Source organism: Triturus cristatus, chromosome 1_1 (assembly GCF_964204655.1).
Source record: "Triturus cristatus chromosome 1_1, aTriCri1.1, whole genome shotgun sequence".
Classification (NCBI taxonomy): Eukaryota; Metazoa; Chordata; class Amphibia; order Caudata; family Salamandridae; genus Triturus; species Triturus cristatus.
The window spans coordinates 1098129708-1098201796 of NC_140579.1; positions in this window are offsets into that span (position 1 = coordinate 1098129708).

Here is a 72089-nt window from a genome sequence, read left to right on the forward strand (position 1 = left end):
CAGGGGAATCCAGGATGGGGTGACTTGACTGCCTTCCACCAGGGTCTGTTACCCAGAATCCCTTGCAAACCTAAAAAATTGTCCAAAAATCCACATTTTCCCCACATTTCTGTGGTTGAAAGTTCTGGAATCTGCGTGGATCCAAGAATTTCCACCCACCCCGCATTCCCCAAAGTCTTACAAGAAAAATGGTACCTCACATGTGTGGGTCGGCCTAGTGCCCGCGACAGGAAACGGCGCAAAACGCAACGTGGTCACACCTCAATTTCGCAGTGAAAAATGACCCTTTTTTGGCGACGTGCCTAGGTGTTGTTTTTGACCCATAGGTCTGCTGGGACCTAGGGAATCCTAGCAAAACTATGCATTTTTGAAAACTAGACACCCAGGAGAATCCAGGATGGGGTGACTTAGCTGCCTCCCAAAAGGTTCTGTTACCCAGAATCCTTTGCAAACCTAAAAAATTTACCAAAAAAACACATTTTCCCCACATTTCTGTGGTGGAAAGTTCTGGAATCTGCGTGGATCCAAAAATTTCCACCCATTCCGCGTTCCCCAAAGTCTTAAGAGAAAAATGGTACCTCACATGTGTGGGTCGGCCTAGTGCCCGCGATAGGAAACGGCACAAAACGCAACGTGGTCACACCTCAATTTTGCAGTGAAAAATGACCCTTTTTTGGCTAAGTGCCTAGCAGTAGTTTTTTAACCCTAGGTCTGCCGGTAACTAGGGAAACCTAGCAAACCTATACATTTTTGAAAATTAGACACACAGGGGAATCCAGGATGGGGTGACTTGACTGCCTCCCACCAGGTTCTGTTACCCAGAATCCCTTGCAAACCTAAAAAATTGTCCAAAAAACCACATTTTCCCCACATTGCTGTGGTGGAAAGTTCTGGAATCTGCGTGGATCCACAAATTTCCTCCCACCTTGCCTTCCCCAAAGTCTTAGGAGAAAAATGGTTCCTCACTTGTGTGGGTCGGCCTAGTGTCCGCGACAGGAAATGGCACAAAACGCAACATGGTCACACAGCAATTTCGCAGTGAAAAATGACCCTTTTATGGCAAAGTGCCCAGCTGTTGTTTTTGAACCATAGGCCTGCCGGGACCTAGGGAAACCTAGCAAAACTATACATTTTTGAAAACTAGACACACAGGGGAATCCAGGATGGGGTGACTTAGCTGCCTCCCACCAGGTTCTGTTACCCAGAATCCCTTGCAAACCTAAAAAATTGAGCAAAAAAAAACTTTTTCCCCACATTTCTTTGGTGGAAAATTCTGGAATCTGCGTGGATCCACAAATTTCCACCCACCTTGCATTCCCCTAAGTCTTACAAGAAAAGTGGTACCTCACTTGAGTGGGTCGGCCTAGTGCCCGTGACGGGAAACGGCGCAAAACGCAACGTGGTCACACCTCAATTTCGCAGGGAAAAATGAGCCTTTTTTGGCAAAGTGCCTAGCTGTAATTTTTTAACCCTAGCTCTGCCGGCGCCTAGAGAAACCTAGCAAACCTATACATTTTTTAAAACTAGACACCCAGGGGAATCCAGGATGGGGAGACTTGACTGCCTCCCACCAGATTCTGTTACCCAGAATCCCTTGCAAACCTAAAAAATTGCCCAAAAAACCAAATTTTCCCACATTTCTATGGTGGAAAGTTCTGGAATCTGCGTGGATCCACAATTTTCCACCTACCCCGCGTTACCCAAAGGCTTCCAAGAAAAATGGTACCTCACTTGTTTGGGTCGGCCTAGTGCCCGCAACAGGAAACAGCGCAAAACGCAACGTGGTCACATCTTAATTTCGCAGTGAAAAATGACCCTTTTTTTCAAAGTGCCTAGCTGTAGTTTTTTAACCTTAGCTCTGCCGGCACCTATGGAAACCTAGCAAACCTATACATTTTTAAAAACTAGACACCCAGGGGAATCCAGGATGGGGTGAATTGACTGCCTCCCACCTGGTTCTGTTACCCAGTATCCCTTGCAAACCTAAAAAATTGTCCCAAAAAACACATTTTCCCCACATTTCTGTGGTGGAAAGTTCTGGAATCTGCATGGATCCACAAATTTCCACCCACCCCGCATTCCCCAAAGTCTTCTGAGAAAAATGGTACCTCACTTGTGTGGGTCGGCCTAGTGCCCGTGACAGAAAACGGCACAAAACGCAACGTGGTCACACCTCAATTTTGCAGTGAAAAAATGACCCTTTTTTGGCAAAGTGCCTAGCAGTAGTTTTTTAACCTTAGCTCTGCCGGCACCTAGGGAAACCTAGCAAACCTATAGATTTATGAAAACTAGACACCCAGGGGAATCCAGGATGGGTGACTTGACTGCCACCCACCAGGGTCTGTTACCCAAAATCCGTTGCAAACCTTAAAAATTGTCCACAATACCACATGTTCCCACATTTCTGCGGTGGAAAGTTCTGGAATCTGCGTGGATCCACAAATTTCCACCCACTCCGCGTTCCTCAAAGTCTTAAGAGAAAAATGATACCTCACTTGTGTGGGTCGGCCTAGTGCCCGCGACAAGAAACGGCGCAAAACGCAACGTGGTCACACCTCAATTTTGCAGTGAAAAATGACCCTTTTTTGGTAAAGTGCCTAGCTGTTGTTTTTTAACCATAGGCCTGCCGGGACCTAGGGAAACCTAGCAAAACTAAACATTTTTGGAAACTAGACAACCAGAATCCAGGATGGGGTGACTTAGCTGCCTCCCCCCAGGTTCTGTTACCCAGAATCTCTTGCAAACATAAAAAAACACATTTTCCCCACATTTCTGTGGTGGAAAGTTCTGGAATCTCCGTGGATCCACAAATTTCCATCCACCTTGCATTCCCCAAAGTCTTACGAGAAAAATGGCACCTCACTTGTGTGGGTAGGCCTGGTGCCCGCAACAGGAAACGGTGCAAAACGCAACGTGGTCACACCTCAATTTCGCAGGGAAAAATGATTTTTTTTTGGCAAAGTGCATAGCTGTAGTTTTTTAACCTTAGCTCTGCCGGCACTAGGGAATCCCATCAAACCTATACATTTTTGATAACTAGACACCCAGGGGAATCCAGAATGGGGAGACTTGGCTGCCTCCCACCAGGTTCTGTTACCCAAAATCCCTTGCAAACCTAAAAATGTTTTTTAAAAAACACATTTTCCCCACATTTCTGTGGTGTAAAGTTCTGGAATCTGCGTGGATCCACAATTTTCCACCCACCCCACGTTACCCAACGTCTTACGAGAAAAATGGCACCTCACTTGTGTGGGTCTGCCTAGTGCCCGCGACAGGAAATGGCGCAAAATGCAACGTGGTCACACCTCAATTTCGCAGTGAAAAATGACCCTTTTTTGGCAAAGTGCCTAGCTGTAGTTTTTGAACCCTAGCTCTGCCGACACCTAGGGAAACCTAGCAAACCTATACATTTATTGAAAACTATACACCCAGGGGAATCCAGGATGGGGTGACTTGACTGCCTTCCACCAGGGTCTGTTACCCAGAATCCCTTGCAAACCTAAAAAATTGTCCAAAAATCCACATTTTCCCCACATTTCTGTGGTTGAAAGTTCTGGAATCTGCGTGGATCCAAGAATTTCCACCCACCCCGCATTCCCCAAAGTCTTACGAGAAAAATGGTACCTCACTTGTGTGGGTCGGCCTAGAGCCCGCGACAGGAAACGGCGCAAAACGCAACGTGGTCACACCTCAATTTCGCAGTGAAAAATAACCCTTTTTTGGCGAAGTGCCTAGCTGTTGTTTTTGACCCATAGGTCTGCTGGGACCTAGGGAAACCTAGCAAAACTATGCATTTTAGAAAACTAGACACCCAGGGGAATCCAGGATGGGGTGACTTAGCTGCCTCCCACCAGGTTCTGTTACCCAGAATCCTTTGCAAACCTAAAAAATTGACCAAAAACCACATTTTCCCCATATTTCTGTGGTGGAAAGTTCTGGAATCTGCGTGGCTCCACAAATTTCCACCCACTCCGCGTTCCTCAAAGTCTTAAGAGAAAAATGGTACCTCACTTGTGTGGGTCAGCCTAGTGCCCGCGACAGGAAACGGCACAAAACGCAACATGGTCACACCTCATTTTTGCAGTGAAAAATAACCCTTTTATGGCAAAGTGCCTAGCTGTTGTTTTTGAACCATAGGCCTGCCGGGATCTAGGGAAACCTAGCAAAACTATACATTTTAGAAAACTAGACACCTAGGGGAATCCAGGATGGGGTGACTTAGCTGCCTCCCACCAGGTTATGTTACCCAGAATCACTTGCAAACCTAAAAATTGTTTTTAAAAAACACATTTTCCCCACATTTCCGTGGTGGAAAGATCTGGAATCTGCATGGATCCACAAATTTTCACCCACCACGCGTTCCCCAAAGTCTTACGAGAAAAATGTTACCTCACTTGTGTGGGCTCACCTAGTGCCCGTGACATGAAACGCAACGTGGTCACACCTCAATTTCGCAGAGAAAAATTACACTTTTTTTTCAAAGTGTCTAGCTGTAGTTTTTGAACCCTAGCTCTGCCGGCACCTAGAGAAACCTAGCAAACCTATATATTTTTGAAAACTGGACACCCAGAGGAATCCAGGATGGGGAGACTTGACTGCCTCCCACCAGGTTCTGTTACCCAGAATCCCTTGCAAACCTACTACATTTACAAAAAAAACACATTTTCCCCAACTTTCTGTGGTGGAAAGTTCTGGAATCTGGTTGGATCCACAATTTTCCACCCAACCCTCATTACCCAAGGTCTTCCGAAAAAAATGGTACCTCACTTGTGTGGGTCAGCATAGTGCCCGCGACAGGAAACGGTGCAAAACGCAACGTGGTCACACCTCAATTTCGCAGTGAAAAATGACCCTTTTTTGGCAAAAGGCCTAGCTGTAGTTTTTGAACCCTAGCTCTGCTGGCACCTAGGGAAACCTAGCAAACCTATACATTTTTTAAAACTAGACACCCAGGGGAATCCAGAATGGGGTGAGTTGACTGCCACCCACCAGGATCTGTTACCCAGAATCCCTTGCAAACCTATAAAATTTTGCACAAAACCACATTTTCCACCCATTTTTGTGGTGGAATGTTCTGGAATCTGCGTGGATCCACAAATTTCCATCCACCTTGCGTTCCACAAAGTCTTACGAGAAAAATGGCACCTCACTTGTGTGGGTCGGCCTAGTGCCCGTGACAGGAAACGAAGCAAAACGCAACGTTGTCACACCTCAATTTCACAGTGAAAAATGACCTTTTTTTGGCAAAGTGCCTAGCTGTAGTTTTTTAACCCTAGCTCTGCCGGCACCTAGGGAAACCTAGCAAACCTATACGTTTTTGAAAGCTAGACACACAGGGGAATCCAGGATCGGGTGACTTGACTGCCTCCCACCAGGGTCTGTTACCCAGTATCCCTTGCAAACCTAAAGAATTGTCAAAAAAACACATTTTCCCCACATTTATGTGGTGGAAAATTCTGGAATCTGCGTGGATCTACAAATTTCCTCCCACCTTGCGTTCCCCAAAGTCTTACAAGAAAAAATTGGCACCTCACTTGTGTGGTTCAGCCTAGTGCCCGCAAGAGGAAACGGCGCAAAACGCAAAGTGGTCACACCTCAATTTCGCAGGGAAAAATAACCCTTTTTTGGCAAAGTGCCTAGCTGTAGTTTTTGAACCCTAGTGTAGTGATATCTAGTGCTGATGTCACAGGATTGTCACCTAGCTACGGGTAGAATGCAAATGAGAGAGGGTTCTAGTGGGAGCGGTTATTACAAGGGAGATTGATTTGTTCAGGCTGTCTTTTGCTGGGATTCTGTGATATGAATAAATCTACACAAATTACAAGAAACCTTTCAAGGCTCTTCATTTCATGGCGACGAGTGGTCCGCACAAGGAAGCAGAAATAAACCAGCATCCCATCCTTGGACTATCAAGAGAAGATAAAGGCATAAGAGCACGATAAAGGCAAGAAAACTTAACACTCATCTTTTTGAGTACTCTTTTTTTGAAGACTGTGCAGTTGAGTGACTATAAGCGTTTTGTAATGCCTCAATGGTGCTGAATCTTGTATTCTCACGCACAAGTTGCAAATAATGAAAAAACCGACATCAACACAACTTTAATGAGTTTAAAGACTTGAATGAATGAACAATCTCCACGCGTTTAATGATGCTAATACCTGCATGTGAACAATGTTTAACAATGAAAGCTAGATGCGCTGCTTAAAGCACTAAGCGTATATGCATATCCAACTGTGAAGATAATGAAAGACTTCTGAGAAAATACATGCACGTATGTTTAAAAGCCTTTTCATCTTTTGAAATGTGCCGGAGTGTAAAGTGTATTTAGAGCATATCTTGAACAAGATCGAAATCGATAATCACTAAGCAAATACAAGACGCGTCATCAAGGAAGCTCTTAACGAGCTCAAGTGTTTACTTTTAATTGCGCATCCATTCTGCCTCGCGCTTGACTGCTCGAGCCATTTAGACAAACGATGCTGTTCACGCTCGACTTCACGAGCTAATTAATGCGCGTTGCTTCATGCTCGATAGCTCAAGCTAAAAAGAATGCCGCCTCGAGTCAACATTAACACGTGCTAGCATAATGCTCGCGTTTCCAAGCAAACAAGCATTTAAACGCTTTCACAACAAGGAAGAAAAAGAAACAAATGATTAGTTCTACAAGAGAAAGTAAAGATTGAATACCTTGTCTTTGTCCTTGCCTTTCCTTGAACAGTTGCCTTCTCTATGCTCCATACAATACAGAGTGCCAAGACAAGCAACACTAAAAAAAGACTATCAGTGCAATAAACACTGTAAAAGGACCAATCTCCATAATAAACAGTGGGAGACACAAATTGTAGGAGAGTAGGGTCTGCTATCCTATGGTCACCCCAAATTTTTGCTTTTTTGCTTCACTGGTTTTTGACATATTGAGGCTGTGGGCCTGCCAATCAGACCCCCAGCCTGCTGTTCTCTCTACTAAATTCACACTATGCACCCTTGGTGCATAACCAATTGGAAGTGGATCACCCTGTGAGCCCCTGTACCAGTGTACACTAGGTACCCAGGGCATTGGTGTATCTAAGGCCTACCAGGGGCTGAAGCATGTATTGTGCCACCCCTGGCCTGGCCTAACAACTTTGACACAACTGGCTGATCACTCAGCTGGGGTAAGTTGGTGTAGCCACCTCTTACTTAGGTGTAGTATACCTATACCTAACCTTAAATGGGACACCTGGTAACCTATAAGTCACTCCTATGGCAGGCCTTAACAATCCTGAAGGCAGAGTGCTTGGTTCCATGTGAGAGGGTGCTCTGGCATGAGCTGAGCCTGTCTGCAGTGGTCGGAACCACTTCCTTCTACTGTTTCCAGATATCGTCATACCATATACTCTTAAGTGCATTATGAACCTCGCGGTTAAATGCTATCTTTGGTTTGGCTTTATCAAAACATGTCGAGTAAGGTGTCATACGAATTGGAATACTAACCCCTCGCCAATTCTGGCGACGGGGTTAGCATTCCACCCTTCTAGAGGGACACGACATGTACAGTACCTGAAACCCGGGTAAAATCAGACATAGCCTCAGCTCCACAAAATGGATGCTGCCACCACAGACACAAGTCTGCCCTCCTGCTGCTGGGAGTCCTTCCAGCTTGGGAGGTGTGGACAAAGGGTTTCCTGCAAGGGGAGGTGCGTGCACCACCCCAGACAGGATTTTGTGTATTGGTCAGGTAGGGCTTGAAAGAAACCAGACATGCCTGAGGCTCACAAGGAGCCTCGGTGCATATGCCAGTTCAATCCGGTCCTGGGGCACACCAGTCCCGGGCCTGGGGCGAGCTGGACAAAGGATTGGGGGTGTAACCACCCCCCTTCCTGGTCCCACCCTTAGGGAGGGACCTAGCAGGTAGTCCGGCCCCTAGAATCCGCTTAAAGGTAGGAGCTGTGTCCTAAGACTTTAGACATCCTGGAATCAACTTGAAACTAAGAAGAAGACGGGAACTTCGACGCTCTGCCGCACAGAGGACTGAAGCCAATCTCCCCTGTGGTCAGGGAGTGACCACCTTGCTAACGTAAGCACCATCCAGCGAATCAACGTCTGCTTTGCCGCCGCCTCCCGCCGGAGCCCGAGCCCAGAGACTGACAAGATCTGGACCTCCAGACCTCTCACCGCCCGATCCACAGTCCCTGAAAAGAGGAGACCCGTGGAGGCAACGAGACACGTGGAGCCAGCCATCTTGAAAAGACCACGACAAGCTGCAAGCGCAACAACCGAGGCTCCCTCCAAGTTGTGCTTTGGGATCTGAGAAGCCCAACACCCGAGCAGCATCTGCACCAAAGGTGAGCCCTCCAGCATCTCCACGATCTGCGTGGGGCCCTTCTGCATTTTGCCACTCGACGCGCCTAACCGGTTGCTGGCCCGCTGGCTAGTGGCCATCTTGGCGACGAACTTCAAGAAATACACCACTGGTCTGGTTGCTCCAGACTGGCCCTTGCTCCCCTCCAAAGGAGCAGTCCCTCTGACCTTGCTGGTCAGAACCATCAGCTTATTTTGTTTTCCACAACAATTGCTTTTGCCAAGGCTTGTTTGCTTCAATCAAGTCGCCGACACCGCCGACAGCGGGAGCCTGCGTGGTACAGCTCGTGAACCGACTCCTGGATGTCGTCGACCTTCAGGGGCCACGTGGCTGCAGAGACAAGCTACACCTTTCTTCCTGTTTGCACCCGACATCGCCTGGTACCCACCTGGTGCCACGCTGGTCACTGGCTAGTGACTGTGAACACTGTCCCCTCTGCTTACAGGTCTTCTACAACTCCGATCCACTCTTGGATCCACCGCATCCCTTCCGGACCGACCGCCTGCAGCATCTTTGTCCACAGGCTCCATTGAACAGATAGAAGAAACCCGACGCACTTCGAGGCCTATGCACCCGCTTCCTGTGGGTGAGGTAAAGCTGGCACTCCGGTGCCCAAGTGTAGAGTAACATCTCTAGTGTCTGTGTTTCCAATCTTGAGTTCATAGTCCATCCGGAAGATCCTCTTTGCAGTAACTTTGCAACTTTTACGCACCCATTGAAAACCTATGGGAGCTCGCGTGTGACTATTTGCTCTGCACACGCAACCCGTGGACCTCCTGGTCACTAACTGAAGTTAGCTCCTTGTAGGCCCAGCGATTCTAGAGGCCCTAGGCCTTTTCCCTTTTCTGTTCGTGGTACTTATACCACTATTTTAGTATATGGTTTGAGCGGCCACCAGGGCCTATCCATATAAAGTGCAACTTCTGTGTATTCTAACGTATTCTTGTTTAACGATTTGTGCTCCTGTGCTCATAAAGAGTCTAGGGGTTACTTTGAGAAATAAATACATATATATTTTCAATATATATCTGTGTGGTGTCCTTTCATTGGTATAAAAGGGGGTCACATTTGGTAAAACAGCTGGCTTAACACGCTTCACGAGTTTAGCCTCAAAGACTGCTTAGCCTACGCTACCACTAGGGCAGCTAGTCCGAAAAGGTTGACTTACAACCACACCATAAGGGTTGCTTGGCATGGTACAAGGTGGTCACTTTAACTAGTGAACATCATATACCAGGCCAACTTCTCACATTGGTGAGCAGCGGTTGGATTTGAGCTTGCTGTGTTTTACCATTGTAATCTCTTGGTTACCAATTGAAAGATCACATAGGTACCTATAGGTACATATAAAACAAGATTAGATATACTTAAGTTCTACTGAACTTAGTTGTTGTAGAGCAAAGGGAGTAGCACACCCTGACTACAACTACTAGATAGGTTTAGTAGGTAAACCCAAGTGTAGGTAGATTTCAACACATCCACCCACACTTAAGAGCAATGGCTGGGGCTGAGGGGTCCACTGTACCCATCTCTGTTGAGAGTGACCCCCAGAGGACACCATCCATCTTTGCTACCCTTAATCAAAATGAGCTCAGGCAGTTGGCAAATATCAGGGGCCTTAAACAGCCCAAGAATCCTACTTCTGCTGAACTCAGAGAGCTTTTACAGGCTGATGAAGATCAGAAAGCTCTCAGGAAAGCCTCCCAGTTAGGCCCCTTAGGGACAGGAACAGGAGGCCCCCCTTCTGAAGATGCTACTGAAGTACCCCTTTCCAATAGCCATCCCTTAGATGAGTATCATACTACAGAGGAGGAAAGTGGTGAGGATACAGAAAGTAGTGAGGATGAAGGGAGAACTAGCCCAGTGCCAAGTGTTATACGTGGCCCAGCTAACTTAAGGCTACTGGGGACTGACAATGGGATCACCCCATTGGATCTCCCTAGTGGACTTAACCAGGGGTCTGGGAGGCAAAGGAATCACTCAGGTGAATCTAATGCTTCTCATACCTCTAGAGGCTCTCAAGGTCACTCCAGGAGAAGGATGACCACCCCTCAGAGGAGGGAGCATGAGGCCAGAATGCAAGAAGCCCAGCTGGGGATCAGGAAGCAGGAGCTAGAAGTAGCTCTGATGGAAGAGAAACTGAGCAAGGCTAGGCAGCATAAAGAGAGTGGGTCTATACCCACTGGTGGCAGCATTGTCCCTAAGGACAAAGATAGGGTCTTTGATAATAGGAACCTGTCTAAGGTTGTGCCCCCCTACAAAAGTGGGGATGACATCCACAAATGGATGACTGCTCTTGAGAGAGCCTGCAAAGTACAGCAGGTTCCTGAAGACCAGTGGGCAGCAATCCTCTGGCTCTCCTTTGAAGGAAGAGGCAGAGACAGACTCCTCACTACTAGAGAAGAGGATGTCAGAAATTACAGAGTCCTGAAGAGTGTCCTAGTTGATGGGTTAGGCTTAACCACTGAACAGTACAGGTTAATGTTCAGAGACACCCAAAAGACACAGACTCAGGACTGGTCTGAATACATTGAATGTGCCACTAAGGCTTTGGAGGGTTGGTTGCTGGGAAGTAAGGTATCTGATTATACAGGATTGTACAATTTGATGATGAGAGAACAGATTTTAAATAACTGTCAAAACCAGCAACTGCATCAACACTTGGTTGACTCTGATCTGACCTCTCCCCAAGAATTGGGAAAGAAGGCAGACAAATGGGTCAGAACCAGGGTTAAGCAAAAGAACCAGAACCAGGGCCAAGGGGGTGATCAGAAGAAAACAGACCAAAAGGGTGGAGATCAGAAATCTAAAGACCAGAAGTCTTCAACAGGGCCCCAAACTACTGCTAAAGAGGGTGGGTCCCAGCCTAAAGGGAAGAAGAAAGAAGGTCAAAAGAAACCCTGGTGCAATCATTGCAAGAATACAACTCACTGGACTAGTGATTGTAAAAAGGGTGGAGCCCCCAACACTGTTGCCCCTAAGGCACCTGCTCCCAGTACTACTGTTAGCAGTGTTGGTCCCCAGACAAAGGGTGTAGTGGGAATCACTATGGGAACTGAAGGAGATTCTGACTTAGACAGAACCCTGAGACAGGCAGTCCTGATCTGTGATGGGGACATAGATTTGTCCCTGACTGTGAGCCCCAGTAACCTGGGCAAGTACAGACAGACTCCTTTAATTAATGAAAAAGTGGCTCAAGCCTACAGGGACACATGTGCCAGTGTCACTATGGTGACACCAGGCTTTGTGGACCCTGGACAGTACATACCAGGTGAGAATTACCTGGTGACCAATGCCAGCAATGCCACTACTTCACATAGTGTGGCAGTTGTTAACTTCTCATGGGGAGGGGTAACTGGCCTCAAAAGGGTTGTGGTTAGTGCAGACCTCCCAGTAGAATGTTTGTTGGGCAATGACCTAGAGAGTTCTCTATGGTCTGAAGTGGAGTACAGGACACATGCAGAGATGTTAGGTATATCACCACATGTCCTTGCTGTGACCAGGTCACAGGCCAAAAAGTGCCATACTAAACCTCAGGTCTTGGATCCTGGAACAATGGACCAAGCACCTACCAAGAAGAAGAATAGGAGGGTCAAGGCTGTGCCTTCCCCCCTGCCTCAGAGTGATGATCAACCTTCCCAGGAAGCTGATCTAGAGGACCCTGAAGGAACTGTCCCTGAAGAGCTTGAACCTGATCAGGTTGAGTTTCTGGGGACAGGGGGACCTTCAAGGGCTGACTTGAGGCAGGCTCAGTTATCCTGTCCCTCTCTTGAACCCCTCAGACAGCTGGCTGCTGCTGAGGCTGCTGGGAATGCTCAAGGTACCCATAAAGTGTATTGGGATGAAGGGCTCCTTTATTCAGAGGCTAGAGACCCCAAGCCTGGTGCTACCAGGAGGTTGGTTATACCTCTGCAATTTAGGGGCTTCCTTCTCACCTTGGCCCATGATATTCCTTTAGCAGGACACTTAGGCCAGAACAAGACTTGGGACAGGCTTGTCCCTCACTTTCACTGGCCTCACATGAATGAAGATACAAAGGAGTTTTGTCGCTCCTGTGTGACCTGCCAAGCCAGTGGCAAATCAGGTGGCACAACAAAGGCCCCCCTAATACCACTACCTGTGGTGGGGGTCCCCTTTGAAAGAGTGGGAATAGATATAGTGGGTCCCATGGATCCTCCCACTGCATCTGGGCACAGATGTATACTGGTGGTAGTGGATCATGCCACCAGGTATCCAGAGGCAATTCCCCTTAGGACCACTACAGCTCCTGTTGTGGCCAGGGCCCTGCTGGGAGTATTCTCCAGAGTGGGGTTTCCTAAGGAGGTGGTTTCTGACAGGGGTACCAACTTCATGTCAGGATACTTGACAGCTATGTGGAAGGAATGTGGTGTCAACTACAAGTTCACCACCCCTTATCACCCACAATGCAATGGGCTTGTTGAGAGATTCAACAAGACCCTAAAGGGTATGATCAAAGGATTACCTGAAAAGCTCAGGCGAAGATGGGACATCCTTCTACCCTGCCTTCTGTTTGCTTACAGAGAGGTCCCACAAAAGGGGGTTGGCTACAGCCCCTTTGAATTGTTGTTTGGGCACCCTGTAAATGGCCCACTGTGTTTAGTGAAGGAAGGATGGGAGTTACCTCTCAAAAAGCCTAAACAAGACATAGTGGACTATGTACTTGGTCTCCGCTCCAGGATGGCTGAGTATATGGAGAAGGCATCCAAAAACCTTGAGGCAAGCCAGGCCTTACAGAAAGCTTGGCATGACCAAAAGGCTGTCTTGGTTGAGTTTCAGCCAGGACAGAAGGTATGGGTGTTGGAGCCAGTGGCCCCAGCAGCACTCCAAGACAATTGGTCTGGACCCCATACAATCCTGGAAAAGAAGGGAGAGGTCACCTACTTGGTGGACCTAGGAACTCCCAGGAGTCCCCACAGGGTGCTCCATGTTAACAGGTTAAAAGCATATGTTGACAGGGCAGACATGGGCTTGCTCATGGCTACAGATGAGGGACAGGAGGAAGAGAGTGACCCTCTCCCAGACCTGTTGTCTCAGAACCCTGAAGATGGCTCAGTTGAAGGAGTGACCCTTGGAGGCAACCTCACTGCCCATCAGCAGACTGAATGTAGACAAGTTCTACAATCATTTCAACATCTGTTTTCCCTAATACCTAGCCAAACTGACTGGTGTACCCATGTGGTGGACACTGGTGACAGTCTGCCTGTAAAGAACAAGCTCTACAGACAACCTGACCACGTCAGGGACTGTATAAAGGCTGAGGTACACAAAATGCTGGAATTAGGTGTCATTGAACCCTCAGAGAGCCCCTGGGCTAGCCCAGTGGTTCTGGTCCCCAAACCTCACACCAAAGATGGCAAGAGAGAGATGAGGTTCTGTGTGGATTACAGAGGACTCAATGCTGTCACCAGGACAGATGCACATCCTATTCCAAGGGCAGATGAGCTCATAGACAAACTAGCTTCTGCTAAGTTTTTGAGCACATTTGACTTGACAGCTGGCTATTGGCAAATCAGATTAGCTGAGGAGTCTAAGGCCAAAACAGCATTCTCAACCCCAGGTGGGCATTATCAATTTGTGGTGATGCCCTTTGGTCTGAAGAATGCACCTGCCACCTTCCAAAGGTTGGTGAATCAAGTCCTTACTGGGTTGGATGACTTTTGTGCAGCATATCTTGATGACATTGCTGTCTTTAGCTCCACCTGGGAGGATCACCTGATCCACCTGAAGAAGGCCCTTGAGGCTCTGCAAAGGGCAGGCCTCACTATCAAGGCTACTGAGTGCCAGATAGGGCAGAGTAAGGTTGTGTATTTGGGCCACCTTGTAGGTGGAGGCCAAGTTCAACCACTGGAGAGTAAGATACAATCCATCAAGGACTGGTCCCCTCCAACCACCCAGACTCAAGTTCGAGCTTTCTTGGGCTTGACTGGGTACTACAGGAAGTTTGTTAAGAACTATGGGTCCATTGTGACTCCTCTTAATGATCTGACATCCAAGAAGATGCCCAAAAAGGTTCAGTGGACAGTAAGCTGTCAAAAGGCATTTGATGACCTGAAAGAGGCCATGTGCTCTGCACCTATCCTGAAAAGTCCTGACTACTCCAAAGAGTTTATTGTCCAAACAGATGCTTCTGAGTTGGGTGTGGGAGCTGTGCTGTCACAACTTAATGTAGATGGTCAAGACCAACCCATTGCTTTTATTAGCAGAAGGTTGACCCCCAGAGAGAAGAATTGGTCAGCTATTGAGAGGGAGGCCTTTGCTGTGGTGTGGGCCCTGAAGAAGCTGAGGCCATACTTGTTTGGCACTCACTTCAAGATTCAGACCGACCATAAGCCCCTCTTGTGGCTAAATCAGATGAAGGGTGAAAACCCCAAACTGCTTAGGTGGTCCATTTCCCTACAGGGGATGGACTTTACAGTGGAGCACCGGCCAGGTACTGACCATGGGAATGCAGATGGTCTCTCCAGGTACTTCCACTTAGGACATGAAGACGAGACTGGTCAAGGCTAGTTTAATGTCCCTGCGTTTGAAGGGGGGGTTGTGTAGGAGAGTAGGGTCTGCTATCCTATGGTCACCCCAAATTTTTGCTTTTTTGCTTCACTGGTTTTTGACATATTGAGGCTGTGGGCCTGCCAATCAGACCCCCAACCTGCTGTTCTCTCTACTAAATTCACACTATGCACCCTAGGTGCATAACCAATTGGAAGTGGATCACCCTGTGAGCCCCTGTACCAGTGTACACTAGGTACCCAGGGCATTGGTGTATCTAAGGCCTACCAGGGGCTGAAGCATGTATTGTGCCACCCCTGGCCTGGCCTGGCCTAACAACTTTGACACAACTGGCTGATCACTCAGCTGGGGTAAGTTGGTGTAGCCACCTCTTACTTAGGTGTAGTATACCTATACCTAACCTTAAATGGGACACCTGGTAACCTATAAGTCACTCCTATGGCAGGCCTTAACAATCCTGAAGGCAGAGTGCTTGGTTCCATGTGAGAGGGTGCTCTGGCATGAGCTGAGCCTGCCTGCAGTGGTCGGAACCACTTCCTTCTACTGTTTCCAGATATCGTCATACCATATACTCTTAAGTGCATTATGAACCTCGCGGTTAAATGCTATCTTTGGTTTGGCTTTATCAAAACATGTCGAGTAAGGTGTCATACGAATTGGAATACTAACCCCTCGCCAATTCTGGCGACGGGATTAGCATTCCACCCTTCTAGAGGGACACGACATGTACAGTACCTGAAACCCGGGTAAAATCAGACATAGCCTCAGCTCCACAAAATGGATGCTGCCATCACAGACACAAGTCTGCCCTCCTGCTGCTGGGAGTCCTTCCAGCTTGGGAGGTGTGGACAAAGGGTTTCCTGCCAGGGGAGGTGCGTGCACCACCCCAGACAGGATTTTGTGTATTGGTCAGGTAGGGCTTGAAAGAAACCAGACATGCCTGAGGCTCACAAGGAGCCTCGGTGCATATGCCAGTTCAATCCGGTCCTGGGGCACACCAGTCCCGGGCCTGGGGCGAGCTGGACAAAGGATTGGGGGTGTAACCACCCCCCTTCCTGGTCCCACCCTTAGGGAGGGACCTAGCAGGTAGTCCGGCCCCTAGAATCCGCTTAAAGGTAGGAGCTGTGTCCTAAGACTTTAGACATCCTGGAATCAACTTGAAACTAAGAAGAAGACGGGAACTTCAACGCTCTGCCGCACAGAGGACTGAAGCCAATCTCCCCTGTGGTCAGGGAGTGACCACCTTGCTAACGCAAGCCCCATCCAGCGAATCAACGTCTGCTTTGCCGCCGCCTCCCGCCGGAGCCCGAGCCCAGAGACTGACAAGACCTGGACCTCCAGACCTCTCACCGCCCGATCCACAGTCCCTGAAAAGAGGAGACCCGTGGAGGCAACGAGACACGTGGAGCCAGCCATCTTGAAAAGACCACGACAAGCTGCAAGCGCAACAACCGAGGCTCCCTCCAAGTTGTGCTTTGGGATCTGAGAAGCCCAACACCCGAGCAGCATCTGCACCAAAGGTGAGCCCTCCAGCATCTCCACGATCTGCGTGGGGCCCTTCTGCATTTTGCCACTCGACGCGCCTAACCGGTTGCTGGCCCGCTGGCTAGTGGCCATCTTGGCGACGAACTTCAAGAAATACACCGCTGGTCTGGTTGCTCCAGACTGGCCCTTGCTCCCCTCCAAAGGAGCAGTCCCTCTGACCTTGCTGGTCAGAACCATCAGCTTATTTCATTTTCCACAACAATTGCTTTTGCCAAGGCTTGTTCGCTTCAATCAAGTCGCCGACACCGCCGACAGCGAGAGCCTGCGTGGGACAGCTCGTGAACCAACTCCTGGACGTCGTCGACCTTCAGGGGCCACGTGGCTGCAGAGACAAGCTACACCTTTCTTCCTGTTTGCACCCGACATCGCCTGGTACCCACCTGGTGCCACGCTGGTCACTGGCTAGTGACTGTGAACACTGTCCCCTCTGCTTACAGGTCTTCTACAACTCCGATCCACTCTTGGATCCACCACATCCCTTCCGGACCGACCGCCTGCAGCATCTTTGTCCACAGGCTCCATTGAACAGATAGAAGAAACCCGACGCACTTCGAGGCCTATGCACCCGCTTCCTGTGGGTGAGGTAAAGCTGGCACTCCGGTGCCCAAGTGTAGAGTAACATCTCTAGTGTCTGTGTTTCCAATCTTGAGTTCATAGTCCATCCGGAAGATCCTCTTTGCAGTAACTTTGCAACTTTTACGCACCCATTGAAAACCTATGGGAGCTCGCGTGTGACTATTTGCTCTGCACACGCAACCCGTGGACCTCCTGGTCACTAACTGAAGTTAGCTCCTTGTAGGCCCAGTGATTCTAGAGGCCCTAGGCCTTTTCCCTTTTCTGTTCGTGGTACTTATACCACTATTTTAGTATATGGTTTGAGCGGCCACCAGGGCCTATCCATATAAAGTGCAACTTCTGTGTATTCTAACGTATTCTTGTTTAACGATTTGTGCTCCTGTGCTCATAAAGAGTCTAGGGGTTACTTTGAGAAATAAATACATATATATTTTCAATATATATCTGTGTGGTGTCCTTTCATTGGTATAAAAGGGGGTTACATTTGGTAAAACAGCTGGCTTAACACGCTTCACGAGTTTAGCCTCAAAGACTGCTTAGCCTACGCTACCACTAGGGCAGCTAGTCCGAAAAGGTTGACTTTCAACCACACCATAAGGGTTGCTTGGCATGGTACAAGGTGGTCACTTTAACTAGTGAACATCATATACCAGGCCAACTTCTCACACAAATCTTTAAACTACTCCATTAAAAACGAATTGGAAGATCTGAAATTGGAATTTAAGACGTCAATAACAATAATAATACTTCAATAACTCAACATGCAAGTTATTATTTCAATTTATTATTTTAGATTTTTAGTTTAAAATTAACCTATTCCTTTACAGAGACTATGTCAGATCAATCCATGTCATCTCCACCTCCTTTTTTAGTGTCTCCTGGAGAGCCATCTATACCATGGTTACAATGGAAAAAATTGTTTGTAACTTACCTTTTAGCCATTGGGGGAGACAAATATGGTCCTGTTAGACGACAAGCAATTCTTTTGCATCATTTGGGAGTAGAAGGTAGAAGAATTTATGAAGAAATTCCAGAAATATCTTTAGGTATGGGAGATGGCCAACCTACTAATATATACGATATGTCCCTACAAATGCTAGAATTGCACTTTAAACCAAAAACAAATGTTGTACTTGAACGTCATAAATTTTTCACCAGGAACCAAAAAGATGATGAAGATATAAAATCGTATGTGTCTACCTTGAGAGGGTTAGCAGTGACATGTAAGTTTGAACAGTTGAACGATTCCTTAATTAGGGATCAATTGGTACGCTGTGTAAATGACAAAAAAATAAGAGAAAAGTTGTTGACAAAAGAATATAGTTTAGATGAAACGATTGGGATTGCAAAGGCAATGGAACATACGGATATTTGGATAAAAGAAATGGATAAACCTCTTAATTAGGGGTGGGCGAAATTTGCGAAATCCACTTTTGCAAATTATCGCGAAAATGTTTAAAATTATCGCAAACAAGCGGAAATATCGCGAAGATGCGGAATTTTTTTTTCCCGCATGTTCGAGATTTTCTGCATGGTTGCGGGTCGCCAACTTACCCATGTGGTTGCTCGCGGGCGCGGCCATCTTGTTTTGAGTTGTCTCGCGGTGCATGATCGCAAGAAGAAAGACTTGATCGCTCGACGCATGACGTCACTGCGGGCGCGAACTGTCGCGAGACAGGGCAAATGGCTAAAAACAATCCAACATCTCATGGAGAACACGACCGGATCAAGAAAACTTGTCGGCGAACGCAGGGATTCAGGTAAGGCGATCGCGCGTGCGAGAATGTATTATTTTACAGCGCGAGCAAGAAACAAATTATCGCCAAGCTGCGGAAAGCGGAAATTGACATTTTCGCGCTCTCCGCGGAACGCGAAAATGTCAAATTATCGCAATTTCCGCGAACGGAACGAAATTTTTGCCCAAGAAAAAGTAGAACTTATCGAGAAAAAAGATGACAACTAAACTGATGCACACAAAAATTCTGACAATAAGCGGTTACCATTCCAATCATCTAAAACAAGTTATCAACCAAGAGAAATTAAATGTTTCAGATGTGGTGCTCCAGGACATATAGCTACTAGTCTTAATTGCGCTGCAAGAGGGACATTATGCAGAAATTGTGGTAAGAGAGGGCATTTTCTAAAATGTGTAGAACGAAAGGTATTGGTAAAAATAGGGTCCAAGAAGTAGAAGATGTCTGTGAGTATGTTGATGATATTTTTCTAATGGTTGATGTTATTCATGAAGAAGCTCAGGTAAATGACATCAAATAATTGTCTCAAATTGATGTGAAAATGGAGAGAACAGATAAGTTGGAAAAACCACATTGTAATGTCACACTTGATGGGAAGGAGGTTAGAATATTAGCTGATTCAGGGAGTTTGTATACTCTTCTGTCAAAAAATTCCTTTGAGAAAAATTGGTCTAAGGGCCACAGTCCGACTATGGGTAAATCTGATATCCGTGCAGTGGGGTATGCTGCGAAAAGAATAGAAATTCTAGGAGTGTGCTGGATGACTTTAAGATTTAAAAGTGAGGCGGTCAGGGGTAGGCTCTATATTACAGACTTTGGGTCAGATCTCTTGGGATGGAGACATCAAAAAGATTTAAATATTGTCATTGATCCTAATGCCAAATAACCTGTTATGGTCCTAGAAAAAGCAAATGTACAAGATATATCTGATAATGAGAGATTATTTGATAAATATCCTAATGTGTTTTCTTCCAGATTAGGACTGTTAAAGGGATTTTCACATAAGATCATTTTAAAAGACAATGCAAAGTCTGTCGTTCATAAAGTAAGGAATGTACCCAATTTAATGCTAGAACCTCTACGCCAAGAAATTGACAATTTATTGAATCAAGGAATTATTGAGCTGATAGAGGCCTCTGAATGGTTGGCTCCAATTGTAATCGCGCCAAAGGAAGGAAAAAAAATTCGCCTTTGTATTGACTTGCACGATCTAAACAAGAACATTTGGTTTGATAGAGAACCTTTACCTAATATATCTGAGATGCTATCAACTATGGGGAAGGGACAAGTTTTTAGTGTTTTAGATATGTCGGCAGCGTACCATCAAATTAGTTTGCATGAAGGATCTAGACATTTGACTTAGTTTGCTACGCCTTTAGGTGGATTCAGATACAAAAGGATGCCATTTGGTCTAGCATCAGCTTCGGCTGTCTTTCAGAGGGCAATGAAAAGTATTTTTGGTGACATGAGGAACGTCTGGTGTTTTCAAGATGTCATCTTGATTGCTGGGGGAGATCATTCTGATCATGATAGGTTATTTGAAGAGGTGATGAGAAGACTCGAGAAACACAATTTAACCATAAAGAAAGAGAAGTGTCAGTTGAGAAAGAATGTAGTTGACTATTTGGGGCACGAAATAGGTGCAGAAGGCATAAAACCAAAAAAAAGTATTGTTAAGTCAGTGACTTTAGCACCGGAACCAAAGAAAAAAGATGAACTAAGATCGTTCTTAGGACTTGCAGAGTATTGTTCAAAATATGTAAATAATTTTGCAGAGACTGTTGAGGCCTTAAGGGAAATTATGAAGAAGGGTGTCCCATTTGAGTGGTCAGAGAAATGCAAAACAAGTTTTGAACTCATAAAAAGGAAAAGTTCTGAGGCACCCACATTAGGACGGTTCGAGGTTGGTGGGAGAACAATTTTAACCACAGATGCTAGTGGTGTTGGCATTGGTGTGGTGTTATCGCAGGTGATTAGAGGCGAAGAAAAAAATGTTGGGTTTGCAAGTAGGAGATTGCAAGGTGCAGAAAGGTCATATTCAGTAATAGAGAGAGAAGCGTTAGCATGTTGCTGGGCTATGTGTCACTTCAAATTTTATTTATGGGGTCTCCCATTCAAAGTCCGAACTGACCATAAGCCCTTACTGTACATCTTTAAAGGGGGAAAAGGATTGGAAGGAAGTGTAACACCGAGGGTCTCTAGATGGTTACTATCTGTTATGGAATTTAATTATGATGTGGAATACGTTAAGGGGGAGAAAAATGTGATTGCAGATTGTTTGTCGAGAATGCCCTTGGAGGAGAATTCTGATGAAGTGTGTGGTGATATAAATGGTGATATCTGTAGTAATGTAGGAGTGTGTGCTTTGTTGTCTGAAGATTGGGAGAAAGCTATGAGGAGTGATGCAATGTTGGAAAAGGTGAAGACGAGAATTGTTAGGGGTTGGAATTTGGATGATTGCAAGGATTCTGATTTGAGAGAGTTTTTCAGAGTTAAAGAAGAATTAAGTCTTTGTGGTGATAACATTACGAGAAGATGGCAAATCATACCTCCGAAGGAAGTAAGGAAGCAGATTTTGGAAATAATTCATGAGGGTCATCCAGGTCAAGGGATGTCTAAAAGAAGAATTAGATAATCATTCTGGTGGCCAGGAATTGATAGCGATGTCGAGGCTTTAGTAAAAGATTGTCAATTTTGCCTGAATAGTGACAAATCAAAAATTGTACGTCAACCTCCTCTAAAATGTACCAAATTTCCAACAAAACCTTGGGAGAAACTGTCCATGGATTTCATTGGTCCGGTTAATAAATTAGGAATGAAGGATAGGTTTATCCTAGTTCTGGTAGATTATCATTCCAAATGGTTTACAATACAAACCATGGGGGAAATCAGTACGGGCAATGTCATAAGGTTTCTTGAGAAGGTTTTCCTGGAAGAGGGATTACCACCAGGCAGTATAGTGACTGACAATGGGGTGAAGTTCACATCAAGAGAGATGGTGGACTATTTAAGTAAGTTGGTAATTGTGCATGAGAGAGTAGCTTTATTCAGACCACAAGCAAATGGTTTAGTGGAGAGAATTAACCGAATTGTTATGGAAAACATACAATTATCACTTGCTAATGGATTATCGTGGAGAGAAGAATTGAGAAAAATGGTGTGGATGCACAGAATTACTCCCCATTCTAGTAGAGGAGTAGCTCCTTTTGTGTCGCTTAAAGGGAGGGAGCCTGGGAAGAAAGAGTGTCCTGTATGGCTATGTAGGAAGGAGAAAATATGGGTTGACCGTAAGGAAATATCAAAAAAAGTGCAAGTGAATCAAGAAAAGATGAAAGGGATATATGATTCTAGGAAAGGTGTAAAACGAGTGTGTGTCCAAAGAGGAGATTGGGTAGTAGTGCGGAAGAATGAGTGGGTCCGAAAAGGGGAAAGCAAGTACCTTGGACCCTTTCAAGTCAAAAGTGTGAGATCCAATGTTGTCGATTTGGAAGATGGTACAACTTGGAGTTTAGGAAATATTTGTAAAGTATGTCAACCATAAAAATGCCAGAAGAATAGTTAGTAGGATGGCTAGTCACGTTATGTTAACTATAATGTATTTTGAATATGTAATAGGAATTTTAGTAAGGAATTTAAGTAATTTTAAAGTTAAATAAGTTTTAAGGATGAATTTAGAGATGTATTGTGTGCGACCTTAGATAGAATTCAGCTTGACCAAATGTTGTATATAGTCATTATTTTATCAATATATGTTTCATTATTATTTTGTTGCAAAAAAGGGAGATATGGAGTGATATCTAGTGCTGATGTCACAGGATGGTCACCTAGCTACGGGTAGAATGCATATGAAAGAGGGTTCTAGTGGGAGCGGTTATTACAAGGGAGATTGAGTTGTTCAGGCTGGCTTTTGCCTGGATGCTGTGATATGAATAAATCTACACAAATTACAAGAAACCTTTGAAGGCTCTTCATTTCACCTAGCTCTGCCGGCACCTAGGGAAACCTTCCAAACCTATACATTTTTGAAACCTAGACACCCAGGGGAATCCAGGATGGGGTGACTTAGCTGCCTCCCACCAGGTTCTGTTACCCAGAATCCCATTGCAAACCTAAAAAAATTGACCAAAAAAAACACATTTTCCCCATATTTCTGTGGTGGAACGTTCTGGAATCTGCGTGGATACACAAATTTCCACCCACTCCGCGTTCCCCAAAGTCTTACGAGAAAAATGGTACCTCACTTGTGTGGGTCGGCCTAGTGCCCGCGACAGGAAACGGCGCAAAACGCAACATGGTCACACATCAATTTCGCTGTGAAAAATGACCCTTTTATGGCAAAGTGCCTAGCTGTTGTTTTTTAACCATAGGCCTGCCGGGACCTAGGGAAACCTAGCAAAACTATACATTTTTGAAAACTAAACACCCAGGGGAATCCAGGATGGGGTGACTTAGCTGCCTCCCACCAGGTTCTGTTACCCTGAATCCCTTGCAAACCAAACAAATTGACCAAAAAAACACTTTTTCCCCACATTTCGGTGGTGGAAAATTCTGGAATCTGCGTGAATCCACAAATTTCCACCCACCTTGCGTTCCCCAAAGTCTTACGAGAAAAGTGGTACCTCACTTGAGTGGGTCGGCCTAGTGCCCGTGACAGGAAACGGCGCAAAACACAACGTGGTCACACCTCAATTTCGCAGGGAAAAATGAGCCTTTTTTGGCAAAGTGCCTAGCTGTAATTTTTGAACCCTAGCTCTGCCGGCACCTAGAGAAACCTAGCAAACCTATACATTTTTGAAAACTAGACACCCAGGGGAATCCAGGATGGGGAGACTTGACTGCCTCCCACCCGGTTCTGTTACCCAGAATCCCTTGCAAACCTAAAAAATTGCCCAAAAAAACAAATTTTCCCACATCTCTATGGTGGAAAGTTCTGGAATCTGCGTGGATCCACATTTTTCCACCTACCCCGCGTTACCCAAAGGCTTCCAAGAAAAATGGTACCTCACTTGTTTGGGTCGGCCTAGTGTCCGCGACAGGAAACGGCGCAAAACGCAACATGGTCACACATCAATTTCGCTGTGAAAAATGACCCTTTTATGGCAAAGTGCCTAGCTGTAGTTTTTTAACCTTAGCTCTGCCGGCACCTAGGGAAACCTAGCAAACCTATACATTTTTGAAATATAGACACCCAGGGGAATCCAGGATGGGGTGAATTGACTGCCTCCCACCAGGTTCTGTTACCCAGTATCCCTTGCAAACCTAAAAAATTGTCAAAAAAAACACATTTTCACCACATTTCTGTGGTGGAAAGTTCTGGAATCTGCATGGATCCACGAATTTCCACCCACCCCGCGTTCCCCAAAGTCTTCTGAGAAAAATGGTACCTCACTTGTGTGGGTCGGCCTAGTGCCTGTGACTGGAAATGGCGCAAAATGCAACGTGGTCACGCCTCAATTTCGCAGTGAAAAATGACCCTTTTTTGGCAAAGTGCCTAGCTGTAGTTTTTTAACCCTAGCTCTGCCGGCACCTAGGGAAACCTAGCAAACCTATACATTTATTGAAAACTATACACCCAGGGGAATCCAGGATGGGGTGACTTGACTGCGTTCCATCAGGGTCTGTTACCCAGAATCCCTTGCAAACCTAAAAAATTGTCCAAAAAACCACATTTTCCCCACATTTCTGTGGTGGAAAGTTCTGGAATCTGCGTGGATCCAAGAATTTCCTCCCACCTTGCCTTCCCCAAAGTCTTACGAGAAAAATGGTTCCTCACTTGTGTGGGTCGGCCTTGTGTCCGCGGCAGGAAACGGCGCAAAACGCAACATGGTCACACATCAATTTCGCAGTGAAAAATGACCCTTTTATGGCAAAGTGCCTAGCTGTTGTTTTTGAACCATTGGCCTGCCGGGACCTAGAGAAACCTAGCAAAACTATACATTTTTGAAAACTAGACACCCAGGGGAATCCAGGATGGGGTGACTTAGCTGCCTCCCACCAGGTTCTGTTACCCAGAATCCCTTGCAAACCTAAAGAATTGACCAGAAAACCACTTTTTCCCCACATTTCTGTGGTGGAAAATTCTGGAATCTGCGTGAATCCACAAATTTCCACCCACCTTGCCTTCCCCAAAGTCTTATGAGAAAAGTGGTACCTCACTTGAGTGGGTCGGCCTAGTGCCCGTGACAGGAAACGGCGCAAAACGCAACGTGGTCACACCTCAATTTCGCAGGGAAAAATGAGCCTTTTTTGGCGAAATGCCAAGCTGTAGTTTTTTAACCTTAGCTCTGCCGGCACCTAGGGAAACCTAGCAAACCTATACATTTATGAAAACTAGACACCCAGGGGAATCCAGGATGGGGTGAATTGACTGTCACCCACCAGGGTCTGTTACCCAAAATCCCTTGCAAACCTTAAAAATTTTCCACAATTCCACATTTTCCCACATTTCTGCCGTGGAAAGTTCTCGAATCTGCGTGGATCCACAAATTTCCACCCACTCTGCGTTCCCCAAAGTCTTAAAAGTAAAATGATACCTCACTTGTGTGGGTCGGCCTAGTGCCCGTGACAGGAAACGGCACAAAACGCGACATGGTCACACCTTAATTTTGCAGTGAAAAATGACCCTTTTTGGCAAAGTGCCTAGCAGTAGTTTTTTAACCCTAGGTCTGCCGGTAACTAGGGAAACCTAGCAAACCTATACAGTTTTTGAAAAGTAGACACACAGGGGAATCCAGGATGGGGTGACTTGACTGCCTCCCACCAGGTTCTGTTACCCAGTATCCCTTGCAAACCTACAAAATTGTCCAAAAAAACACATTTTCCCCACATTTCTGTGGTGGAAAATTCTGGAATCTGCGTGAATCCACAAATTTCCACCCACCTTGCCTTCCCCAAAGTCTTATGAGAAAAGTGGTACCTCACTTGAGTGGGTCGGCATAGTGCCTGTGACAGGAAACGGCGCAAAACGCAACGTGGTCACACCTCAATTTCGCAGGGAAAAATGAGCCTTTTTTGGCAAAATGCCAAGCTGTAGTTTTTTAACATTAGCTCTGCCGGCACCTAGGGAAACCCATAAAACCAATACATTTTTGATAACTAGACACCCAGGGAAATCCAGAATGGGGAGACTTGGCTGCCTCCCACCGGGTTCTGTTACCCAGAATCCCTTGCAAACCTAAAAATGTTTCAAAAAACCCACATTTTCCCCACATTTCTGTGGTGGAAAGTTCTGGAATCTGCGTGGATCCACAATTTTCCACCCACCCCACGTCACCCAAAGTCTTCCGAGAAAAATGGCACTTCACTTGTGTGGGTCGGCCTAGTGCCCGCGACAGGAAATGGTGCAAAATGCAACGTGGTCACACCTCAATTTCGCAGTGAAAAATGACCCTTTTTGGCAAAGTGCCTAGCTGTAGTTTTAGAACCCTAGCTCTGCCGGCACCTAGGGAAACCTAGAAAACCTATACATTTATTGAAAACTTGACACCCAGGGGAATCCAGGATGGGGTGACTTGACTGCGTTCCATCAGGGTCTGTTACCCAGAATCCCTTGCAAACCTAAAAAATTGTCCAAAAAACCACATTTTCCCCACATTTCTGTGGTGGAAAGTTCTGGAATCTGCGTGGATCCAAGAATTTCCTCCCACCTTGCCTTCCCCAAAGTCTTACGAGAAAAATGGTTCCTCACTTGTGTGGGTCGGCCTAGTGTCCGCGGCAGGAAACGGCGCAAAACGCAACATGGTCACACATCAATTTCGCAGTGAAAAATGACCCTTTTATGGCAAAGTGCCTAGCTGTTGTTTTTGAACCATTGGCCTGCCGGGACCTAGAGAAACCTAGCAAAACTATACATTTTTGAAAACTAGACACCCAGGGGAATCCAGGATGGGGTGACTTAGCTGCCTCCCACCAGGTTCTGTTACCCAGAATCCCTTGCAAACCTAAAGAATTGACCAGAAAACCACTTTTTCCCCACATTTCTGTGGTGGAAAATTCTGGAATCTGCGTGAATCCACAAATTTCCACCCACCTTGCCTTCCCCAAAGTCTTATGAGAAAAGTGGTACCTCACTTGAGTGGGTCGGCCTAGTGCCCGTGACAGGAAACGGCGCAAAACGCAACGTGGTCACACCTCAATTTCGCAGGGAAAAATGAGCCTTTTTTGGCGAAATGCCAAGCTGTAGTTTTTTAACCTTAGCTCTGCCGGCACCTAGGGAAACCTAGCAAACCTATACATTTATGAAAACTAGACACCCAGGGGAATCCAGGATGGGGTGAATTGACTGTCACCCACCAGGGTCTGTTACCCAAAATCCCTTGCAAACCTTAAAAATTTTCCACAATACCACATTTTCCCACATTTCTTCGGTGGAAAGTTCTCGAATCTGCGTGGATCCACAAATTTCCACCCACTCCGCGTTCCCCAAAGTCTTAAGAGTAAAATGATACCTCACTTGTGTGGGTCGGCCTAGTGCCCGCGACAGCAAACGGGGCAAAACGCGACATGGTCACACCTTAATTTTGCAGTGAAAAATGACCCTTTTTGGCAAAGTGCCTAGCAGTAGTTTTTTAACCCTAGGTCTGCCGGTAACTAGGGAAACCTAGCAAACCTATACATTTTTTAAAAGTAGACACCCAGGGGAATCCAGGATGGGGTGACTTGACTGCCACCCACCAGGGTCTGTTACCCAAAATCCCTTGCAAAACTTAAACTTTTTCCACAATTCCACATTTTCCCACATTTCTGCCGTGGAAAGTTCTCGAATCTGCGTGGATCCACAAATTTCCACCCACTCTGCGTTCCCCAAAGTCTTAAAAGTAAAATGATACCTCACTTGTGTGGGTCGGCCTAGTGCCCGTGACAGGAAACGGCACAAAACGCGACATGGTCACACCTTAATTTTGCAGTGAAAAATGACCCTTTTTGGCAAAGTGCCTAGCAGTAGTTTTTTAACCCTAGGTCTGCCGGTAACTAGGGAAACCTAGCAAACCTATACAGTTTTTGAAAAGTAGACACACAGGGGAATCCAGGATGGGGTGACTTGACTGCCTCCCACCAGGTTCTGTTACCCAGTATCCCTTGCAAACCTACAAAATTGTCCAAAAAAACACATTTTCCCCACATTTCTGTGGTGGAAAATTCTGGAATCTGCGTGAATCCACAAATTTCCACCCACCTTGCCTTCCCCAAAGTCTTATGAGAAAAGTGGTACCTCACTTGAGTGGGTCGGCCTAGTGCCTGTGACAGGAAACGGCGCAAAACGCAACGTGGTCACACCTCAATTTCGCAGGGAAAAATGAGCCTTTTTTGGCAAAATGCCAAGCTGTAGTTTTTTAACCTTAGCTCTGCCGGCACCTAGGGAAACCCATAAAACCAATACATTTTTGATAACTAGACACCCAGGGAAATCCAGAATGGGGAGACTTGGCTGCCTCCCACCGGGTTCTGTTACCCAGAATCCCTTGCAAACCTAAAAATGTTTCAAAAAACCCACATTTTCCCCACATTTCTGTGGTGGAAAGTTCTGGAATCTGCGTGGATCCACAATTTTCCACCCACCCCACGTTACCCAAAGTCTTCCGAGAAAAATGGCACTTCACTTGTGTGGGTCGGCCTAGTGCCCGCGACAGGAAATGGTGCAAAATGCAACGTGGTCACACCTCAATTTCGCAGTGAAAAATGACCCTTTTTGGCAAAGTGCCTAGCTGTAGTTTTAGAACCCTAGCTCTGCCGGCACCTAGGGAAACCTAGAAAACCTATACATTTATTGAAAACTTGACACCCAGGGGAATCCAGGATGGGGTGACTTGACTGCGTTCCATCAGGGTCTGTTACCCAGAATCCCTTGCAAACCTAAAAAATTGTCCAAAAAAACACATTTTCCCCACATTTCTGTGGTGGAAAGTTCTGGAATCTGCGTGGATCCAAGAATTTCCTCCCACCTTGCCTTCCCCAAAGTCTTACGAGAAAAATGGTTCCTCACTTGTGTGGGTCGGCCTAGTGTCCGCGGCAGGAAACGGCGCAAAACGCAACATGGTCACACATCAATTTCGCAGTGAAAAATGACCCTTTTATGGCAAAGTGCCTAGCTGTTGTTTTTGAACCATTGGCCTGCCGGGACCTAGAGAAACCTAGCAAAACTATACATTTTTGAAAACTAGACACCCAGGGGAATCCAGGATGGGGTGACTTAGCTGCCTCCCACCAGGTTCTGTTACCCAGAATCCCTTGCAAACCTAAAGAATTGACCAGAAAACCACTTTTTCCCCACATTTCCGTGGTGGAAAATTCTGGAATCTGCGTGAATCCACAAATTTCCACCCACCTTGCCTTCCCCAAAGTCTTATGAGAAAAGTGGTACCTCACTTGAGTGGGTCGGCCTAGTGCCCGTGACAGGAAACGGCGCAAAACGCAACGTGGTCACACCTCAATTTCGCAGGGAAAAATGAGCCTTTTTTGGCGAAATGCCAAGCTGTAGTTTTTTAACCTTAGCTCTGCCGGCACCTAGGGAAACCTAGCAAACCTATACATTTATGAAAACTAGACACCCAGGGGAATCCAGGATGGGGTGAATTGACTGTCACCCACCAGGGTCTGTTACCCAAAATCCCTTGCAAACCTTAAAATTTTTCCACAATACCACATTTTCCCACATTTCTTCAGTGGAAAGTTCTCGAATCTGCGTGGATCCACAAATTTCCACCCACTCCGCGTTCCCCAAAGTCTTAAGAGTAAAATGATACCTCACTTGTGTGGGTCGGCCTAGTGCCCGCGACAGCAAACGGCGCAAAACGCGACATGGTCACACCTTAATTTTGCAGTGAAAAATGACCCTTTTTGGCAAAGTGCCTAGCAGTAGTTTTTTAACCCTAGGTCTGCCGGTAACTAGGGAAACCTAGCAAACCTATACATTTTTTAAAAGTAGACACCCAGGGGAATCCAGGATGGGGTGACTTGACTGCCACCCACCAGGGTCTGTTACCCAAAATCCCTTGCAAAACTTAAACTTTTTCCACAATTCCACATTTTCCCACATTTCTGCCGTGGAAAGTTCTCGAATCTGCGTGGATCCACAAATTTCCACCCACTCTGCGTTCCCCAAAGTCTTAAAAGTAAAATGATACCTCACTTGTGTGGGTCGGCCTAGTGCCCGTGACAGGAAACGGCACAAAACGCAACATGGTCACACCTCAATTTTGCAGTGAAAAATGACCCTTTTTGGCAAAGTGCCTAGCAGTAGTTTTTTAACCCTAGGTCTGCCGGTAACTAGGGAAACCTAGCAAACCTATACAGTTTTTGAAAAGTAGACACACAGGGGAATCCAGGATGGGGTGACTTGACTGCCTCCCACCAGGTTCTGTTACCCAGTATCCCTTGCAAACCTACAAAATTGTCCAAAAAAACACATTTTCCCCACATTTCTGTGGTGGAAAATTCTGGAATCTGCGTGAATCCACAAATTTCCACCCACCTTGCCTTCCCCAAAGTCTTATGAGAAAAGTGGTACCTCACTTGAGTGGGTCGGCCTAGTGCCTGTGACAGGAAACGGCGCAAAACGCAACGTGGTCACACCTCAATTTCGCAGGGAAAAATGAGCCTTTTTTGGCAAAATGCCAAGCTGTAGTTTTTTAACCTTAGCTCTGCCGGCACCTAGGGAAACCCATAAAACCAATACATTTTTGATAACTAGACACCCAGGGAAATCCAGAATGGGGAGACTTGGCTGCCTCCCACCGGGTTCTGTTACCCAGAATCCCTTGCAAACCTAAAAATGTTTCAAAAAACCCACATTTTCCCCACATTTCTGTGGTGGAAAGTTCTGGAATCTGCGTGGATCCACAATTTTCCACCCACCCCACGTTACCCAAAGTCTTCCGAGAAAAATGGCACTTCACTTGTGTGGGTCGGCCTAGTGCCCGCGACAGGAAATGGTGCAAAATGCAACGTGGTCACACCTCAATTTCGCAGTGAAAAATGACCCTTTTTGGCAAAGTGCCTAGCTGTAGTTTTAGAACCCTAGCTCTGCCGGCACCTAGGGAAACCTAGAAAACCTATACATTTATTGAAAACTTGACACCCAGGGGAATCCAGGATGGGGTGACTTGACTGCCTTCCACCAGGGTCTGTTACCCAGAATCACTTGCAAACCTAAAAAATTGTCAAAAAATCCACATTTTCCCCACATTTCTGTGGTGGAAAGTTCTGGAATCTGCGTGGATCCACGAATTTCCACCCACCCCACATTCCCCAAAGTCTTACGAGAAAAATGGTACCTCACATGTGTGGGTCGGCCTAGTGCCCGCGAAAGGAAACGGCGCAAAACGCAATGTGGTCACACCTCAATTTCGCAGTGAAAAATGACCCTTTTTTGGCAAAGTGCCTAGCTGTTGTTTTTGAACCATAGGTCTGCCGGGACCTAGGGAAATGTTGGACTTGGCCCTTCTGGCAGGTTCACCCCTGAACTTTTTTTGCTTTTTATTGGTGACTTGGTGTGGTGATTTTTCGTTTCTGCGCACTTTTCCTGTGTCCCAGGGTAAAGTGCGTGCGCCCTCTGAGTGCATGTGGTGAGATAGGCCTGCCCTCCCATAGGAATGCATGGGGAATGTATGTGTCCCTAGTAGTTCCTGATGCGTGGGGTGTGCAGGCCCGAGTTTGGTATGTGCGGACTCGTGTGATTGAATGCTGCGCGATGATGTGTGCGGCGTGCTTGTACCTAGTGTGGAAGTGCCACTTCTAGAAGTGGGCACTTCGGTGTGCAGTGTGAAATGTGTGCCTTGTCGCGTGATTGGCTGGTCATGTCATGTGACGGGCTAGGGATTCCCCAGAGTCAGGATGAGTCACCCAGTGGTGAATGGGGAGATCAGCAGCTAGATGGGTGGGAGGAGTACACCTGGGTCCTGAATAGGGCAGGGTTTTCCCCACACAATGCTGGCTCCGCCCCCTGTGGTGCGACTGACGACCCTAGCCCTGCCAGTGAATAGAGTGAGGGGCTGAGCACATCAAGGGTGCTCCCCAACCAGCTGCGACTGGTTTTCCCCCTCACCCTGAACCCAGAACAAAGGGTTTTACTGTATAAAAATGGGGCTGTGTCCCCACAGAATCTGTTCTCTTCCAGGATCCTGAGGGGGGGCTGCTGCTGCTGGAGGCCAGGAGGAACCGCCACTTTGGACTGCCTTCCTGCCTGGAGGGCCCAGTGAGCTGGCCCCTGGCCCAGCCTTGCCCCCTGCCCACCTTCCTATTGACTCTGCTGGACTTTTGTGCTTACTGGCACCCCTAAGCACCTGGAAGCGCTTTTCTTTCATTTATAGCGCTAGGAGCGCTTTATTGGTGGCCAGCAGCGCGGAGCTGCCATTATTAGCGAGGGAACCCCGACGTAGGGATTCCCTGCTATTTTGCCGTCCTCGCGGGTGCCCACCCCGCTTATTTCCGCCTAGTGTGCTGTTTAGATAGCCCTAGCGGGTGCCCACCCCGCCAGGGACTTCGTGCCGCTTTATATCCCTAGCGGGTGCCCACCCCGCCAGGGAACTTGTGTAGAGATAACAGGAGCCTACCCCGCTTCAAGGAAATCACCGCCGACTGGCCCGGGAGCCGGGGAAGTACCGTGAGGACTTCCCCCCGCAGCGTAGGAAAACGCCGCGCTGTGATTGGATGCCGCGGGAGGCGTCCCCTAGCAACCGGGACTCGGCCGACCCGCGTCATCCCAGACGCCAGGAGAAGACGACCCGGAAGTGATGAAGGGCGGAGCAGGACTCTCCTGAGTCCAGAGAAAGCCCCGCAGCCCCAGGCCGGTCGGCGCACTGTACGCTCCGTTCCCGTCCCGCGACGCCGTGCAGTTCAAGAAGAAGCTGCGGGCTCAGGCGGACCGGCCAGGAGAGGAGCGGAGTCCCCGGAGAACAGCCCGGTGAGTGGGGAAGGGCTGGGGGACTCCGTGCGTGTGCTGTGGGTGCCGGTCCCAGACCGGCCTACTTCTAGAGCGGCCCCCGCCTGATGGGGGCAGTCACTCCTACGGAACGGGACCGCATTGTTTGTTCATCGAGCCCCGAGAAGGCTCCAACGGGGCCTTAGTATTGCCGAGCATAGAGGGCTCCAACGTCTGGGGGCACTTTTCTGTGCGATCAGAGCGGCCCCGGAAGGCAGCGGGCCGCTTCAACGTTTTAGGGGCACATTTGTTTGTTGAGCCACGAGGCTCTAACGGGGCACATTAGTTTACAGAGCCACAGAGGCTCCAACGCGTGGCGTACACGATTCCAGAGCCCAGAGAGGGCTCCCAAGGGCAGAGTGGTGCCCAAGCCTTTCCACAGCTGCCCAGCACTTAGTGGGCAGCTGCAACGTTCAGGTGGTACGCTTGGTGCTTCGCCCTGACTGCGTGCGCATTCTTGCCCCTGACTTTGCTGGGACATAGGGCGTCCTAGCCCCGACAAGGCCAGGTGGCCTAGGGACTGCCACAGGTGGTGGCTTATATGAGTTTTGCGCTATTGTTCCTACCCTGCACCTCTGAATGTATTTTATGCATCATGTGTTTTCCTTCCCTACACCTCTGAATGTTTATGCATCATGTGTAACGTGCTATTACCTCTACAGGTATTGTGATACTTAGGTGGTTGTTTGTTTTCTCCTAGTACAGTTGGTGCTAGTGAGGTCCTTGTTCCCTGCGCAATATTTTCCTAAGGTGGTTAGGGTTGCGTAGGTGGTACTTACCTGATACCAGTAGATACTGGTTGTGTTCTACATGTACACTTGGTAATTTGTGTAATGTTCTAAGAGTGCTAATTCCTGACAGTGGTCCATGTGGCCCTGTCGCCTGTACATATAATCCCTTGTAAATTCTGCCTGTGCCTGTTGGCACAGTGTAAAGTGTGTGTTTTTATCTAATGTGTTGTGTATAATACAAAGGCTATTTTTATAGAATACCCTGTGTGGGGTTTCCTTTGTGGTGGGCCTTGGGTGTTGTTGCTGGGTGCGCGCGCAAACGCTTTACACATCGCCTCAGAGATAAGCCTGACTGCTCGTGCCAAGCTACCAAGGGGGTGAGCAGGGGTAATCTTTGGCGTGTAACTCCCCAGCCCTGACTAGAGTGGTGGTTTCTGCCTGGCTTTGGCGCAAGCCCTAGCCAACCAGAAATCGCCATTTCTAACAGGAAACCTAGCAAAACTATGCATTTTAGAAAACTAAACACCCAGGGGAATCCAGGATGGGGTGACTTAGCTGCCTCCCACCAGGTTCTGTTACCCAGAATTCTTTGCAAACCTAAAAAATTGACCAAAAAACCACATTTTCCACATATTTCTGTGGTGGAAAGTTCTGGAATCTGCGTGGATCCACAAATTTTCACCCATTCCGCGTTCCCCAAAGTCTTAAGAGAAAAATGATACCTCACTTGTGTTGGTCAGCCTAGTGCCCGCGACAGGAAACGGCGTAAAACGCAACGTGGTCATTCCTCAATTTCGCAGGGAAAAATGACCCTTTTTTGGCAAAGTGCCTAGCTGTAGTTTTTGAACCCCAGCTCTTCAGGCTCCTAGGGAGATGTAGGAGAGTAGGGTCTGCTATCCTATGGTCACCCCAAATTTTTTGCTTTTTGCTTCACTGGTTGTTGACATACTGAGGCTGTGGGCCTGCTAATCAGACCCCTAGCCTGCTGCTCTCTACTAAATTGACACAATGCACTTTAGGTGCATAACCAATTGGAACTGGATCACCCTGTGAGCCCCTGTACCAGTGTACACTAGGTACCCAGGGCATTGGTGAATCTAAGGCCGACCAGGGGCTGAAGCATGTATTGTGCCACCCCTGGCCTGGCCTAACAATTTGACACAACTGGCTGATCACTCAGCTGGGGTAAGTTGGTGTATCCACCTCTTACTTAGGTGTAGTATACCTATACCTAACTTTAAATGGGACACATGTTAACCTATAAGTCACTCCTATGGCAGGCCTTAACAATCCTGAAGGCAGAGTGCTTGGTTTCATGTGAGATGGTGCTCTGGCATGAGCTGAGCCTGTCTGCAGTAGTCGAAACAACTTCCTTCTACCGTTTCCAGATATCACCATACCATATACTCTTAAGTGCATTATGAACCTCGCGGTTAAATGCTATCTTTGGTTTGGCTTTATCAAAACATGTCGAGTAAGGTGTCATACGAATTGGAATACTAACCCCTCGCCAATTCTGGCGACGGGGTTAGCATTCCACCCTTCTAGAGGGACACGACAGATACAGATCCTGAAACCCGGGTAAAATCAGACATAGCCTCAGCTCCACAAAATGGACGCTGCCACCACCGACACAAGTCTGCCCCCCTGCTGCTGGGAGTCCTTCCAGATTGGGAGACGTGGACAAAGGGTTTCCTGCCAGGGGAGGTGCGAGCACCACCCCAGACAGGATTTTGTGTAATGGTCAGGTAGGGCTTGAATAGAATCAGACATGCCTGAGGCTCACAAGGAGCCTCGGTGCATTTGCCAGTTCAAACCGGTCCTGGGGCACACCAGCCCCAGACCTGGGGCGAGCTGGACAAAGGATTGGGGGTGTAACCACCCCCCTTCCTGGTCCCACCCTTCGGGAGGGACCTAGCAGGTAGTCCGGCCCTTAGAATCCGCTTAAAGGTAGGAGCTGTGTCCTAAGACTTCAGACATCCTGGAATCAACTTGAAACTAAGAAGAAGACGGGAACTTCGACGTTCTGCTGCACAGAAGACTGAAGGGAATCTCCCCTATGGTCAGGGAGTGACCATCTTGCTAACGCAAGCACCATCCAGCAAATCGACGTCTGCTTTACCGCCGCCTCCTGCCGGAGCCCGAGCCCAGAGACCGACAAGAACTGGACCTCCAGACCTCTCACCGCCCGATCCACAGTCCCTGCAAAGAAGGAACGCATGGAGGCACCGAGACACGTGGAGCCAGCCATCTTGGAAGACACTCGACAAGCTGCAAGCGCGACAACAGAGGCTCCCTCCGAGTTGTGCTTGGGGTCCTGAGAAGCCCAACATCCGAGCAGCATCTGCACCAAAGGTGAGCCCGCCAGCCTCTTCACGATCTGCGTGGGGCCCCTCTGCACTTTGCGACTCGACGCGCCTACCCGGTCCCTGGCCCGTTGGCTAGTGGCCATCTTGGCAAACCTTTTTGAAAACTACGATGCTGGTCTGGTTGCTCCAGACTGGCCCCTGCTTCCCTCCAAAGGAGCAGCCCCTCTGACCTTGCTGGTCAGAGCTACAAGCTTTCTTTGATTCCTGCGACTCCTGCTTTTGCCAAGGCTTGTTTGCTTCTTCTGAGTCGCCGACACGGCCGACAGCGAGAGCCTGCGTGGGACAGCTCGTGAACCGACTCCTGGATGTCATCGACCTTCAGGGACCACGTGGCTGCAGAGACAAGCTACACCTCTTCACCTGTTTGCACCCGACATCGCCTGGTACCTACCTGGTGCCACGCCGGTCACTGGCTAGTGACTGTGAACACTGTCCCCTCTGCTTACAGGTCTTCTACACTTCCGATCCACCCTTGGATCCACCGCATCTCTTCTGGACCGACCGCCTGCAGCATCTTTGTCGTCAGGCTCCATTGAACAGATAGACGAAACTTGACGCACTTCGAGACCTATGCACCCGCTTCCTGTGGGTGAGGTAAAGCTGGCACTCCGGTGCACAAGTGTAGAGTAACATCTCTAATGTCTAGGTTTGAAGTCTTGATTTCGTAGTTCAACCAGAAGACCCTTCTAGCAGTAACTTTTGAACTTTTACGCACCCTTTGAAAACCTATGGGAGCCCGCGTGTAACTTTCCTCACTGCACACGCGACCCGTGGACCTCCTGGTCACTAACTAAAGTTAGCTCCTCGTAGGCCCAGCAATTCTAGAGGCCCTAGGCCTTTTCCCTTTCCTGTTTGTGGTACTTATACCACTATTTTATGGTTTGAGCGCCCACCAGGGCTTATCCATATAAAGTGCAACTTCTGTATATTGTGATACTTTCTTGTTTAACGATTTGTGCTCCTGTGCTCATAAAGAGTCTAGGGGATACTTTGAGTAATAAATACATATATATTTTGAATATATATCTGTGTGGTGTCCTTTCATTGGTATAAAGGGGGGTTACATATGGTAAAACAGCTTGCTTAACACGCCTAAACGAGTTTAGCCTCAAAGACTGCTTAGCCTACGCTACCACTAGGGCAGCTGGTCCGAAAAGGTTGACTTACAACCACACCATAAGGGTTGCTTGGCATGGTACAAGGTGGTCACTTTAACTAGTGAACATCATATACCAGGCCAACTTCTCACAGGAGACCTAGCAAACCTATACATTTTTGAAAATTAGACACCCAGGGGAATCCAGGATGGGGTGAACTGACTGCCTCCCACCAGGTTCTGTTAACCAGAATCCCTTGCAAACCTAAAGAATTGTCAAAAAAAAACATTTTCCCCACATTTCTGTGGTGGAAAGTTCTGGAATCTGCATGGATCTACAAATGTCCTCCCACCTTGCGTTTCCCAAAGTCTTACGAGAAAAATGGCACCTCACTTGTGTGGGTCGGCCTAGTGCCCCCGACAGGAAACGAAGCAAAACGCAACGTGGTCACACCTCAATTTCGCAGTGAAAAATGACCTTTTTTTGGCAAAGTGCCTAGCTGTAGTTTTTTAACCATAGCTCTGCCGGCACCTAGGGAAACCTAGCAAACCTATACATTTTTGAAAGCTAGACATACAGGGGAATCCAGGATCGGGTGACTTGACTGCCTCCCACCAGGGTCTGTTACCCAGAATCCCTTGCAAACCTAGAAAATTGTCCAAAAAAACACATATTCCCCACATTTCTGTGGTGGAGCCGTTCTGGAATCTGAGTGGATACACAAATTTCCACCCACTCCGCATTCCCCAAAGTCTTCGGAGAAAAATGGCAACTCACTTGTGTGGGTTAGCCTAGTGTCCGCGACAGGAAACAGCGCAAAACGCAATGTGGTCACACCTCAATTTCGCAGTGAAAATTGACCCTTTTTTGGCAAAGTGCCTAGCTGTTGTTTTAGAACCATAGGTCTGCCGGGACCTAGGGAAACCTAACATAACTATACATTTTAGAAAACTAGCACCCAGGGAATTCAGGATGGGGTGACTTAGCTGCCTCCCACCAAGTTCTGTTACCCAGAATCCCTTGCAAACCTAAAAAATTGACCGAAAAACCACATTTTCCCCACATTTCTGTGGTGGAAAGTTCTGGAATCTGCGTGGATCCACAAATTTCCACCCATTTCGCGTTCCCCCAAGTCTTAACCTCTTCAGTGCCCATGACGAGATAGTCTCGTCATGGAGCACGGTTGCGCTGTGCCCATGAGGAGATAGTCTCGTCATGAACCCCGCCCGCTAATGCAACGCCCGGCACAGGGCGGGGCACTGAAGGGGTTAAGACAAAAATGATACCTCACTTGTGTGGGTCGGCCTTGTGCCCGCGACAGGAAACGGTGCAAAACGCAACATGGTCACACCTCAATTTCGCAGGGAAAAATTTGCCTTTTTTGGCAAAGTGCCTAGCTGTAGTTTTTTAACCCTAGCTCTGCAGGCACATATGGAAAACTAGCAAACCTATACATTTTTGAAAACTAGACACCCAGGGGAATCCAGGATTGGGTGACTTGACTGCCTCCCACCAGGGTCTGTTACCCAAAATCCCTTGCAAACCTATAAAATTGTCCAAAAAAACACATTTTCTCCACATTTCTGTGGTGGAACGTTCTGGAACCTGCGTGGATCCACAAATTTCCACCCATTCCGCGTTCCTCAAAGTCTTAATAGAAAAATGATACCTCACTTGTGTGGGTCGACCTAGTGCCCATGACAGGAAACGGCGCAAAACGCAACGTGGTCACAGCTCAATTTCGCAGTGAAAAATGACCCTTTTTTACAAAGTGCCTATCAGTAGTTTTTTAACCCTAGGTCTGCCGTTAACTAGGGAAACCTAGCAAACCTTTGCATTTTTGAAAACTAGACTCACAGGGGAATCCAGGATGTGGCGACTTGACTGCCTCCCACCAGAGTCTGTTACCCAGTATCTCTTGCAAACCTAAAAAATTGACCAAAAAAACACATTTTCCTCACATTTCTGTGGTGGAAAGCTCTGGAATCTGCGTGGATCCACGAATTTCCACCCACCCCGCATTCCCCAAAGTCTTACGAGAAAAGTGGTACCTCACTTGTGTGGGTCGGCCTAGTGCCCGCGACAGGAAACGGTGCAAAACGCAACGTGGTCACACCTCAATTTCGCAGTGAAAAATGACCCTTTTTTGGCAAAGTGCCTAGCTGTAGTTCTTGAACCCTAGCTCTGCCGGCACCTAGGGAAACCTAGCAAAACTATACATTTTTGAAAACTAGACACCCAGGGGAATCCACGATGGGGTGACTTAGCTGCCTCCCACCAGTTTGTTACCCAGAATCCCTTGCAAACATAAAAAATTGACCAAAAAAACACATTTTCCCCACATTTCTGTGGTGGAAAGTTCTGGAATCTGCGTGGATCCACAAATTTCCACCCACCCCGCGTTCCCCATAGTCTTCTGAGAAAAATGGTACCTCACTCGTGTGGGTCGGCCTAGTGCCCGCAACAGGAAATGGCGCAAAACACAACGTGGTCACACCTCAATTTCGCAGTGAAAAATTGCCCTTTTTTGGCAAAGTGCCTAGCAGTAGTTTTTTAACCCTAGCTCTGCCGGCACCTAGGGAAATGTTAGAAATGGGATCTCTGGTTGGCTAGGGCTTGCGCCAAAGCCAGGCAGAGACCACCACTCTAGTCAGGGCTGGGGAGTTACACGCCAAAGATAACCCCTGCTCACCCCCTTGGTAGCTTGGCACGAGCAGTCAGGCTTATCCCGAAGGCAATGTGTAAAGCGTTTGCGCGCGCACACAGCAACAACACCCTAGTGTAGTGAAGATTGCTATCTATATACGTACAATACTAAGTTAGCACAACCGCGTTAGATGTTAGAAAGCCATCTTGCCGCTTTTGCTGCTTTTTCACACGACACTGTAGTCACATGTTATTAATTGAGAAATGCTTGCTCGACTTTGCTTCACATGAGAACTGTCTGTTGTTCACATCCCAAACAGTGAGCAGCGACCTTGGTCTGAACATTTTGTAAAGAAACAGTCTGGGTCGCTAGACGGTGCATGTTGTTGGGTTCAGGTTGATCGGCCCACTATTTAGCCATAACACGCACGCAGCTGCAAATACCTGAAAGTCAGGTGCTTTTAATAGTGCAGTGCTGAATGTTTTTTATTTATTCGGAAGAAGAGCTTTCCCAGGAGCAGAGTATAGCTGATCCTGTGATTCCACTAAGCTGATCTTTACTGTATGGGGTTCCCCATTCAAGCCTAGAGACCTTTTATTAGTCTAATAATAACCATATTAGTTTACTAGCGAAAGGAAGGTGGTTGTCATCCACTGTCATTTTATTATGATTACTCCTTTCATTTTCTATGGTATTGTAACTATGCTGATGGTTTTGATCTTAATCATTTGTCTCCTTATGTTAGCCAAAGTACTGCATCTTAGGACACGAGGTTTATAAAATAAACTCTTTAAACTTTACCGTGTCTCTGTTTATTCTGTTGTGGACTGATATGAGAATAATTACGAACAGGTATTTCTGATTCCCACCATTCCTGAGAATACCCTAAGTCGCTTGTTCTGGGTTGTCTATACATTGGGACCGCCGAGATAAAACTCGGATAACGAATGGGACACTGATGCTGGTCGGATAAGGGGTTCTGGGTTCTGAGGTGAGTTTTTGGTAAACCACAACTCACTGAGGTCCTGGTTTCCTGTGCATAGTTCTGTGCATAAGCAGAATCCCTGCAACATGGCGCACCTAACGTTTGGTCTATTGATTTGAAACGCCTTAGTAGTGCTTATATTGGTCCAGAACACCCTCACTCTATTTTCCGGTTAACAGGAGTGACGGTTTAACCTACCTGTGTTTCGACTAATAGGTTCTTTCAAGCTTGATCATTAAAAAGGTTATTTTTTACTGAACCCCAGTGCTACTGTTGATATCGTTGTTACTCTTTAGTGTGTCCCTATGGCGGTTGATATTGCCGCACATAGTCGTACACCTCTGCACCGTCATTTGACGACGTATGTGGTGCCGGATGATGGGATGGCTGTTATTTTTGTGGTGAGCGCTGATGCGTCTTACCCATATGAGTTGTTTTACTCTTGGGTGGCTTTTCCGGCGGTGGATGCGATGATACGTTTCATTCCTTTACTCCCACGCAGCTACCTGCGGTCTATACCCCGTATAGGACACAAGAAATTCCTATCTCTGCCTGGCAGCATACCATTTGGTTTAATGGCGCCCTTCCCCATGTGGTTGCACCGGCTAGAATGGGCCCGTTGTCTATTGCAGGGGCCACATGGCCGGTGCTGGCCGGCTTTACGCCTCATTCCCGTTATCTCACGGTGGCGGTGGCTGAGTTGCGGGTGCTACACACAGCCCTGATTACAGTTCATAGGGCTTTAGTGCGGTACGTGTCACGCAACGTGCAGATGGGGGCACCTGCTGTTGCAGGACATCCAACGGACCACCATGCGGTGGTTATTAGTCCTGTTATGGTTAATTCGGTGATGGGCAAGCGCCCCCTTCAGAACCTGACATGGGCACTAATGCTGCTCGAGAGCGCAGCGGAAGTTACTGTAGTGCGACAAGCACTGCGTCCATATCTGGTGGCGACAGCAACTGATACATTCATAAATGTAGAAACTGCTGACAATAGAGTGGCTCCCCCTGACAGACTATATAATATAGTCCTTTTAATAGAAGGTGACATACAACGCACGATTAAAGGGATTTTTTGGCATAATCTGACCTCTTCATATGATATTCTATTGGCAGAGGCTGATTGGCCCCCGGCTTTCGTTTTCGATGCTCCTAGAGGGGAGGCGGTGATTCTCCCGTCCTTTGCGCACACAGTGCCAAAGGACCAAGCTAAAAAGTTCGCCAAGGAGTGGGCTCTGGTGCTTGCACCTGCGTTGTATCGTAATCAGGTAGGCTGGGATAAATTGTCCCCCAGCCATGAAATTCCGTTGCGGTCCACGCCCCAGCCACAACCCCAATATCCCATGCATCGCGAAGCAAGACCTCACATCGCGGCTATCCTTGAACAATTGGAATATCAAGGTGTAATTGAAACATGTGTGTCACCAATGAATAATCATTTTTTCACTGTCACGAAGCCTGACGGGTCGTACCGCCTGGTTTTGGATTACCGGCATTTAAACTCTCATTGCCGGACTTGCACAGTACAGAATACCCACAGTTCGGCTCTCGTCGATAGTCTCATGAGAAAATGGTTTAAAACCGAACTTGACATTTCCAACGACTTTTACAGCCATAACCTGTCCTCTCTCAGTAGTGAGTAGTCGGCGTATAACTCGGGTGGAAAACAAAAACATTTCAAAAGATTACCGATGGGCTATAAAAACAGCCCTGGTGTCTTTGCCGCTCGTGTAGTCTCTCTGTTAGAGAGCATAGACCCTGATGCGTACTCGTATGTGGATGATATTTATCTCACAGATGACGAGTTAGGGCCGCATCTGCGTCGCGTTGATCGCATCATTGTTTTGTTTGCAGACTTCGGGCACAAATTCAACTTTGCGAAGTCTCACATTGCGGAATATAGAGTGTTGTTTTTGGGATACAAACTCAACAATGAAGGTCAAAGACTGGCTCCGCACTTCCTAGAGAAATGCGCTTGCCTACGTGCTCCTACGACACTGAAGAAATTACAATCTCTGCTGGGCTTTCTGAATTTCGGTCGAACGTACATTCCTGATTATGCCCAGCGTATCAAGCCACCTTATGCCTTGGTACAACCTACTTTTTCCAAATCATGTTGGCTGCCAGAGCATTCAGCTATATTGCAAGCATTGTTGCAAGCTGACCTTCTTGCTTCAAAATACTTACTGACGCGTGATAACCACACTAACCTGGTCATAAGAATTGTGCCGGGCGCAGTGGGTTTCACATACTGAGGGCGACACCGTCCCCATTGCCTACAAATCACACCTGTACACTTCGGCTGAACAGCGATTTTCCGCTGTCGAGAAAGTTCTGACGGCAGTGCAGATGGCGATTCTGAAAGAGCGAGCGCTATCGCAAGGTAAACGCATGTTGGTGGTAACACCATATCCTGCCCTTGAGGCGGTGACGAAAGCAAGTGTACCTAATTCTAAGGCTTTGCATCCAAGGTGGATACAATGGGCCACTTCCTTGACATCGCCCGACATCACATATATCTTTGATGCGGCTTTACAGACTCAGGAGTTCTTGCAATATGAATTCGTTCATCCAGCAAATCTGCCTTTGCGCCCGCTCGAGGATTACCATTGTGTCATTTACACTGATGGTTCTGCGCAACCAGCTACTGGATCGAAGCATGCCTATTCAGCGGCCTGCGCAATTGTGGTCGGTACTTTTGTGAATGGTGAATTCCAATCCGATGTCGTGCATACGCAGTCATTGGGTGATTGTACTGCACAGTTGTCGGAGCTTCGTGCTCTGGTGCTTGCACTGGAGTTTGCTGATCCCCGAGTCACTACTCTTATAGTGAGTGACTCGTTTTATTGTGTTCAATCTTACAACGACAATCTACATTTTTGGTCTCGGAATGACTATCATGATTCCAAGGGTAGCACAATTAAGCATAAAACGCTTTGGGTTCGAGTGGCAGAACTTAAAGAACATCTGCCTCTCGTGAATGTTATTCACACTCTTGGTCACCAACGAGTTGGTGTCCATGCTGTCAGTAACAGCCTAGCTGACGAGGCAGCAAAAACAGCAGTGGCGTCATACTTAGTAGCAGCAGTTACAAGATCACAAAGTAAGATTGATGATGACATCTTGGCAGCTATTGCTGCTACGGAGAAGGGAACAAAATATCCATGAGGTTTCCCTTCTCGTTACCATTATCGCTTAAGTCCTGATAACGTCCCATTAGTGAGGATTAACGACATTGGTGACAGATTGATTCCCAACGCGAACTGCAGACCATCTTTGATATTGGCAGCTCACGAGGGCATCGCATCCGCGCATGCCGGCGTTGCAGCTACTGTATCTCTGTTACAACAACGTTACTGGTGGTGCGGTTTATATAAACAAGCTCGCGCTTATGTTCTTAATTGTGACATTTGTCAGCAGATAAAACCTTCAACTGCGGCGCGCCCACCACAAACTCAGTTGTACATATCTAATAAACCACTGGGTTGTGTTTATTTAGATCATTGCGGTCCATTTACCTCTGATACTGCGTACAAATACATCTTGGTTGCAGTGGATTCGTGCACACGTTTTCTGTGGGTGTGGCCACAAAGGAGTGCTGATGCCCGTACTGTCATCAAGGATTTGCGTGTCTTTGTTGGAAGTTTTGCATGTGGTACCTTTCATTCTGATCAGGGTCCTGCGTTCGTCTCTAAGGCGTACAAAGAAGCCATGAGAAATTTGGGGGTCCAAGTAAAATTTTCGTCTCCATACCGACCTGAGGGTAATAGTGTAGTGGAGCGAATGAACCGTGACTTAAAGCAATCTTTGACAGCCGGGGTTTTAGGTACTGGCCGGAACTGGCTAGCCCACTTGTATGACGTGCACTTAATAATCTCCCTAGAAGGTCTCTGGGTGGGCGGACCCCATACATGATGCTCTTTGGCATACGAATGTTTGTCCCGGACCTTGATGGTCTAGACATGGCGGCGTCAGCCGCACCCTTTGACGTAGGTGATCTCTGTGCTGTATTGCAATATCTTCAAGAAGCCAGAGACAGTCTAGCGAAGGAACACGTACCCTCCACATCTGATGCTGCGCTTCAGATTCCGGTAGTCGGCTGGCTACCTCGAGTTGGTGATCTAGTCCGTGAGAAGGTGGAGAACAAGAAGGAGTTCAGTCCCTCTTATCGTGCACCAGTTCCGGTGCTTGGAGTACAGGGTACACGTACAGTCATTTTACCTCCACTTCCTGGTCGCAAGGATAACAGGTACATCTCTATTGACAATGTCAAGCTACAGCGAGTGGCCGATTCTTCTTAGTATGACACCAGCGGTTTCTTGCCCTTCGATGCTGAGAAATTCTGTTGTGGCCCCAGCTTCTAACACCTTGCCTGATGTTGCCGTCGAGATGCATACAGTTACTGGTCCTTTATTGCCACCGACATCTGGTGGTCTACCTGAAGATATTGAGTATGCTTATCCTGCGGATGTCCTGTTGCCTGATTTACAATCCACCACAGTTACCCAGTCACGATACTCCTTTGACACTAATTCAATGACTTCCATTGCCCCGTCAAAAGTTTCAATTTTTGTTGCCTGGTTCAAAAGACATTTTTTTATTCCTCCTTGGACTTACATTTGGCTGGTGCTCATATGTATTTTTTTGTTTATGTCCATTGGTTTTGTGGTAGTGTTTTTTAGACTTATCAATGGACACTACCTGAAAGAAAGATCTACAATTCGACTAATTGATGGAACTTTGGCCCCCCACTCCTCATCACATATCATGAAAAGGGACAAGACTTTTGTGAACATTACTGCCTGGCCTCTACGTGATGGGATCACTTGGGATGCTGTAAAATTTCAAATTCATGGCCCCACTGAAGTAATCAATGTGCCAAATGTATTTCGTGTTTCTATGGGTGATGTAGTTAAGCAGAACATCCACTCGGATGATTGGGATGTACAAGGAATAGAAGCACTGTTTTCTGATTTGAAATATTATGCTGCATTTGATGCTGAAGATTTGTATTTAGATACTGCTAATTATGATGAGCAATTCTGCTATCAACATTATGGCACACATTTCCTACACAAAGCAAATACGTTTCGAAATTTTGTAAATTATACACAATGGGAACACTGTCCAGCCCCTAGGCAGGGCAGCTCAACCACATTAGTGGACAAATTCACATATTTTTCTGATTTCAGTGTGTCGAATCCGGCCTCCTTTTATTTTAAGGTTGCGGCTGAGTCTGCTTCTAAAGTTAGACTGACACACACCAAATTGTTATATTCCAAGTCCTTTATGGACGAGTTGGCAATCGGAGGATATGATCTGTGGAAAGCTACTATCGATCTTAAATCGGTTTGGGGTTCTAAACCGTGGCAGGTAGAGGGAACAGAAGCTTTGCATCGTGCCTGCCTCATCCCGAACCACATGTTATTTTTTAATTCATCAATTTTTCAGACCACCTGTTTTGGATTGGCTACTTCTAAAAAATTAAATTCTCCCTCCACTCCGGGTCTGGGTGCTTATCCTAATTGGGATAATCATACGGATCTGTCCCTTACTACGTTGCAGTCATACATTTCCAACACATCCTTCAATATTTCTGAATTGAATCCAGAAGGGTGGTTAGTATGGCAAACAAGCTCAGATTCCTGTCAACATCGGTTTCTGGATTTAGCACCGGGGTATACACAAGTTCGTGTAGACCCCCGTTTTGAATCTTCTCACACTGTAACTACCTACTCAGTAGGGAAGTTATGCCAATCTTGGCTGCAACATTCCACCTTAGCATCTGTTAAACTTCATTTCTCACAATTGAACGACAAAATAGATTTGAATGATTTTGTTAAGGGTCCTGCGGTTGGCAGGTCCAAAAGATGGGTATATGCTATTTACAACGAAGTTTGGAAGCTGTCACAGATTGAAGCTGCATCCAGATTACGAGCTATTGACCAAGCCAATATGGAAAAGGTATTGGCTGTAACAGATAATAGCATTAACACCCTGTCTTCCAGAATTTATACCATAGATAATATTGCTTCATCTGTGGTAGACATTGTGCAGGATGATTTGTCTGTTTTGTATCATGGTCAGAATCAATTGCGTTCCATTATGCAGTTTGCATGGACATTGCAAACGTTAAAGGCTGGGAAAGTCCCTTGGGATTACCTGAATACTTCATCTTTGTTCCTCCCTGTAGGAGAGTAGGGTCTGCTATCCTATGGTCACCCCAAATTTTTGCTTTTTGCTTCACTGGTTTTTGACATATTGAGGCTGTGGGCCTGCCAATCAGACCCCCAGCCTGCTGTTCTCTCTACTAAATTTACACTATGCACCCTAGGTGCATAACCAATTGGAAGTGGATCACCCTGTCAGCCCCTGTACCAGTGTACACTAGGTACCCAGGGCATTGGTGTACCCAAGGCCTGCCAGGGGCTGAAGCATGTATTATGCCACCCCAGGCTTGGCCTAACAATCTGACACAACTGGCTGATCACTCAGCTTGGGTAAGTTGGTGTAATCACCTCTTACTTAGGTGTAGTATACCTATACCTAACCTTAAATGGGACACCTGGTAACCTATAAGTCACTCCTATGGCAGGCCTTAACAATCCTGAAGGCAGAGTGCTTGGTTCCATGTGAGATGGTGCTCTGGCATGAGCTGAGCCTGTCTGCAGTGGTCGGAACAACTTCCTTCTACTGTTTCCAGATATCGTCATACCATATACTCTTAAGTGCATTATGAACCTCGCGGTTAAATGCTATCTTTGGTTTGGCTTTATCAAAACATGTCGAGTAAGGTGTCATACGAATTGGAATACTAACCCCTCGCCAATTCTGGCGACGGGGTTAGCATTCCACCCTTCTAGAGGGACACGACATGTACAGTACCTGAAACCCGGGTAAAATCAGACATAGCCTCAGCTCCACAAAATGGATGCTGCCACCACAGACACAAGTCTGCCCTCCTGCTGCTGGGAGTCCTTCCAGCTTGGGAGGTGTGGACAAAGGGTTTCCTGCCAGGGGAGGTGCATGCACCACCCCAGACAGGATTTTGTGTATTGGTCAGGTAGGGCTTGAAAGAAACCAGACATGCCTGTGGCTCACAAGGAGCCTCGGTGCATATGCCAGTTCAAACCGGTCCTGGGGCACACCAGTCCCGGGCCTGGGGCGAGCTGGACAAAGGATTGGGGGTGTAACCACCCCCCTTCCTGGTCCCACCCATAGGGAGGGACCTAGCAGGTAGTCCGGCCCCTAGAATCCGCTTAAAGGTAGGAGCTGTGTCCTAAGACTTCAGACATCCTGGAATCAACTTGAAACTAAGAAGAAGACGGGAACTTCGACATTCTGCTGCACAGAAGACTGAAGGAAATCTCCCCTGTGGTCAGGGAGTGACCACCTTGCTAACGCAAGCACCATCCAGCGAATCAACGTCCGCTTTGCCGCCGCCTCCCGCCGGAGCCCGAGCCCAGAGACTGACAAGACCTGGACCTCCAGACCTCTCACCGCCCGATCCACAGTCCCTGAAAAGAGGAGACCCGTGGAGGCAACGAGACACGTGGAGCCAGCCATCTTGGAACGACCACGACAAGCTGACAAGTGCAAAAACCGAGGCTCCCTCCAAGTTATGCTTTGGGATCTGAGAAGCCCAACCCTCGAGCAGCATCTGCACCAAAGGTGAGCCCTCCAGCATCTTCACGATCTGCGTGGGGCCCTTCTGCATTTTGCCACTCGACGCGCCTAACCGGTTGCTGGCCCGCTGGCTAGTAGCCATCTTGGCGACGAACTTTACGAAATACACCGCTGGTCTGGTTGCTCCAGACTGGCCCTTGCTCCCCTCCAAAGGAGCAGTCCCTCTGACCTTGCTGGTCAGAACCATCAGCTTATTTCATCTCCTACAACAATTGCTTTTGCCAAGGCTTGTTTGCTTCGATCAAGTTGCCGACACCGCCGACAGCGAGAACCTGCGTGGGACAGCTGGTGAACCGACTCCTGGATGTCGTCAACCTCCAGGGACCACGTGGCTGCAGAGACAAGCTACACCTTTCTTCCTGTTTGCACCCGACATTGCCTGGTACCCACCTGGTGCCACGCTGGTCACTGGCTAGTGACTGTGAACACTGTCCCCTCTGCTTACAGGTCTTCAACATCTCCGATCCACTCTTGGATCCACCGCATCTCTCCCGGACCGACCGCCTGCAGCATCTTTGTCTTCAGGCTCCACGGAACAGATAGAAGAAACCCGACGCACTTCGAGGCCTATGCACCCGCTTCCTGTGGGTGAGGTAAAGCTGGCACTCCTGTGCCCAAGTGTAGTATTACATCTCTAGTGCCTGTGTTCCAAATCTTGAGTTCCTAGTCCATCCGGAAGATCCTCTTTGCAGTAACTTTGTACTTTTTACGCACCCATTGAAACCTATGGGAACACGCGTGTGACTATTTGCTCTGCACACGCCACCCGTGGACCTCCTGGTCACTAACTGAAGTTAGATCCTTGTAGGCCCAGCAATTCTAGAGGCCCTAGGCCTTTTCCCTTTTCTGTTCGTGGTACTTATACCACTATTTTAGTATATGGTTCGAGCGGCCACCAGGGCCTATCCATATAAAGTGCAACTTCTGTGTATTCTACGGTAATCTTGTTTAACGATTTGTGCTCCTGTGCTCATAAAGAGACTAGGGGTTACTTTGAGAAATAAATACATATATATTTTGAATATATATCTGTGTGGTGTCCTTTCATTGGTATAAAAGGGGGTTACATTTGGTAAAACAGCTGGCTTAACACGCTTCACGAGTTTAGCCTCAAAGACTGCTTAGCATACGCTACCACTAGAGCAGCTAGTCCGAAAAGGTTGACTTACAACCACACCATAAGGGTTGCTTGGCATGGTACAAGGTGATCACTTTAACTAGTGAGCATCATATACCAGGCCAACTTCTCACATTGGTGAGCAGCGGTTGGATTTGAGCTTGCTGTGTTTTACCATTGTAATCTCTTGGTTACCAATTGAAAGATCACATAGGTACCTGTAGGTACATATAAAACAAGATTAGATATACATAAGTTTTACTGAACTTAGTTGTTGTAGAGCAAAGGGAGTAGCACACCCTGACTACAACTACTAGATAGGTTTAGTAGGTAAACCCAAGTGTAGGTAGATTGCAACACATCCACCCACACTTAAGAGCAATGGCTGGGGCAGAGGGGTCCACTGTACCTATCTCTGTTGAGAGTGACCCCCAGAGGGCACCATCCATCTTTGCTACCCTTAACCAGAATGAGCTCAGGCATTTGGCAACTCTTAGAGGCCTTAAACAGCCCAAGAACCCTACCTCTGCTGAGCTCAGAGAACTCTTGCAAAATGATGAAAATCAGAGAGAGCTCAAGAAAGCTTCCCAGTTAGCCCCCTTAGGGTCAGGAACAGGAGGCCCCCTTCTGAAGATGCTACAGAAGTACCCCTTTCCAATAGCCATCCCTTAGATGAGAACCATACTACAGAGGAGGAAAGTGGGGAGGATACAGAGAGTAGTGATGATGAAGGGAGAACTAGCCCAGTGCCAAGTGTTATACTTGGCCCAGCTAAACTAAGGCTATTGGGAACTGACAATGGGACCATCCCATTGGATCTCCCCAGTGGACTTAACCAGGGGCTTGGGAGGCAAAGGAATCGCTCAGGTGACTCCAATGCTTCTCATGCCTCTAGCGGCTCTCAAGGTCACTCCAGGAAAAGGATGACCACCCCTCAGAGGAGGGAACATGAGGCCAGAATGCAGGAAGCCCAGCTGAGGATCAGGAAGCAGGAGCTAGAAGTAGCCCTGATGGAAGAGAAACTGAACAAAGCTAGGCAACCTAGAGAGAGTGGGTCTATACCCACTGGTGGCAGCATTGTCCCTAAGGACAAAGATAGGGTCTTTGATAATAGGAACCTGTCTAAGGTTGTGCCCCCCTACAAAAGTGGGGATGACATCCACAAATGGATAACTGCTCTTGAGAGAGCCTGCAAAGTACAGCAGGTTCCTGAAGACCAGTGGGCAGCAATCCTCTGGCTCTCCTTTGAAGGAAGAGGCAGAGACAGACTCCTCACTGTTAGAGAAGAGGATGTCAGAAATTACAGAGTCCTGAAGAGTGTTCTGGTTGATGGGTTAGGCTTAACCACTGAACAGTACAGGTTAATGTTCAGAGACACCCAAAAGACACAGACTCAGGACTGGTCTGAATACATTGAATGTGCCACTAAGGCTTTGGAGGGTTGGTTGCTGGGAAGTAAGGTATCTGATTTTACAGGATTGTATAATTTGATGATGAGAGAACAGATTTTAAATAACTGTCAAAACCAGCAACTGCATCAACACTTGGTTAACTCTGATCTGACCTCTCCCCAAGAATTGGGAAAGAAGGCAGACAAATGGGTCAGAACCAGGGTTAAGCAAAAGAACCAGAACCAGGGCCAAGGGGGTGATCAGAAGAAAACAGACCAAAAGGGTGGAGATCAGAAATCTAAAGACCAGAAGTCTTCAACAGGGCCCCACACAACTGCTAAGGAGGGTGGGTCCCAACAACAAACTAAGGGAAAGAAGAAAGAAGGTCAAAAGAAACCCTGGTGCAATCATTGCAAGAATACAACTCACTGGACCAGTGATTGTAAGAAGGGTGGAGCCCCCAACACTGTTGCCCCTAAGGCACCTGCTCCCAGTACTACTGTTAGCAGTGTTGGTCCCCAGACAAAGGGTGTAGTGGGAATCACTATGGGAACTGAAGGAGATTCTGACTTAGACAGAACCCTGACACAGGCAGTCTTGATCTGTGATGGGGACATTGATTTGTCCCTGACTGTGAGCCCCAGTAACCTGGGCAAGTACAGACAGACTCCTTTAATTAACGAAAAAGTGGCTCAAGCCTACAGGGACACATGTGCCAGTGTCACTATGGTGACACCAGGCTTTGTGGGCCCTGGACAGTACATACCAGGTGAGAATTACCTGGTGACCAATGCCAGCAATGCCACTACTTCACATAGTGTGGCAGTTGTTAACTTCTCATGGGGAGGGGTAACTGGCCTCAAAAGGGTTGTGGTTAGTGCAGACCTCCCAGTAGAATGTTTGTTGGGCAATGACCTAGAGAGTTCTCTATGGTCAGAAGTGGAGTACAGGACTCATGCAGAGATGTTAGGTATATCATCACATGTCCTTGCTGTGACCAGGTCACAGGCCAAAAAGTGCCTCACTGAACCTCAGGTCTTGGATCCTGGAACAATGGACCAAGCACCTACCAAGAAGAAGAACAGGAGGGTCAAGGCTGTGCCTTCCCCCCGGCCTCAGAGTGATGATCAGCCTTCCCAGGAAGCTGATCTAGAGGACCCTGAAGGAACTGTCCCTGAAGAGCTGGAACCTGATCAGGTTGAGTTTCTGGGGACAGGGGGACCTTCAAGGGCTGACTTGAGGCAGGCTCAGTTATCCTGTCCCTCTCTTGAACCCCTCAGACAGCTGGCTGCTGCTGAGGCTGCTGGGAATGCTCAAGGTACCCATAAAGTGTATTGGGATGAAGGGCTCCTTTATTCAGAGGCTAGAGACCCCAAGCCTAGTGCTACCAGGAGGTTGGTTATACCTCTGCAATTTAGGGGCTTCCTTCTTACCTTGGCCCATGATATTCCTTTAGCAGGACACTTAGGCCAGAACAAGACTTGGGACAGGCTTGTCCCTCACTTTCACTGGCCTCATATGAATGAAGATACAAAGGAGTTTTGTCGCTCCTGTGTGACCTGCCAAGCCAGTGGCAAATCAGGTGGCACAACAAAGGCCCCCCTAATACCACTACCTGTGGTGGGGGTCCCCTTTGAAAGAGTGGGAATAGATATAGTGGGTCCCATGGATCCTCCCACTGCATCTGGGCACAGATTTATACTGGTGGTAGTGGATCATGCCACCAGGTATCCAGAGGCAATTCCCCTTAGGACCACTACAGCACCTGTTGTGGCCAGGGCCCTGCTGGGAGTATTCTCCAGAGTGGGGTTTCCTAAGGAGGTAGTATCTGACAGAGGTACCAACTTTATGTCAGGATACTTGACAGCTATGTGGAAGGAATGTGGTGTCAACTACAAGTTCACCACCCTTATCACCCACAATGCAATGGGCTTGTTGAGAGATTCAACAAGACCCTAAAGGGTATGATCAAAGGATTACCTGAAAAGCTCAGGCGAAGATGGGACATCCTTCTACCCTGCCTTCTGTTTGCTTACAGAGAGGTCCCACAAAAGGGGGTTGGCTACAGCCCCTTTGAATTGTTGTTTGGGCACCCTGTAAGAGGCCCACTGTGTTTAGTGAAGGAAGGATGGGAGTTACCTCTCAAAAAGCCTAAACAAGACATAGTGGACTATGTACTTGGTCTCCGCTCCAGGATGGCTGAGTATATGGAGAAGGCATCCAAAAACCTTGAGGCAAGCCAGGCCTTACAGAAAGCTTGGCATGACCAAAAGGCTGTCTTGGTTGAGTTTCAGCAAGGACAGAAGGTATGGGTGTTGGAGCCAGTGGCCCCAGCAGCACTCCAAGACAAATGGTCTGGACCCCATACAATCCTAGAAAAGAAGGGAGAGGTCACCTACTTGGTAGACCTAGGAACTCCCAGGAGTCCCCACAGGGTACTCCATGTTAACAGGCTTAAAGCATATGTTGACAGGGCAGACATGGGCTTGCTCATGGCTACAGATGAGGGACAGGAGGAAGAGAGTGACCCTCTCCCAGACCTGTTGTCTCAGAACCCAGAAGATGGCTCAGTTGAAGGAGTGACCCTTGGAGGCAACCTCACTGCCCATCAGCAGACTGAATGTAGACAGGTTCTACAATCATTTTCACATATGTTTTCCTTAATACCTAGTCAAACTGACTGGTGTACCCATGTGGTGGACACTGGTGACAGTCTGCCTGTAAAGAACAAGCTTTACAGACAACCTGACCACGTCAGGGACTGTATATAGGCTGAGGTACATAAAATGCTGGAATTAGGTGTCATTGAACCCTCAGAGAGCCCCTGGGCTAGCCCAGTGGTTCTGGTCCCCAAATCTCACACCAAAGATGGCAAGAGAGAGATGAGGTTCTGTGTGGATTACAGAGGACTCAATGCTGTCACCAGGACAGATGCACACCCTATTCCAAGGGCAGATGAGCTCATAGACAAACTAGCTTCTGCAAAGTTTTTGAGCACATTTGACTTAACAGCTGGCTATTGGCAAATCAGATTAGCTGAGGAGTCTAAGGCCAAAACAGCATTCTCAACCCCAGGTGGGCACTACCAGTTTGTGGTGATGCCCTTTGGTCTGAAGAATGCACCTGCCACCTTCCAAAGGCTGGTGAACCAAGTCCTTACTGGGTTGGATGACTTTTGCGCAGCATATCTTGATGACATTGCTGTCTTTAGCTCCACCTGGGAGGATCACCTGATCCACCTGAAGAAGGCTCTTGAGGCTCTGCAAAGGGCAGGCCTCACTATCAAGGCTACTAAGTGCCAGATAGGGCAGAGTAAGGTTGTATATTTGGGCCACCTTGTAGGTGGAGGCCAAGTTCAACCACTGGAGAGTAAGATACAATCCATCAAGGACTGGTCTCCTCCAACCACCCAGACTCAAGTTCGAGCTTTCTTGGGCTTGACTGGGTACTACAGGAAGTTTGTTAAGAACTATGGGTCCATTGTGACTCCTCTTAATGATCTGACATCCAAGAAGATGCCCAAAAAGGTTCAGTGGACAGTAAGCTGTCAAAAGGCATTTGATGACCTGAAGGAGGCCATGTGCTCTGCACCTATCCTGAAAAGTCCTGACTACTCCAAAGAGTTTATTGTCCAAACAGATGCTTCTGAGTTGGGTGTGGGAGCTGTGCTGTCACAACTTAATGTAGATGGTCAAGACCAACCCATTGCTTTTATTAGCAGAAGGTTGACCCCCAGAGAGAAGAATTGGTCAGCTATTGAGAGGGAGGCCTTTGCTGTGGTGTGGGCCCTGAAGAAGCTGAGGCCATACTTGTTTGGCACTCACTTCAAGATTCAGACCGACCATAAGCCCCTCTTGTGGCTAAATCAGATGAAGGGTGAAAACCCCAAACTGCTTAGGTGGTCCATTTCCCTACAGGGGATGGACTTTACAGTGGAGCACCGGCCAGGTACTGACCATGGGAATGCAGATGGTCTCTCCAGGTACTTCCACTTAGGACATGAAGACGAGACTGGTCAAGGCTAGTTTAATGTCCCAGCGTTTGGGGGGGGGGGGGGGTTGTGTAGGAGAGTAGGGTCTGCTATCCTATGGTCACCCCAAATTTTTGCTTTTTGCTTCACTGGTTTTTGACATATTGAGGCTGTGGGCCTGCCAATCAGACCCCCAGCCTGCTGTTCTCTCTACTAAATTTACACTATGCACCCTAGGTGCACAACCAATTGGAAGTGGATCACCCTGTAAGCCCCTGTACCAGTGTACACTAGGTACCCAGGGCATTGGTGTACCCAAGGCCTGCCAGGGGCTGAAGCATGTATTATGCCACCCCAGGCTTGCCCTAACAATCTGACACAACTGGCTGATCACTCAGCTGGGGTAAGTTGGTGTAATCACCTCTTACTTAGGTGTAGTATACCTATACCTAACCTTAAATGGGACACCTGGTAACCTATAAGTTGTTCCTATGGCAGGCCTTAACAATCCTGAAGGCAGAGTGCTTGGTTCCATGTGAGATGGTGCTCTGGCATGAGCTGAGCCTGTCTGCAGTGGTCGGAACAACTTCCTTCTACTGTTTCCAGATATCGTCATACCATATACTCTTAAGTGCATTATGAACCTCGCGGTTAAATGCTATCTTTGGTTTGGCTTTATCAAAACATGTCGAGTAAGGTGTCATACGAATTGGAATACTAACCCCTCGCCAATTCTGGCGACGGGGTTAGCATTCCACCCTTCTAGAGGGACACGACATGTACAGTACCTGAAACCCGGGTAAAATCAGACATAGCCTCAGCTCCACAAAATGGATGCTGCCACCACAGACACAAGTCTGCCCTCCTGCTGCTGGGAGTCCTTCCAGCTTGGGAGGTGTGGACAAAGGGTTTCCTGCCAGGGGAGGTGCATGCACCACCCCAGACAGGATTTTGTGTATTGGTCAGGTAGGGCTTGAAAGAAACCAGACATGCCTGTGGCTCACAAGGAGCCTCGGTGCATATGCCAGTTCAAACCGGTCCTGGGGCACACCAGTCCCGGGCCTGGGGCGAGCTGGACAAAGGATTGGGGGTGTAACCACCCCCCTTCCTGGTCCCACCCATAGGGAGGGACCTAGCAGGTAGTCCGGCCCCTAGAATCCGCTTAAAGGTAGGAGCTGTGTCCTAAGACTTCAGACATCCTGGAATCAACTTGAAACTAAGAAGAAGACGGGAACTTCGACATTCTGCTGCACAGAAGACTGAAGGAAATCTCCCCTGTGGTCAGGGAGTGACCACCTTGCTAACACAAGCACCATCCAGCGAATCAACGTCCGCTTTGCCGCCGCCTCCCGCCAGAGCCCGAGCCCAGAGACTGACAAGACCTGGACCTCCAGACCTCTCACCGCCCGATCCACAGTCCCTGAAAAGAGGAGACCCGTGGAGGCAACGAGACACGTGGAGCCAGCCATCTTGGAACGACCACGACAAGCTGACAAGTGCAACAACCGAGGCTCCCTCCAAGTTGTGCTTTGGGATCTGAGAAGCCCAACCTGCAGCATCTTTGTCTTCAGGCTCCACGGAACAGATAGAAGAAACCCGACGCACTTCGAGGCCTATGCACCCGCTTCCTGTGGGTGAGGTAAAGCTGGCACTCCTGTGCCCAAGTGTAGTATTACATCTCTAGTGCCTGTGTTCCAAATCTTGAGTTCCTAGTCCATCCGGAAGATCCTCTTTGCAGTAACTTTGTACTTTTTACGCACCTATTGAAACCTATGGGAACACGCGTGTGATTATTTGCTCTGCACACGCCACCCGTGGACCTCCTGGTCACTAACTGAAGTTAGCTCCTTGTAGGCCCAGCGATTCTAGAGGCCCTAGGCCTTTTCCCTTTTCTGTTCGTGGTACTTATACCACTATTTTAGTATATGGTTCGAGCGGCCACCAGGGCCTATCCATATAAAGTGCAACTTCTGTGTATTCTACGGTAATCTTGTTTGACGTTTTGTGCTCCTGTGCTCATAAAGAGACTAGGGGTTACTTTGAGAAATAAATACATATATATTTTGAATATATATCTGTGTGGTGTCCTTTCATTGGTATAAAAGGGGGTTACATTTGGTAAAACAGCTGGCTTAACACGCTTCACGAGTTTAGCCTCAAAGACTGCTTAGCCTACGCTACCACTAGAGCAGCTAGTCCGAAAAGGTTGACTTACAACCACACCATAAGGGTTGCTTGGCATGGTACAAGGTGATCACTTTAACTAGTGAGCATCATATACCAGGCCAACTTCTCACACTCCCTTTTAATTTAACTGCGAAACAACAATTCATGTCCATGAAAGATGCAACATATTCATTGCTGCACATTGAAAAGTTAGAACCTTTACCTTTCTCTGTTGCCGAATTAAACTCCGCTGTGTGGCTTATCCACGGGTTGATCACGTTACCATTCCCCCTGTTTAAGTTCAGTTTGTGCATGAAACATTATGCCCTTGGCAGATATGAAAAACTTGGTACTGCCTTCCTGCACGAAGTTTGGTCACTCCCATTCACGTATAGATGTGTGAGGGACAGAAAAGAGGTATACTTAAAAGGTGAAGAGTGCACTTCCACTCCGGATCACTCTGTAGTGTGTAGACACATTCAATTGCATGGTGCATGTAATGTGCCCGCTCCTAATTTAGCTTAAGTCCTGAAAGGAATCCCAGTGCCGGTTATAACACCGTCTTTTACGCTGCTTGCTAACGGTAGTTATTTGCTATTAAATAATGAAGCTTGCTGTGGGATGGTAGTGGGAATTCCCTACATAGTGACTGTATCACAGAGAGTAGTTTGCTGTAATAACGTCCTTTTCCCACCCCCGCATGGACGGCTCGATGTATCCATCTGGCCTTCCATTCCAACCTTGAAAGCAGAGTTCAATAAGATGAGCAGAATAAGGGCTCTATTGTCTCAAAAAGAAGTCGCGTTGACTTCGTCCCGGGAAACATTTGTCCTTCACGTAGCAAATACGTGCACAGAGGTGCAACCACTTTTGAATACTGATCTCCCACTTCATTTTGGGGCCCTGATTCAGACTATCTTTAATGCGTCGTCAACAAGTGGCCTGGCTTATTTTTTTTAAATTGTGGGCTCCGGCCTCGTGACCTCCTTTCAAACTATTTTTGGTGTGATCCCGGCATTTTTTCATTCTATTTTTTCCAGCGTCTTCGGAGGTCTCCCTTTGCTTCTCGCCCTCGTAGCTGGGGTGCTTTTGTTGATCTGCGTACTACGCTATGGATGCACAACTTGCGTCACACAACAGCATGTCCCGGCTGCTCCATCTTCGTAACCGGATGCTTGAATACTATGGCACTTTACTACTGGTGACTTTAAGCATAGCCTATGGATTGTCCTTCCTGCTTCCCTACTTTACTTGTGTGCAGCCTGTTTTTCATTGCCTAGATTGTCCATTCCGATGGGCTCTGGATTTGTGCCTGTCGAACTCGGTGTCTCCTGCCCCGGATTATGATCGGCTAATGAGCCCCTTAGCGGCTCCTGAGTTGGACTGTTCTGGCGTCAGGATTATGGCCTGTGGAGCAGCACATGGAGTCCTAGGAAATTGGGACATCGGAACGGCTGCAGCTGAATTCTTAGCGAGAAGTTATCTTGAAGAACACACCAGTTGTCCTCGAGTGGTGCTGGAGGCTCCGGTTGTCGAGGAACATGTGTGTTCCTTCCCCTTGCTGAACTGGATGGCAGATAATTTTGCAGAACGTTCCAATGATTTCCTCTTGGAAGCTGTTGCAACTTATTGTGCTTATACCTTGATGGATTGACTTTTTTGCCCCTTCACTTAGTTGTACATCCATCGATTATGGTTTTTTTTCCCCTTTAAATGTTTTTTTTCAATCCTTTTTATTTTTTTTCTTTGTTTTTTCTCTTCGAACTTTTTCACTTACCTTATATGGACTTACAATTTATGCCCTTGGTTCCATTCTATCAAACTTGAACTCTGCGTTCTTGCAAGTGCGCCCCTACTGGTTAGTGGTCTGATCAAGGGGGGGTGTAGTGAAGATTGCTATCTATATACGTACAATGCTAAGTTAGCACAACCACGTTAGATGTTAGAAAGCCATCTTGCCGCTTTTGCTGCTTTTGCACACGACACTGTAGTCACATGTTATTAATTGAGAAATGCTTGCTCGACTTTGCTTCACATGAGAACTGTCTGTTGTTCACATCCCAAACAGTGAGCAGCGACCTTGGACTGAACATTGTGTAAAGAAACAGTCTGGGTCGCTAGACGGTGCATGTTGTTGGGTTCAGGTTGATCGGCCCACTATTTAGCCATAACACGTACGCAGCTGCAAATACCTGAAAGTCGGGTGCTTTTAATATTGAGGTGCTGCATGTTTTTTATTCATTCGGAAGAAGAGCTTTCCCAGGAGCAGAGTATAGCTGATCCTGTGATGTGATTCCACTAAGCTGATCTTTACGGTATGGGGTTCCCCATTCAAGCCTAGAGACCTTTTATTAGTCTAATAATAACCATATTAGTTTACTAGCGAAAGGAAGGTGGTTGTCATCCACTGTCATTTTATTATGATTACTCCTTTATTTTTCTATGGTATTGTAACTATGCTGATGAATTTGATCTTAATCATTTGTCTGCTTATGTTAGCCAAAGTACTGCATCTTAGGACACGAGGTTTATAAAATAAACTCTTTAAACTTTACCGTGTCTCTGTTTATTCTGTTGTGGACTGATATGAGAATAATTACGAACAGGTATTTCTGATTCCCACCATTCCTGAGAATACCCTAAGTCGCTTGTTCTGGGTTGTCTATACATTGGGACCGCCGAGATAAAACTCGGATAACGAATGGGACACTGATGCTGGTCGGATAAGTGGTTCTGGGTTCTGAGGTGAGTTTTTGGTACACCACAATTCACTGAGGTCCTGGTTTCCTGTGCATAGTTCTGTGCATAAACAGAATCCCTGCAATACTAGGCCCACCACAAAAGAAACTCCACACAAGGTTAAATATAAAACAATAGCCTTTGTATTATAATAAACACATTAGATGATAATCACATAATTTACACTGTGCCAACTGGCACTGTTACAGGGGACTATTTACACAAGACAGGGCCACATGGACCACTGTCAGAATTAGCACAAATCACCAATTGTAAATGTAGTACATATACCAACTGTAACACAAATTATAACTGCAGAGCACAACCAGTAACTACTGGCGCAATAATGACCTCAGCATTATCACAATAGAATCAGGTATAAAACTTATCCTGTATACATCACAGGGGCATAAACACATTATGCAATTTCTCATAAGTCTAACGCATTAGACCTTACCTCCTAAGTATAATTACACTAGGGGCGTATATCACACAGGGAAGTATAATCTCCCTAACATAAACCTAAACAGGTAAAACAACCTCCTATGCAGAAATCATACCTAGAGGTATAAAACACAGGGTGCGCAAAACATACTACACACAGTACATTCCCTAACACCATAAGCATTAACACAGGGTGCGCAAAACATACTACACACGGTACATTCCCTAACACCATAAGCATTAACACAGGGTGCGCAAAACATACTACACACAGTACATTTCCTAACACCATAAGCATTAAAACACAATAGTACTTCAATCACATTTAGGGTCCAGGTTGCGCCAGAACCTAAACGTAGCAGCTGCCCACTACTTGCTGGGCAGCTGGGGACAAGAACAGGGCCTAAACGCTGCAGCTGGCACTAAGTGCTGCGTAGCTGTGGAAGTCAAACATGAGGCATGGACCCTCAATGGCCCTTGAAACCAATGTGCCCCACGATGGAGCCATCTGGCTCAGAACAGGAGGGGGCAACGTGGGAAAGAACGTGGGCTCCTCTGGCCCTTTAAATCCAAGGTATTCAGCGTTAGAGCCACCTGGCTCTGAGAATAAACATGTGTCCCCTAATGAACTGTGGGGGGAAGGACGAAAGGGGCCCTGGCACAACGGTGCCCTCTGGGCCCTGTTGGGGGTTCTTTAAAATGAATAGCCAGCATATAGAAGCCCCAGCCCTTCTGACGCCCGGGGCCCCACTGGGGCCCTTAAAACAAATAGCCCCTCTGGTTGCAGCTGCCCTCTCGTAGGAGCGGCCCTCTGCCATGCGGGCCGCTCAGACTGTGTGCCTTGCACAGGCACCGATGTGAGAAGTTGGCCTGATATATGATGTCACTAGTTCTAGTGTACACCTTGTATCAGTCCAAACAACCCTTATGGTGATTGGTTGTAAAGTCAACCTTATAGACCAGCTATCCTAGTGGTAGCATGGACAAGAGCAGTCTTAGGCTAAACTCTGAATGGCATGTGAAGCCAGCTGTTATACCATATGTAATCCCTTGAATACCAATTGAAAGGACACCACAACAGATATATATAAAAATAGAATGTATTTATTCTAGTCAAACCCTCAGCACTCTTTATGAGATTCGAGGTAAGTACAACACAGTCTTATTTAAGCATACATTAAGTCACACAGGTAAGTAATACAGTTGGGCCACGCAAACCATATACTACGTAAGTGGTATAAGAACCACTGTCACGAACACAGGATAGGCCTAGGCCTAGGCCTAGGGAATCGCTGGGGCTACACTATACTACCAAAGGTTAAGAAGTGGGAGGCCCACGGGATTCAGGTGCAGAGTGGAAACACTCACGGGTAATGCGTAAAAGTCAATAGAAATGGAAGTTATTAGAAATTAACAGTTTTAGGACACTTCCGGTATAGCTAGGAAGTCGAGACTCGGAAACTAGACCCTTGGATAGTCAATACCCTTGTGAGCACCTAAGTACTCAAGATACCTAGCCCACGGGCTGCGGGTGCATAGGTGTGAACTTGCGTCGGGTTTTGTCGTTGACTCCTATGGATGCCTGAAGGAAAGTTGCTGACAGGCAGTCAGTGAAGAGTGTCCGGTGGATCCCAAGGATGGAATCAAGAAGGAAGGATACCTGCAAGCAGAAGGGACAGAGTCTAGGTCACCAGCCAGGAGCCGGGAAGGAACCAGGAAGGAACCAGGCAATGTCGTGAAGATGCAGGTGAAGAGTTGAAGCTTGTCGCAGCAGCCACGGGTACCAGGAGGCGTCGAGGATGACCAGGACCAGGAGGTGAGCTGACCCACGAAGGCTCTTGCTGTGGGCGGCGTTGAAGTCGAGTCAGGACCCAACAAGCCTTGGCAAGCGGAATCCACGCAGGATGGAGGACTTGCTTCTGGTGCAGACCAGGAAGGTCTGGGGTGCTTCTCTTTCACAGAGGAGTGGGTGCCAGTCTGGAGGAGCCGGACCAGCAAGATGAAAACAAAGGTTCGTCGTCGCAGAGGTCACTAGCCAACGGGCCAGCAACCGGACAACACGTCGAGCAACTCAGGTGCAGAAGGGCCCCACGCAGAACACATGAAGTGTGGGTAGCTGGTCTTCTTTGCAGATGGTGCTCGGTGCTTCTCAATTCCCCAAGGACAGCCTCGAGGGAGCCTCGGAAGTCGCGCTAGTCAGGTACTAGCCACTTTTCCCAAGTCGCCGGTCCCACGTCCCTCGTCGCCTCCACGGGTCTCAGCTTCGCTGTAGATGTGGATCTGGGTCAGAGGTGTCTGGAAGTCTCGGCGCTGGTCAGTCTCTGCAGTCGTCCCTCGTGGGATCAGTCGCAAAGCAAGCAGCGGTCGCTGGATGGTGCCTGGTTGCCCAGGGTGGTCACTCCTTGGCCACAAGGGAGATTTCTTCAGTCTTCTTCCTGAGGTCAAATGTCGAAGGTCCAGAGTTTCTGTACAAGTTGCAGATTCAGGTTAATCTAATTTAGCAGGGCTCAGCTACCTACTGATATACTGGGCTAGTGGGCTGGGCTACCTGCAAGGTCCCTCCTATGGGTGGGACCAGGAAGGGGAGTGGTTACACCCCCTTTCCTTTGTCCAGTTTCGCGCCAGAGCTGGGGCTGGAGTGCCCCAGCGCCGGTTTGAACTGGACTATGCATGGGACACCTTGTGTGCCCAGGCAGTGTCTAGTTTCTTTCATCCCTCCCTGCCCTCCCTGCCCCAATACGCTAAATCCTGTCTGGGGTGGTGCTCGCACCTCCCAAGGCAGGAAACCTATTGTCCAAGCCTCCCTCGCTGGAAGGACTCCCAGCAGCAGGAGGTCAGACTTGTGTCTGTGGCAGCAGCATCCATTTTGTGATGCTGGGGCTCTGGTTAACTTTAACCGGGTAAGTAGGTTTCAACATGTCTTCTCCCTCTAGAAGGGAGGAATAATATCCTCATTGCCAGAAATGGTCTGGGGGTATTATTCCAAAGTGTTAGACACCTTACACGACATGTTTTGATAAAGCCAAACCATAGTTACCATAACCGTTTAAGATTATAAGGTACTTTAAGAGTATATGGTAGGCTATATCATAGAACAGCTATAAGGACATGGTTCCGAAAGCTGCAGACAGGCTCAGCTCATGCTAGAGCACCATCTCACATGTTACCAAGCACTCTGCCTCCAGGATTGTTAAGGCCTGCCATAGGAGTGGCTGATAGGTACACATATGTCTATATATAAGGTAGGTATAGGAATACTACACCTAAGCAAGGAGTGATTTCACAACCTTGCCCCAGCTGAGTGATCAGCCAGTTGTGTCATAATGGAAGGCCAGGCCAGGGGTGGCATAATATATGATGCAGCCCCTGGTAGGCCTAGGGTACACCTATGCCCTGGGTACCTAAGGTACACTATACAGGGGCCAATAAGGTGATCCTAACCAATTGGGTTATGCACCTAAAGTACATAGTATACATTTAGAGAGAGAACAGCTGGGCTGTGGGTCTGATTGGCAGGCCCACAGCCACATCTAAGTCGAAACCAGTGAAGCAAAAGCAAAATGTGGGGGTGAACATAGAAAGCAGACCCTACTCTCCTACAACCGACACCTAGGACCACCACGAAGCACCACTCACCCACTTGGGGCAGGACTCCTCCGGTCTTCTCGGGGGATTCTGGCGGCTGTACTCTGGGCTCCTCCCTCACTTGGGAGACTCTGGCAGCACCTATTCCTGGCGGCAACGCTGTAGCTGCACGGCAACGCTGTGGCTGCACGCGGGGTTCCCTCTTCCCCACGGGAGCCCCGTTTGGCATTGGCGGCCTCAACCGGCACCACCCCGCCCCCTCGAGCCCTCACTCACCGGCTCTGGGGGCAGGACTCCGGTCCAGCTTCTTTCTTCCTTGTTCACCTGCGGTGGGGGCAGGCACCGGCACTGTGCCTCGAGCCCCCTCCGCCTTCGATCGGCACTTGGTGGCGCCTGCGGGGCTCTCCCTAAACCATGGGAGCCCCGCACAGGCAGGCGCCATCTTCCTTCTTCCGGGCAGCTTCTTTTCGGCGGGCGGGGCTTCCAGACTCCAGTGAGGCCCCGCCCAGGTCACAGGCAATCTCTGCCTGACTTCCGGAGCGGCCGCGGCGGTGATTTTCTCAATAATCGCAGGGTGGGCACCCGCAATAAATAAAGTATAAAATAAGCGGCAGCGGGGTGGGCACCCGCCATCACGATCATACAATAAGCGGCAAAGTCACGGGGTGGGCACCTGGGCATATAACAAATGTGGCGATGCCAGGTGGGCTCCGGCTTCGTCAAACAGCACCGATCCGGCGGCCACTGCGGGGTGGGCACCCGCAAGCTCACAAGAATGCGGGGTGGGCACCCGCCTTTGAAAATAGCGATATAAGCGGGGTGGGCACCCGCAAAAGCTCACAAGGAGGGGGGAATCCCTACGAGGGGGATTCCCTCAGCCAGGGCTGCAGCGCAGCGCTGCTCAGCCCCCAGGCTCTCCCTCTCCTAGGAAAATGCTCCAGACAAAGCGCTCCCAGGGCGCTGGAAGGCTGTATCAAGCCTTGGCAACGTCCAAGAACAAGCAAAAAGGTCCAAGAAGTCCTGGAGGCATCAGGGGGTCAATGTAGGGCCCAGGGGCCAGCACACAGGGCCCTCCAGCATGGAGGCAGCCACCATGGCGGTCCCTCCTGGACCCCACCAGCAGCAAGCCCCCCTCTGTCAGGATCCAAAAGAGAACATTTTACATGGGGTCACAGCCCCTGCCTTTATACAGCATTTTCCTTTGTCTACAAAGGTGCAGGGAAGGGGCGAACCAGACGCAACTGGTTCCTGAGCACTTTGTTTTGCTCAGCCCCTCTCCCTATTCACAGCACAGGCCAGGGACATCAGCCGCACCACAGGGGGTGGAGCCAGCATTGTGGAGGGAAAGCCCAGCCCTATTCAGTTCCCAGGTGTACTCCTCCCTGCCATCACATGCAGATCTCTCCATTCACCACCGGGGCAGACCCATCCTGACTCCTGGAGCCAGACACACCAGCCAATCACAAGCCAGACAGTCACTGCACATTTATTACACAGACAGGCCAGCTTCTAGAAGTGGCACTTCTACACTAGACACCACAACGCCGCACACGAGTTCGCACATACCAAACTCGACCCTACACTCCTCTCACATCAGGACTTAACACGGTCACTCAGATCCCCCATGCATTCCTATGGGAGGGCAGGTCAGTCTCACTAAAACATACACAGAGTGCACACGCTTTCCACTGGGACTAGGCCTGGGCTAAAATTCCGTTCCGTTCCGCTCGCGGAAATTGCGATAATTTGACATTTTCGCGTTCCGCAGAGAGCGCGAAAATGTCAAAATTTCCGCAATCCGCATTTTACCGGAATTTTTTTGCTTGCTCGCGCTGTAAAATAATACATTCTCACTTGCGCGCGATCGCCTTACCTGAATCCCCGCGTTCGCCGACAAGTTTTCCCGGTCCTGTCGCGTTCTCCACGAGATGTTGGATTGATGGTAGCCATTTGCGCTGTCTCGCGACAGTTCGTGCCTGCAGTAAAGTCATTCGTCGCGCGATCACGTCTTTCTTCTCGCGATCATGCACCGCGAGACAAGTGAAAACAATATGGCCTCGCCCGCGAGCAACCGCATCGGCAAGTTGGCGAGCCGCAACCACGCCGAAAATACCGCAAACGGGAGGGAAAAAAATTTCCGCATCTTCGCGATATTTCTGCGTGTTTGCGGAGATTTTTAACATTTTCGCGATAATTTGTGAAAGTGAATTTCGCAAATTCCGCCCACCCCTAACTGGGACACAGTGTAAAAGCACCTAGAGGCCTAAAACCACTAGTACAACATGGGAAAAAGGCTAGGATAAATGCAAAAAGTTCTAGGGGTGAACTTGCAAGAAGGGCCAAGTCCAACAGGAAACCTATCAAACCTATACATTTTTTAAAACTAGACAGCCAGGGGTATCCAGGATGGGGAGACTTGACTGCCTCCCACCAGGTTCTGTTACCGAGAATCCTTTGCAAATCTAAAAAATTGTCAAAAAAAACACATTTTCCCACATTTCTGTGGTGGAAAGTTCTGGAATCTGCGTGGATCCACAATTTTCCACCCACCTCGTGTTACCCAAAGGCTTCCGAGAAAAATGGTACCTCACTTGTGTGGGTCGGCGTAGTGCCCACAACAGGAAACGGCGCCAAACGCAAAGTGGTCACACCTCAATTTCGCAGTGATAAATTACCCTTGTTTTTCAAAGTGCCTAGCTGTAGTTTTTGAACCCTAGCTCTGTCGGCACCTAGGGAAACCTAGCAAACCTATACATTTTTGAAAACTAGACATGCAGGGGAATCCAGGATGGGGAGACTTGACTGCCTCCCACCAGGTTCTGTTACCGAGAATCCTTTGCAAATCTAAAAAATTGTCAAAAAACCCACATTTTCCCCAATTTTCTGTGGTAGAAAGTTATGGAATAAGCGTGGATCCACAATTCTCCACCCACCCCGCGTTACCCAAAGTCTTCAGAGAAAAATGGTACCTCACTTGTGTGGGTCGGCATAGTGTCCGCGACAGGAAACGGCGCAAAACGCAACTTGGTCACACCTCAATTTCGCAGTGAAAAATGAGCCTTTTTTGGCAAAGTGCCTAGCTGTAGTTTTTTAACCATAGGTCTGCCGGCACCTAGGGAAACCTAGCAAACCTATACATTTATGAAAACTAGACACACAGGGGAATCCGGGATAGGGTGACTTGACTGCCTCCCACCAGGTTCTGGTACAGAGTATACCTTGCAAAACTTAAAAATTGTCCACAATACCACATTTTCCCCACATTTCTGTGGTGGAAAGTTCTGGAATCTGCGTGGATCCACAAATTTCCTCCCACCTTGCGTTCCCCAATGTCTTACGAGAAAAATGGCACCTCACTTGTGTGGTTCGGCCTAGTGCCCGCAACAGGAAACAGCGCAAAACGCAACGTGGTCACACCTCAATTTCGCAGGGAAAAATGACCCTTTTTTGGCAAAGTGCCTAGCTGCAGTTTTTGAACCTTAACTCTGCCGGCACCTAGAGAAACCTAGCAAACCTATACATTTTTGAAAACTAGACACCCAGGGGAATCCAGGATGGGGTGACTTGACTGCCTCCCACCAGGGTCTGTTACGCAGAATTCCTTGCAAACCTATAATATTGTCCAAAAAACCACATTTTCCCCATATTTCTGTGGTGGAACGTTCTGGAATCTGCGTGGATACACAAATTTCCACCCACTCCGCGTTCCCCAAAGTCTTACGAGAAAAATGGTACCTCACTTGTGTGGGTCGGCCTAGTGTCCGCACCAGGAAACGGCGCAAATCACTACGTGGTCAAACCTCAATTTCGCAGTGAAAAATGACCCTTTTTTGGCAAAGTGCCTAGCTGTGGTATTTGAACCATAGGTCTGCCGGGACCTAGGGAAACCTAGATAAAACTATAAATTTTTTAAAACTACACACCCAGGGGAATCCAGGATGGTGTGACTTAGCTGCCTCCCACCAGGTTCTGTTACCCAGAATCCCTTGCAAACCTATAAAACTGTCCACAATACCACATTTTCCCCACATTTCTGTGGTGGAAAGTTCTAGAATCTGCATGGATCCACAAATTTCCACCCACTCCGCGTTCCCCAAAGTCTTTAGAGAAAAATGATACCTCACTTGTGTGGGTCGGCTTAGTGCCCACGACAGGAAACGGCGCAAAATGCAACGTGGTCACACCTCAATTTTGCAGTGAAAAATGACCCTTTTTTGGCAAAGTGCCTAGCAGTAGTTTTTTAACTCTAGGTCTGACGGTAACTAGGGAAACCTAGCAAACCTATACATTTTTGAAAACTAGACACACAGGGGAATCCAGGATGGGGAGACTTGACTGCCTCCCACCAGGTTCTGTTACCCAGTATCCCTTGCAAACCTAAAAAATTGTCAAAAAAAACACATTTCCCCCACATTTCTGTGGTGGAAAGTTCTGTAATCTGCGTGGATCCACAAATTTCCTCCCACCTTGCCTTCCCCAAAGTCTTACGAGAAAAAAGGTACCTCAATTGTGTGGTTCGACCTAGTGTCCGTAACAGTTAACGGCACAAAACGCAACGGGGTCACACCTCAATTTCGCAGGGAAAAATGAGCCTTTTTTGGCAAAGTGCCTAGCTGTAGTTTTTTAACCATAGGTCTGCCGGGACCTAGGGAAACCTAGCAAAACTATACATTTTTTAAAATTAGACACCCAGGGAATCCAGGACGGGGTGATTTAGCTGCCTCCCACCAGGTTCTGTTACCCAGAATCCATTGCAAACCTAAAAAATTGACCAAAAAAACACATTTTCCCCACATTTCTGTGGTGGAAAGTTCTGGAATATGCGTGGATCCACAAATTTCCACCCACCTTGCGTTCCGCAAAGTCTTACGAGAGAAAATGGCACCTCACTTGTGTGGGTCGGTCTAGTGCCCTCAACAGGAAACGGCGCAAAACGCAACGTGGTCACACCTCAATTTGGCTTGGAAAAATAACCCTTTTTTGGCAAAGTGCCTAGCTGTAGTTTTTGAACCTTAGCACTACCGGCACCTAGGTAAATGTTAGACCTGGCACCTTGGCGTGAGTTTCCCTTCCACTTTTGCTGATGTGCCTCATGTGTTTTGTTAGTGTTAGCTGCTCAGGGCACTGTGCCCCTGCTAATCAGTGCAACAGTGCAAGTGCTCCCTATGGAAAAGTGTATACATTGATTGGTGTCCATATTTGGCTTATTTGGTTTACTATCAGCCCCTAGTAAAGTGCACCAGGAGTGCTAGGGCTTGTAAACACAAATGCTGCTGGTGGGCTTGCAGTACTGGTTGTGCCACCCACAAAAGCGGCCTAGCAAAATGTGTCTAAGGTCTGCCACTGCATAACCTGCGTGCAGTCTTGTACTGTCGCGCTGATTGCGCAAGTGCACCTGCTTGCCAGTCCCTAAACCTTCCCTTAACTACATATTAGTCACCCCTCTGGTAGGCCCAAGGGCAGGGTGCATTGTAGGCATAAGGTAGGATATGCCCTGATGTGGGTGGCATGTCCTAATAGTAAATTACAGCCATTTTCGGTTTTCACTATTGAAGGCTACCTGCTCTCCGTAGGCCAGAATGGGCTGCTGGAATTATTACATGCTATAATACCAGCGGACTCATAGAGCATGGTAGAAAGTCAAGTTTAGTATGCCTGAACTCAGAATAATAAAATACTTCTTTTAGTAAAGTTTATTTTAATATCCTGTGTTTGTAAATACTACTTTTAGAAAGTTAGTATTTACTTGCTTAGCCATTTCAGTCCGCCTCTGCTTTGTGTGTGTGTGCTGCCTAGTTTCAGTGAGGGGCAGGGCTGGGGAATTCCAGGAGACAGACTGGCTGCCAGGTGGTGGGTAGAGAGAGTACACCAGGATGGGTGGGAGGAGTACACCTTGACTCTGAAAGACCTGTGCTCTGCCATCACAATGCTGATGGAGCCTCTGATGTCTCTTCCCTCTGCGCTGAAAGGAAAGAGCAGAGTGACCACAACAAAGTGCTCCAGAACCGAACTGAGCCAGGCACAGGCCCCCTGGCGACAAACTTGCTATAAAAGAAGGAGCCCTGCTCCTAAGAAATCAGATCCTGTTTGCGCCAAGAAGAACCTCTGCCCGAAGAGAAGGACCTGGGAAAGCTGCATGGAGGAGTACTGTCTCTAAGCCTGAGAGACTGGCCTGTGGTGGGTGCCTTGCTGCTGAAGGAGAGGAGGAAAAGACTGAGAAAGACTTTGAATTCAACTTTTGCTTTTAAAACAATCTCCAAGGGCTTGCTTGTGAACTTGCCCCCTGAACTGCGCCCCAGGAACAGTGGGCGCTACCCTTCCCTGGACGAGAAGGAAGCTGCTGTGGGTGGATTGCTGACGCTGACCCCAGAGAACCTGTGTGCCCCCCATCTCGCTGAGCAACGCGACTTCTGCCCGCCTGTGCTGCTGTGAGCACCGTGAAGGCCTGCCCTGCCTGGCTGAAACAAAGTAAACAGCTGCCCCCTCGAGCCGTAGCTCGCAACGTGAAGAAGAGACTACCTACGTCCAAGCGCCGAGCCTCTGCGACCCCTGGCCGTGGAAATCACTGTGAGGACCGACGGTGCCCTGGTTCGCCGATCCTGGTCGACGCGACAGTGCTGCTCGCTGAGAAATCACCCCTGAGCTGCCCCTCCTGCTTCTGATCCCCGAGGTGTGCTGCGACGTCCTGAAGCGCCCCATGAAGCATCGTCGTCCACTGCCCAAGGGGGACTGCATCGCGACGTGGGACACCCCTCTACGGACTTCTGAGGCCGCCACGAACATTGCCCCCAAGAACTAAGGTACTGTGAGCCCAAGTGCCGTCGTACGAACCGTACTTTCCTGTGTACGGCCCATACTACGCTATCGTACCGCTACGCCATTCACGCGGGAAGCGTGAGGCGTTGTGCGGTTCTTCCCCAGCTCGTACGGTGCGCCCCTGCGCCTGTACGGTCCGTCCAGCGTTGAAGATATACACATTGCTCACGCGGGAAGCATGAGGTGCAGCTAGAGGCATACCAGACTCGTACGACGTGCACCTACGAAGGTACGGTCCATACGGCTTGAGTCCTAGTATGCGTGCTCACGCGGGAAGCGTGAGGAACGGCACGACGCGTCCAAAAGCTGGTACGAAGCGTACCGGCCCCCAGAAGGTGCAGATTGCACCAAAAGTGACCATTTTAAGAACTGTGGACTCCCTAAAGATAATTGCAAGTAACTGGAACCTCATTTGAAAGTGAAGAACTGTATTTTTAAAGCCTGCTTAAAGAACTTTATATAAAGAACTTTATTTTTACAAAATACAGCCTTGTGTCTCTGTGTGGTGGGTTGGTGGTTATTGTGGGACACCTTGCATGCTTAACCTAATGCCCTCTGGAATCTAGCCTGACTGCTCGCGCCACGTTACCTAGAGGGTGAGCAGGGGTTATTTTCTAAGAGTAATCCTTCATCCTGACTTAGAGGAAAGGGTCCCTGCTTGTCGCAAGTGCATACCTGCACCAACCAGAGACCCCGGATTCTAACATTGGTGGCAGCGGTGAGGATTTACAGATTTGCATTTTTGGTGTCTACGCAGTGATTACTAGCCATTGCACAGTGAGGACAGTCCAGTAGCTTAAGCCACAGAACTTTTAATTTAATTTCACTTGCCAAGAAAGAAAATCCCTTGTGTTTTGAGTCATGCCGGGCCCAAACACCATGGAGAAATCGATCTCTGAAACCTCTGAAATAGCCGGAATGGAATGGGATGAGTCAAAACTGGATAGCTACAAGAAAGCTGAACTCAAGCACTTCTGCAGGAAGCTCAAAGTTCCACATGCAGGATGCAAGAACAAATCAGATCCCTACAAGGCGCTGAAAGCCTGGATGGAATCAAGGAATGCAACTGATGAGATTGTAGTGGTGGAACCAGCGGAGAGCGTCCATAGATTTGGCAGAGGCCTGTCGCCAGAGGAGCTGGCAGACAGACAGGCCACCAGGGATCGTGAGATAACATTGGCAAAGCTGAAATTGAATGGCCAGTTGGAGCTAGAGAGCAAGAAGATGGCTCTTGAAGAAAGAAAAATTCAGATGGAGCACGACATGAAAATGAGGGAGTTGGAGATAAAAGCCAAAAGTTTGGAAAACCCTCCCTCTGGTGGCAGCGCAACGCCGGTGCAGGTAGAGTCAAGGGTGTACATGACAAAAGATGTAGTTAAAGAGTACTTTAAGAATGATGACATAGGGCAATGATTCAAGGCCTATGAGGTAGCCATGTCTTCCCACCGGGTCCCTGAGAGAGATTGGGGAGCGGGGTTGAGGGGGCAGTTACTCAGTGAGGGGCGGGACACACTCTTAGATTTGCCCTCTGACATATATAATTCTTACCCCCACATGAAGGAAGCTTTAATGACCAGATATGGGCTGACTCCTGAATTATATAGACAAAGGTTCAGGGGGTGTACCAAGATTGCGGGGAGTACGTATGTGGAGTATGTAACCTTTTTCTGCAGAGCACTGGA